General features: G+C 44.5%; 2 protein-coding genes and 1 long non-coding RNA gene across 3 annotated transcripts; 2 read left to right on the forward strand and 1 right to left on the reverse strand.

Moving 5' to 3' along the window:
• Positions 1 to 758: 758 nt before the first annotated feature.
• Positions 759 to 9056, forward strand: Nodal (nodal growth differentiation factor). The gene is made up of 3 exons (XM_005325945.4): positions 759 to 954; positions 5450 to 6153; positions 8138 to 9056. The coding sequence occupies exons 1-3, from the start codon at positions 759 to 761 to the stop codon at positions 8288 to 8290; spliced, it is 1053 nt and encodes a 350-aa protein (XP_005326002.1). The 3' UTR covers positions 8291 to 9056.
• A 3268-nt stretch (positions 9057 to 12324) lies between these two features.
• Positions 12325 to 37297, reverse strand: Eif4ebp2 (eukaryotic translation initiation factor 4E binding protein 2). Its single transcript, XM_005325946.3, has 3 exons — positions 36872 to 37297; positions 20239 to 20424; positions 12325 to 18709 (listed from the first exon to the last, which is right to left on the reverse strand). Exons 1-3 carry the CDS (start codon positions 37014 to 37016, stop codon positions 18678 to 18680), a joined length of 363 nt encoding a protein of 120 aa, XP_005326003.1. The 5' UTR covers positions 37017 to 37297; the 3' UTR covers positions 12325 to 18677.
• On the forward strand, positions 35958 to 37935 carry LOC144375564 (uncharacterized). The gene is made up of 2 exons (XR_013435618.1): positions 35958 to 36397; positions 36542 to 37935. It is a non-coding gene; the product is annotated as an uncharacterized LOC144375564 (long non-coding RNA).
• The last annotated feature ends 26941 nt before the right edge of the window (positions 37936 to 64876 follow it).

Consider the following 64876-nt stretch of genomic DNA (forward strand, 5'->3'; position numbering starts at 1 on the left):
ACACCTTTTTTCCTGAAGTGATGCCTGTTCAGTAGGGGGGGGAGGAAGGGAAGAGGCTGCTGTTACCCCCAATCAGCTACACCCCAGGTTCCAGCTTCAGATAGAAAAGGCTTCATCCTGGTCCTTCCTGCCCTCCCTTCCCCAGGAGAGCACTTCCGTATTGGAAGCTGGCATTTGTCCCCAGGCCCTTCCTCTGGAGCTCACCTCTGTTGCTGTAAGTATCCAGTACCCAATCGTTTTCCCGCAGCCTGGCTCCCCAGACAGGCCCTGCCACAGGAAGCCAGGGGAGCTCCCCGAGTTCACGTGCACAGTACCCAGAAGGCCGCACCCAGCTGGGCTGGGTCACAGCATCCCGGTGTGTGGAGCCACCGCCTGAGCGCTGAGATCTGCAGGCACTCCACATTCCCTACCTGCTCAGGAGAGGACGGGGCAGGGAGCCCAGGTGAGGCGGAGGAAGAGAGCCTCAATTCTGAACTGGGGGCCTGCTGTCTCAGCCACAGGGACTCTTACTGAGAAGCAGGGTGCCCGGGCGCCCAGACCTGGTGTTAGGATCTAAGGCCTCCACGGCTTTTGCAGGCCGCCGTCCCAGGTTCAGATCTCTCCAGCCCCCAGTCGAGGTCCCTCCTCCACCCTCCCCCTCCAGGGGGGTTATAGGTTCTTAAAGCTTCCCTGGTGGGAGGAATGGCGGGGGCGGGGCGGCTGTGCAGGCCCAGGATATAAGGGGCGGAGGCGCTGCTTCCAGGTCCAGCCAGCCCATCATGTACGCCCACCGCCTCCAATTCTTCCTCCTGCACGCCTGGTGGGTGCTGCTCCAGGCAGGCGCCGCCACGGTGGCCCAGGTACCCCTGCGGACACTGGGGCAACCCTCGTCGCCGTCCCCTCTCGCTTACATGCTGAGCCTCTACCGCGACCCGCTGCCCCGGGCGGACATCATCCGCAGTCTGCAGGCACAAGGTAGGCTGCGCCGCCGCACCCTGCCGCGCCCCAGGGCGCCTGGGGTAGCCACCCGCCTGCGGGCTCCGGAAGTGCGCTGGGACTGCGGAGGGGTGCCTGGGACCGGGTGGTCCGGGGCTCACCGAGCCCACGGCTCGAAAGGCGCGTCCAGGGTCTGGTTGTGCGTGTTTTTCTGTATCGGCACGGCTGGTGGCACGGACGAGTGGGAGGGGATTCCAGCGTTCCCGGTATGACCCCGACAGGGACCACTGCCATCCAGGTCCAGATGTGGGGTGCGCAGAGAGCAGTGCTGGAGGGTGGGAGCCAGATCGCGCAGCTTCTCACCGCCGCGGTGTTCGAAGTTAGGTACCTGGGAGCCTCAGTTTACGCATCTGTAAAAAGGTAGAATAGTGCCCTCTTTGTAAGACGGTGGAAAGGGATCGGTGACAATCACATCAAACAACACAGAACTGGGCGCAGTAATAACAAAGGGCCATTATTGCTGAAATTATTTTTGTCCTGTCGAATCGCCTTTTTCTTTTTGCGAATGAGGGTGAATGGGTCCCGGAGGAGTCTGGCGGCGGGAGTGTTCCAGGCTGAGGTGTGGCATCAGGGATTAGGGCTCGCAGGTCCAAGATTAGGGATGAGTGTCACGAAGCCGAGAATTAAGGCAGCCTTAAACCTGGGTCGGAGAGACGTCAAGTTTCCCGGGTGACCCAGGACTCCCAGCCTAAATTTGCATGCGGGTGTGCCCAGTGACCCAGGCACATCTTTGCAAGGACCAGGCAGTGCGTCTGGGCACCGAGCGCAGCGGGCAGTCGGGTGCCGAGGAGGGGGAGCCCTGACCTAGGACCTCCTCCCCGGCGCAATCCACATCCCGACACCTGGGCAGCCTCCCGGGCCCGCGCCTCCCTGGCCCGCGCCTCCCTCCGCCTGCGGGGGCCAGACGGCGCTTCCCGGGGCCGGGGCGCAATCCACATCCGCTAATCTGATCTGACCTGCCGCCCGCCGGTCCTTCTGGGCCTGGGGGCGGGGCTCCTAGCTCCCTGGCCTGGGCGGCCGCGTCTGGGTTGACACGGCTGGCCGACTGGTGACCCTCTCCGGAAGGGTCATGTGGGGACTGACCAGGCTGGGGACACCTTGGAGGGCGAGGCCATGGGAAATCTGTTCTGGCAGTTCCGCCAGAAGACCAGAAGGTGGCCGGGGATGAGGGATGGGAAAGGGGGAGGACACACTTTTCTAGTTCACTTCCTTCTGGAAAGTTCTTGAAAATGTGGTTGGTGATTCCACAGACTGGGAATCTGGAAACCTGGGTTCTGCCCCCTCGAACCCTGCTTCCCAATTCCATGTGTGTCCCAGCAAGTCACCCTACTTCTCTGGTTTTCCTTGTGTAGACCAGGGGACTGCTCTCTGGGGAGGGGGTGTGTCTAAATATCCACAATAAAATTCAGTACAGTTGGCCTGTGATTGCTTCGTTGTGTAAAAGCTGCTGGAAGAGCCTTCCAGGAGGGGGGCGGGTGGGGAAGGGCTGTCCTAAGCCAGCTGCCCTCTGTCCCGGTTGTGTTTGTCGAGCTGAAGCTCAATACTTCAAAATGGGAGTTGGAGTCTCACCAAATTAGGTTTACATCTGTTTTACCTCCCCCCCAACCTAAACTTTCTTCACCTTCAAAGGGTGCTAACAGCGGGGAGGGTTTGAGGAGAGGGTTATTGTAAAGCTATTGGAAGTTGAGCCCGATGACCACACCTGTAATCCCAGCAATTGGGGAGGCTGAGACAGGAGGATCAAAAGTTCAAGGCTAGCCTCAGCAATTTAGGAAAATCCTGTATCAAACTAAAATATAAAACGGGCTGGGAATGTAGATCAGTGGTAAAGCACCCTGGGTTCATTCCCCAGTATACATTTTAAACGTCCCCCCCCAAAAAAAAAATAAAAATAAAAAACCTTGGGAAGTAGCCCTCTAGGGGCAGAGCAAGGCACCAAGTCCAGACTTCTTCCAACAGGAAGGAGCAATCTCTTTCTTGCTCATCCGTGACACTGCCCATCCCACTTACAGGAAGACTATGTGACCTGTCCAGGGACCTCTCTGCCTAACTTCTGGACACTGACAATAATGAGGAAGTTTGAAGACAGCCAGTGCTTATTGAAGTTAGGTAACTGCTGGGCAAAGCACTTTGTGTACAGTTAATCATAACACCCAGTAGGGTGGACACTGTTACTGTTACTGTTTCCTTTTGCAAAGAGGGAAACTTGGGCCCAGAGAAGGAAAGCAACCTGAGCAGTGTTGAACAGCAAAACAGTGAATGGTAGAATCTGAACCATCTTGAAGAAACTCTGGGGCTCCTGCTGCTCTTAGCCATTAAGCAAGAGTACTTTCCTCTAAAAGACCATTTGTATACACTTGAGATTATATATTTTAAAATTGCAGGCCTGCTGGTACAGGTGGCCAGGAGTTGCTACTGTGTCCCACTGTCCCCAGAGGGTCAGCTGATGCAGCAGTGGGAATGCATGGATGGGCGTCTTTCCCACACCTCTGGGGAGAGCTGCTAGTCAGGGGCCGGTTATTGCCCCCTGCAGGTGCTAATTAGGAGAAAAGTGGAAATTAAGTGAAAAGGGGCAACTGAGAAGTTGCCCAGAGGCTGAAGCTAGGAATTACCCCTTTATGATATAGGTCACATTCCAGAGAAACTTGTTACAAGATGGCAGATTCTGTGGACAGTAACAAATAAACTGCTATGTGCGCCACTGTATCTAACCGCCATGGCTTCCCGGATATGTGCATGAAACAGCTACAGGTCCCCTGATTTTATTTCTAAGGGATAACCCCTGATCTTCTTTACAATAAACCATCACACCTCTTTGTTTCCCAGGGTGATAAGACAGAGGTGAGCAGTGCGTCATTATTCCCAATGCAAAGAAGAGGGAAAAAAGTTAAAGATTATTATTATTTACTTTTGTTTTCTTTTTTTTTTGGTACTTGGGATTGAACCCAGGGGTGCTTTACCAGTGAGCTACATGCCCAGCTGTTTTTTCAAGTGTTGAGATGGGATCTAGCTAAAGTTGCTTAGAGCCTCACCAAGTTGCTGAGGCTGATCTTGAACTTGCAACCCCCTGCCTCAGCCTCCCTCCTGTGTTGCTGGGATTACAGGTGTGCAACCACCATGCCCAGCAAGATTATTAAGAGAGCTGAAATCCAGAAATGTGTGCTAGTTCCAGACATCAGACAAAATTAGTACAAGACTAAAATGAATGGAATATGCGCCCCCCCCCCACCATCTCACCTGGTCTGGGCTTGGCTGTCTTGGCGGGTCGAAGAAGGCTGTGCGTGGTGTGTGTTTGCTGTGTGTGGCCCCAAGTGTGTGAAGGACCTGAAGCCCGGAGGGTGAGCATCTGCATCTAGATAGGAAAGACCAGCTGAGGTCCCTGAAAAGCCATGCCTCAAATACCTTTAGGAACCTACCTGGAGGGCTGCTGAAAACCAAGTTTCTGCCTTGCTCCTTAGGCACAGGCTGGGGAGAGGGTGGTCAGCCATTGGCATCTATTTCTCTGAGGTTTTCATGACACTTGCATCTGGCTAAATGTGCCTGTGAAACAGACCACCTTGTCCAGTGAGAAAACAGCTCAAGAAGATAACTTGCTCCAAGGTCACAGGGCAAGTGGAAGCCCAAGTTTAGGTTAGAAGACCCAAGCTTTCTTTGGCCTTAGACTGCAAGGGGAGAGAGGAGGGGAAGACGGAACTCATACAGTTTGTGTGTGTGTGTGTATGTGTGTGTGTGTGTGTGTGTGTGTGTGTGTGTGTGTGTGTGTTTGCAGTACTGGGGATGGAACCCAGGGCCTCATGCATGATAGGCAAGTGCTCTACCACCGAGCTACATCCCTAGTCCTTTATTTTATTTTATTTTTTTAGCTGTAAATGGACACAATACTTGTATTTATTTATTTATTATTTTTAGGTGGTGCCAAGGATAGAACCCAGGGCTTCACATACTAGGCAAGCACTCTACCACTGAGCCACAAACCCAGCCCATCCCTAGTCTTTTTTATTTTTTGAGACCGGGTCTCACTGAGTTGCCGAGGCTGACCTCAAACTTGTGGTCCTTCTGCCTCCACCTCCTGAGTCCCTGAGATCACAGGTGTGTGCCACCACACCTGGCTAAATTGTATTTTTGAGATAGGGTCTTGCTAAGTTGCCTAGGCTTGTGATCCTCTTGCCTGACGGATCCAGTTCTTGCCAGTTTGTCTCCAAAAGGGCACTCACTGGTGGAGCAGTGATTTGAGGTTTGGACTTGGCAATCAGGAAATTAAGATGTACTTTTGACTCTTGACTGTGTCACCTTCCCAGATGGACAACCTCTCTGGGCCTTAATTTTCCTTATCTTTAAAATGGACTCAGGAACATTACCTCCACAGGGCGGGGGTGGGGTGAGAGTAAGAGATGGTTGACATAAGTTAGGGTTCTAACATGGGACTGAGGTGGGGGACCCCCTCTCACTCTGCTTCTTTTCTGGTTTTTCCCAGATGTGGAGGTGGATGGGCAGAACTGGACCTTTGCTTTTGATTTTTCCTTCCTGAGCCAAGAAGAAGAGCTGGCGTGGGCTGAGCTCCGGCTGCAGCTGCCCAGCCCCGTGGACCTCCCTGCCGAGGGCCAGCTCACCATTGAGATCTTCCACCAGCCAAAACTGGACACAGAGAAGGACCCGGGCAACTGCCTGAGGCGTCTTCGGATGGAACTGTTCACCATCACTTTGTCCCAGGTCACTTTTTCTTCAGGCAGCATGGTCCTGGAGGTGACCAAGCCCCTCTCCAAATGGCTGAAGGACCCCAGGGCGCTGGAGGAGCAGATGTCCAGTCTGTCCAGAGAGTGCTGGCAGCCCTCCCCCATGCCCCCTGTCACTGGCACCAGCGTGCTCCTCATGCTGTACTCCAACCTGCCCCGGGAGCAGAGGCGGCTGGGTGGCGCCACCTTGCTGTGGGAAGCTGAGAGCTCCTGGCGGGCCCAGGAGGGACAGCTGTCCCGGGAGAGGGTCCTGAGACACCGGCGGCATCACTTGCCAGACAGAAGCCAGCTGTGTCGGAAGGTCAAGTTCCAGGTGGACTTCAACCTGATCGGGTGGGGCTCCTGGATCATCTACCCCAAGCAGTACAACGCCTACCGCTGCGAGGGCCAGTGCCCTAACCCCGTGGGGGAGGAGTTCCACCCCACCAACCACGCATACATCCAGGTGTGATGCCCAGGCAGTGAGCCCTGGGGACGCGCTGTCAGAGGGGGACAGGACTCCAGCTCTGCTGTCGAATTACCACGTTCAGTCTATTATAGCCATTCAAGCACCTACCACGTGCCAGATCCTGTGGGAGGGCCTAGGAGGAGTCGGGGACTCCCCTGTAGAGCCCGTGTGCAGTCATGCCATAAGTGGGGGTGGGGTTACCCTTGACACACTGCTTCCCTAGGACTTCTTGTCTTTCATAAAATTAGGGGGGGGGGTAAAATAGAGGGTCTCGGGTCCCCTCTAGCCCTGACATTCTAGGAAGGAGTCTTTTTGATTCCTGCCCATTAGCTGTGTGGAAGCTGCTTATTCTCTTGGATCTCAGCTTTCCTACCTGTGAAATGGGGAAGGCAGTGCCATATCCCATAGGGTTGCTGTAGGGTTCATGAGATTATTGGTACCCAGCCTATACAGTAGGCGGCAGGTACTAGATGTGTTTGATTCATTAGTGAAATGGGGGCTCTGTTTATGGGGCCATGGTTACAAACAACACTGTTACAGCCCTTGTACTTCTGCTGCCTCAGACTGTAGCTGAGTACTCATTTCGCAGGAGCAGACAAGGCCAGAAGCTGCCACCAGGGGCCACTAGTCAAGTAAGGGCTAGGAGGTGGCAGAGGGAGTGGGACAAGACCGGTGTAGGAGGCAGGATGAGATGGAGAGAATAGAGCGCCTGATGTGGCGGCCTGGTGTTAGAGGTGGCCCTGCCCTGCTCTCAAAGGTCATAAGGGACCGGAGTGTTTTCATCTACTCCGTGAAGCCTGGAGTGAATCTTTGGGACCTGCAGTCCATCCTCGGTGCCAAGTCCCAGGCAGATTCAGGGCCTCTGAGGAGCATGACCACGTCAGCTGAGCTCCTCAAGGGAGTGGCTGGTGGGCCACAGCCTCAGAGGACTGCTAGGCAGAGGCCCTCCTGAGCCTCAGAGGTGCCGCTGACCCCACTAGCCCCCTGCCTTGCCACCAAGTGGAAACCCAGGCAGTCCCCAGTGCGAGCTCTCACACTCTGATCTGAAGAGATGTCCACAGGAACAGGTTCCTAAATGTCCAGGGGGTGTCACCTTTCTTCTTGTTGACTCTGCCTGCCCTGCGCTGGCCAACAAAACAAATCCTATAAGAGCTTCCACATGATTCCTTTCTGCTTCATAATTCTGGAACTAAACCAGCAGTTTCTTGGAATATTTTTAAAGTTGGTATTCACTTTAGGCTAGAACAGTAGGACTTGTAAGTTAGCTCCTGCTCTACCCAGAAACATGAGCCTTAGAATCTCTTGGTTAGGTTGCCCAAAGCTATTTTAGCTGTCAGAGTTGATATATTGCCATGCTGGATGCTGATTCTTTCGTGAAAATCATTTTTCTTCTATTTTTGCACCTACAAACTGATTTTTTATTTTTATTTTTTATTTATTTTTTATTTTTATTTTTTTAAAGAGAGAGTGACAGAGAGAGGGGGACAGAGAGAGAGAGAGAGAGAGAATTTTAACATTTATTTATTTTTTCTTAGTTCTCGGCGGACACAACATCTTTGTTGGTATGTGGTGCTGCTGAGGATCGAACCCGGGCCGCACGCATGCTAGGCGAGCGCGCTACTGCTTGAGCCACATCCCCAGCCCCCACAAACTGATTTTTTAATTTTTACTTTTTAGTACTGGGGATTGAGTCCAGAGGTGCTTAACCAGTGAGCCACACTGAGCCACATCCCCAGCCCTTTTTTATTAATTATTTTTATTTTGAGATAGGTTCTCACAAAGTTGCTTATAACCTCACTAAGTTGCTGAGGATGTGATCCTCTTGCCTCAGCCTCCTGAGTTGCTAGACTAACGGGCATGTGCTACTCCACCCTGCCAATAAATGATTTTCCACTCTCACTTTCTTACTCCTTACCTAGAAATAATACTCTTCTGACCTACTGGTAGGGATGTGAACTGACTCTCCTCCCCTTCCTTCCAGAGTCTGCTGAAACGCTACCAGCCCCATCGGGTCCCTTCCACCTGCTGTGCCCCAGTGAAGACCAAGCCGCTGAGCATGCTGTATGTGGATAATGGCAGAGTGCTCCTAGAGCACCATAAAGACATGATCGTGGAAGAGTGTGGGTGCCTCTGACCACATCCTGGAGGGATGTCAGATTTGCCTACACTCCAGAAGGTTGGGAAGCTCCTGGAAGACATTACACTTATCCAGGGAGAAGAAACAGAGGGAAGAAGCAGCTCTGCCCAGCAGAATCAAAGAGGAAGGGCTGCCCGCTCTGTAAATGAAGGGCCCTGTGAGGTTGGCCAAGCCCAGAGGCCCTGGTCAGGAGGAGGGAAGAGAAAGCCTTGCAGAGGGCAGAGTGCTTGCTGGATTTTCTTTTTATCAAAAAGACAGTAGCAAGTAAAAGTGCAAGCGCAAGAATTCTTTACCCAATTTGTTTTTAAATTCATGAACCCCTTGAAATTGTGTGCAAAGTTGGAGCAAATGTGCATTTATTTTTGAGGTGGGGCAAGGCGATCTATAGCTTTGGCGTATTTTCCAAAGCAGTCTGTGAACCACTGCTTCTCCTTCAAAGATTAAGTATCAATTTATTAGATTAAAACTATTGGCTCTCGTTGCATCAGGCTGGGGTGAGGGAGCCCTGCACATCTTCCTGGTTGGCCAGTGGCAATCTGTTGGCTGTGTTCAGAGGCTCCCTGGCATGGTCTCTGCTAATGAGTTGCATAAACAATAAAGCCATTGTCTAGCTCTCCTAGGCCAGCTGGTGCCTTTAGCAAGAGAGCCAGGAACTCCTAGAGGACTGGCCATGTTGGACTACAGAAGCTGGAACCCTCAGATATCCCTAAGTCAGTCTGCTTGGCAGACACAACTCGAGTCTATTAAAGTCGGTGACACTTCACCTCCTCCTCTCAATGTGTGCGGTTAATGAGGGCCTTGAGGTTCCTATTGAGCAGGGGTTAAGGACTTATTCTGGGTGGCAGGAGACATGGACTGTAGTCACTGAGCTATGTGACCTCAATTGAGTATTCACTGCTCAGCTTCCTCTTGTAAAATGCAAGAGGGTGAGTGCTAACATTCATATGGGGTGTATTAGAATAATTCTGGGTATGACTGAGGATGTGGCTCAGTGGTAGAGTACCTGTATAACTAGCAAACTGCAGGGCCCTGGGTCTGATCACCACCACCACCAAAAAAAGGTCTTGTTTGGTGGGCTCAGAGACCTTGAGTTTTAAGCCATAGGCTGTTCTCTGGGGCCTTATCCCTGTCATCTCCTTCCAAAGCTTGTAAGGCCTGTCAAGACCAGTCTCTGGCATATTCTTTTGCCAGCTCTTTTTTTTTTTTTTTTGTATCAGGGCTTGATCTCCGGGGCACTCCACCACTGAGCCACATCCCCAGTCCTATTTTGAATTTTGTTTAGAGACAGGGTCTCCTCAAGTTGCTTGATGTCTTGCTGTTGCTGAGGCTGGCTTTGAACTTGCGATCCTCCCGTCTCTACCTCCAGAGCCACTGGGATTACAGGTGTGCGCCACCACACCCAGCCTTTGTCAGCTCTGAGACTGGCTTACTTCTAGGTTGCACACGCACTACAGAAAGAGGACCCCAAGTTTTTCTACAGGAAGTTGTGGCGGAATATCTGAGCACAAATCTTCTGGATGGAAAAGGCAGCACTTCTTACCTGCTTAACCTTGTTGAGCACTGCCAAAACAGGGGCTATGTGGCGGGGGAGTACATTTTATGAAGCGTGTGAGCCCAGGGAAACTGATCCCCTACCCTGTTTCCCAGGAAGCCTCTCAGCTGGTCCTCCAGCCACAGAATGATCCCAACTGTATGGGAACTTCACTGAGCTGACTTGACTCATCTGTAGCCTGAATCAAGGTGACAATCCTGGCCCAGGCTGGGGCTGGACTTGCCAGAACCAGATCTGGACCTGAGAAACCTCAGTGCCTCAGCAGCAGTACTGATGTAGCTGCTCATTTCCTGAATGGAAACGCACCTGCTCTGGGGTTAGCCCAATTCAGAATCGCAATGGGATCCGGCATCTGATTTTACTTTGGAGGACAGTAAGGCTGGGGCAACCCTGTGAGGTCAGCTTGTCCCATTCTCTTTCCTGAATTAGACCCCAGGAGGCCTCATGGGCTGGCCACACAGGGTATTATCCTTAATAATCTACAAATTATTTATTAAATTAATTAATCTACAAATTTTTGCTCACCTAGCTTTGTATCACCTTGGCCTTTAGAATCAAACTCTTGAACCCAACCCTACCATAACCTGAGGGCCTTTGTTGTTTTTAAATAAGTTCTTAGTTACCCAGCTGGCCTAAACTTGCCACTCTTCTGTCTCAGCCTCCCAGGTAGCTAGGGTTAAAGGCATGTGTCACTGTACCTTGCTTGGCCTGAAGTTCTCAGAAATGGAAATACCATCCTAGCGTGCACAAGGCCCTGGCTTTAACCCCAGCATCTCTCTCTCTCTCTCTCTCACTCACACACACACACCATCCCAGGGCTTTCAAGAATCTTTACCCAATGGCTCTTACATAGCCTGGGCCAAGAAAGTGGAAGATGGACCGACTTCTGGCTTTCTAGCTCATGGGAGCATTTAGTCAGCTTCTCTGTTGACTCAGAACAGACTTCCCTGATAGCAAGGCCTTGCTTCCCCTTGCAAGATGACAATGCAGGCACAAAGTGGTGACTCCATGCCTGACCCCTGCTAGTGCTTCCTGTGCCAGTGACACAGCAGGGTCACTGCTGCCCAGCTAGAGGTCTGTGGGCAAAGCCTACTGCCCTAACCTGGGGAGCAGCTCTCAGCTTGGGGCTGTGGGCTGGCTGGTCACTCTGTCTTTGAGCAAGTACTGCCTGAGCACCGCTGTCCTGCCTGCACTGGGGCTTACAGTAATTTTAACTTGCTCTCAAGGCAAAGTTCCACTTAGTGTTCCTTCAGCAGTACCAAGTCAAGTTCTAAGGGGAAAAAATGGATGCATTACTATTCATAGCTGGCAGGGGGTAAAAACAGAAAGACAAATTTTAAGAGGACAGCAGAAACATGGAATCACAGGCAAGGAAGTGGCTGTTGCCTCTAGATGGCACCATAACCAAGAGCTATCTCCACCCTGAAAAACCTCCCTTTTTATCAATAAGACCCTATCCCTCTGTCCTAATTGCCTTTAGGGCAGAGCACAGGATGTCTGGAAGGCTTTCCAGGTTATTTAGTCCCCAACTTCCCTTACAGAGGTTTTTTTGATCTTCTCCTTTCTTTAGACAGGAGCCAGGCTGGGATTACAGGTGTGCACCACTGCACCCAGCCTGGGTGCCTGTTCAGTGGTCAAACTTGCTCCACTCCCACACCTGTACATGGAGGGAATGGAGACCCAGCTGAACAGCTAGCTTCTGGGTGTGTAGGCCAACAGAGCTGGGCTTGAGTTCTTTAACAAGAACTGTTTATCCTGAACTTTCTGTATCTGCAACCAGGTTAAGTGTGCTCCATGATCCTACCCAAGCCTCATGACAATCTAGAACCCCCACTCCCCTTTCACATTTGAAAGACTTTCTTCACTCCAGAGAAAACCAAGGCACAGGAGACTTGAATCTTGCTGTATGGAGGCGACTCAGCTCCCAGCAGCAACGTTGGAAATGAAATTACCCAACTCCAAGGCCTCTGCCCTTAACTTCTGCACTGGAAATAAAACTGGACCTTTTACAGTCTGTGAACAGAGCCCACATAATAATTTTCCTACAGGAAAAGGTCATGTGGGCTCTGTTCACAGACTGTAAAATATGAGAGGACGATTCTTCTTTTAGTATTAATTTGGGGACTTGCTGGTTTAACAGCAGGAGTCTGATGCTCATGCAGCACACCTTGGTTTAAGACACCAGACATGCACTTGTCTAATGAAGGCTCCCAAGGGCCAGAAACAGCCCTTCTGAGAGAGGGAAAGGCATGTGGGCCTCCTCAGGGATGATGTACACAAAATTGCCAACTACCTCCACTCTCTGCCCTATCAGCGAAGACTCCACAGATGTGAAATAACCCTCAACAGTTCACCTGAAACATTGAAAAAACTAAAACACCAAATTGAGGCTGGGTGTGTGCAGGGAGTAGCTCAGGGGTAAAGTGTATGCTTAGCAAGTTCAACAGCCTGGGTTCAATCTTCAGCACAAGACTCCACATTGATACTCAAGATCTTTATTGATTTAACTGTAACAGCAACCATTGGTGAGAATTGATTTCCCCCCCGCTAATTTCCAAACACCTGCTGGTTTGGAAGAACATTAAAAACAAAAACTGGTCATGGAATCACACAGGACTGCCTCAGAACTGCATGGTGCCCTCCGTTAACCATCCCGACAGTGAATGGATGGGAGGGGTGAGGGGACAACAAACACATCAAGGGAGAGGACAGGAAGACCAAGAAAAGTGCTGGCAGTCTCTGCTTTTCCATTTGATGTGGTTGGAACTGGTGGTACTAGACAGGGAAGCTTTTTATACAAAATATTTTAAAAAGATGCTTAAAATGGTCACTAGAATACATGAGCATCCTCGGGGCTCTTCTAAACACTTTCTTTAAGGTTTACCCTGGGGTTGTGGAGGTCTCCTCACCCTGGTGGAAAAAGACGGGCTCGTCTGCAGGTAAAGGCAAGGCACTGGTGCAAGGGACTTGGTGATTTGGATCAGACACCAGGAAGGAGTAGGATGGTTGGCCCAACTGGCCCCTTAGCTCAAACTAGTGTTCCTCCCCCACTCCCCTGATTCCCAGTAAGAACTGCTCTTGGCCTGGGCCTTTTGTTTTTCTTAAGACTCAGCTGAAGAGGAACACAGCAACAAGAATGAACATGCTGTGCTGGATTCGTGGAATTCCCTTTAAGTTTAATGTCCTGGAATTTGGTTTTAAGCACCGGAAAGAGCTCCCTTTGGAAATTTCAGCATGGTCAAGTGATTATCAAGCACTGTAGAATCTCTCTGCCAGCCTCCCACCTTGGAAAGGTGGCAGAGGAAGAGTTTAAATTCCCTGGCAAAGGTTTCAGCTCAGCATGGTCTGCCAGGGCCACGGGCAAAGGTGAACAAGCAGAGAGAAACCAAAGACCATTTGAACTCAAACAACTTTCTGCTCAATCTAAGCTTTGTCAAAAGGTATCAACTTCCAGGACTAGCCTAAAGAAATTAGTGTAAATTCCAGAAGGTGGGAAAGGTGTTATGAATGATTAACTGGAAAAACGAGTACATAGCAATCACCCTTAAAGTCTTCAGTTAGAAATTTCTGTGAGTTAGCCTCAAGGAAACTCCACTACTAAAACAGGAAACAGTAACCAGAACACAGGATGTCCCTAAAGTATAAGTACTCTGAATTGTGACCCACCTGCCTCAAGACCTGATATCAAGAGCTAGGAAGGTAGCTCAGTGGCAGAGCACTTGCCTAGTATGTTGGACAGCCCTGGATTCAATTCCCAGTACAGTGACAAAACAAAACCAAACCCCAATTTCATCTCTAATTAAAATCTGAGAGGAAAGGAACAATGAGGTAACTACTCCCCCTTCAAAGTTCCGACAGGAATTGCTCCCAGAGAAACAATGTTCTTTATAACAAATGCTAAATGATTGGGAAGTGATTGGGCTTCGCAGATTATTAAATTGCTTCTACATACCTATAGTCCAAAAAACATGCCAAGGAGGGACAGTCTTGAACCAGAGAGTGAGGCCTTCTTTTGAGGAGAATGCAAAGGGCCATGTCCCAGCTTCCAGAAGCTGGCATCCACAATGAATAGCAGAGAAAGAGATCCCATCTCTGGGACATTGCTACCAATGTGAGCCCTTTACATCGGTTACCTTGGATCAAAGCAGGGACTCTCTTTTCTCTGGCTTCAGGAAGGACTAGGGGGAAAACCCCACAATCCTAGCTGAATTCTGATGGAATGTGGGATAAAGCCTGAGAGTTCCAAAAGAGCCAATAAATAAATAAAAGACCACTTACTTTTATTCCATTCCAAATCAGCAGGAAAACCAAAATCAATGGAAGGTGCTTCAGAGATGAGCCCTGTACTTTGCTTATGGCTGCCTCAGCAACAAGGCTTCTTATTCAAGTAAAGGCTAAAGCAAGCACAGCTACAGAAAAGGAAATGCTCAGGAGCTCAGTGTAAATCCAAACAAGAATTTGCATCTTTTAAGATGTCTGAAATTGCTAAAGACTTGGCTGGGAACAAGTGCCAGAAACCCAAAGTAGACATTCACCAGGAATGTGTTGACTGACAAATGGCCTCTAGGTTTCTCTTGAGGGTGAAAAACTGCTTCATTTTAAGAACACAATGACATCAAGAAGCCCAGGACAAAATGAGCACACACAGCTACCTACACTTAGGCTTAACAGGGCAATCAAGCACAGAAAGATGGCTGTCATTCTCAGGTGTTCCCTGGTAAAGTGAAGGTGCTTCTTGGGTGAGAGAACTAACTCAAGCCTGCAAGCTGGTGTAGCTGAAGATAACAAGTATCATACACTGACTCATGTAGGGACCTGGCTTCCTGACACTATCATCTGTTTCATCTTGAATCTTTCCTGTCTTCGGTTCTATACCCTAACATCTAATTCAGATTTACTCCCTTTGCTTGACAATCCCCATTTAAATTAAGACAGCTTTAGTGACAGGCCCCAATTCCTTCCATCGATTACTGGCTAAAAGAAAGTAAAGCGGTTAATGAGTCTTAGAGACCAAATCTAAGCTTTGCACATAAGCATCCTTGAGCAGCTAGTAGTCAGACAGGTGTACATATATTACAGTTCTCCTGGGAACTGCCATTTCTTGCTACCTCTCTCAAAGCCATCAGGTAGCTTTGGGGAATAGAAGGTTTGTCTTACCCTAGCTTGGTGATACATACTTTAGAGAATTGTTTTTGGTAGCAATATAGTTCACTTAAATTAAACCTACCTCCCTGTTGACCTGTTTTTGTTTTTTTGTGGTGCTGGGGATCGAACTCAGGGCCTTGTGCATGCAAGGCAAGCACACTACCAACTGAGCCATATCCTCAGCACTGGTTTCATCTTCTGTTGGGAGTGTGGTTTAAGGGTACCACAATTTTCTCTTTCCCTGCCTCCCTCTAATGTCAGGGAGAAGCCAGGCATCATGGTATGAAGATACTTGTGCTGCTCTGCAGAGATCCACGCGGGGAGAAAACTGAGGCAGCCTGCCCAACAGTTACAAAGATGGAATTTGAAAGTGGATTCTCAGGTTGAGGATGCAGCTCAGTAGGTAGTGTTTGCCTAGCTCCAGAGTGACAGCAAGCCCTGTGCAGATCTTGCCTGCAACTCTATAAGACCTGTGCTAGAGCCACTATGCTAAGCTACACCCAAACCCCTACTCTATAGAACTGATAACATTTGCTATATTATTAAATTTGGAAGCAATTTCTTATAAAGCCAGAAAACTAATACAGATAGGAAAAAACTTGGCCTGGAAGCCCAACACCTAGAAGCCAGCTAGTTTCTACTCCTATGCTCTCATGAATGATACACCAAATAATACAGAATATGAGAGTTGGGGAACCCTTTGCTTCTGCAAAGACGACAAAACCATAACAGTATCTGTCTGTCTAGGTCATTTGTCATGAAGATTGTCCCAGAAGTATAGAAACATGGTTTCCTCATAAAATAAAAAGTATAAATAGTTACTAAGATTTTAAGAACTCTCATTCAGATAGTAACTTATGGTGTTTTCTCCCCAAGAGAAAGTCAGGAATAATATTCACTTAGGGCTTCATCTGGGAGGTTCCTTCTAAACACTCAGAGCACTACGTATTAGATTCTGGCTTGCTCTGAAAGTGATTCTATGAGGCATGACATAAAGATGCCATCTACTGGAAGTTTATCTGTTGTTTTGTGCAATTATTTTTGCCATGCTGGTTTATGGAGATCAGAGTATGTTTAGTAATGGTAGCCTCCAGGAAAGAAATACTCCAAGCAGTGAGGAGGTTCTGGTAGGAAAAGGTCAAGGGACTAGGCAGCTCCTGCATGACACAGGAGACGCTCAACAAATTCTAGAAACATATCCTCTGATTAAGGGTCATGTGCTGAGATTCCCCAAGATGGAGAGAAAGGGGCAAATGGTATTTTGATACTATTCAAATAGTCATGTTTTAAATCCATTTCCTATTGTGGGCAAGTGAGGAGCCCAAGTTTTCAGAGGCAACAATAAAATCAAGAAAAACATACTCTTCTGCTCACTGACACCTGCTTGCTGCCAGCTGAAGTCAGATTCCACAGGATGCCACCACCAGCATATGAAGAATAAAAAGCTTCACTCCCAAAGAACCAAGCTCTAGGTACAAATAGGTCCTGAGCAAGCTTCTTATGTAAATGACAGTGCAATTTAAGTTTTTCTAAGACTATGTAAAGCGAAATTTTGAGTTTAATTAAAATCAGAACAGGGATACATTAAACAAACAAACAAACAAAAAATACTTTTCTGATTATCAATTTGACTCAAAGCATCCCCAAAACACTGGAGATCCAGCTTATTCCTGAGACATCAATCATTAAAAAAGATTTTTACTCTTTGAACTATTCACATTTTTGTAGCAGAAAACAGAACAAAGTTCCGCAGATATACTTCTTCTCTTCTTTCTAAAAGGTCTTCACAAGTAGGGTCTTTTCATAGTTCAAAAGAAAAACAGCTTTCTTTCCTAGTCAATGGAACCGTTACTTCCACCCTGGGATCTGGTCTCTTAAGAGAGCTCAGGGCGCCCAATCCAACCACAAATTCCCAGGATACCAGTGGCTACTTTACTTGCCTTCCTCTGAGGGGATGGAGGGATCAGTCTTTTGAGGGAGGCACCCTAGGATTACTGTGCCAGTCAATAGTACCAGGAGAGTAGGGGGTGGGGGGAAGGACAGGTGAAAACAAGTCAGGGGAGGGGTAAGGAAAAGAACAAGGCTTTCCTGAACAAGCCACAGCAAGGCAGAATGGTCCAGTTTTATAAACCACTCACAACAAATTCCAAACACACACACCCAAAACTTAAGGGGGAAGGAAAGAGTTCAGAAGGAACTGGGGAAACAAAGGATGGTGACATGGAACAGCAGACTATGGACATTTCTTACCTTCCTAACATTGGAAGATGTTTAGTTAAAAAGTTGCTGTTCAAAATTGTACTGAAAACATATCTAAAAATAGGTCTGTAGTCCTCTTAAAAATAAAAGGTCACTCCTCATTTAAGAGGAGTGATAGATATTATCAGATACCAACACTTGAGGTATCTTTGATGTATATTTGAAAGATGGCCTGGTAGAGGAAAGGGAAGGAGGGAAGGAGGGAAGGAGGGAAGGAGGGAAGGAGGGAGGGAGGGAGGGAGGGAGGGAAGGAAGGGAAGTGAAAATTCAGAGTATGATGGGAATGGTTTAAAAAAAAAAGGAACACATTTTTAAGCCCATGCTTATTTATCCCAGAAGCCAAACAAAGCAGATCCAAACAGGAAAAATATGTAGTTCTTTTCTAAGAACATTCTGAAAGTCAACTTTAAACTCAAAATAGAAGAAACTGAAATCTGAGACAACAAATATCACAACATTGATTGGATTTTAAAACAGCTGACTACTAAAACTGGGTACTGAAATGGTTCAACAGTCTTCAGAGGTCATTCTTAGGCATTATCTGGCAGAATACTAGGATTAGTCCTTACCCACCATGTGGAGACCAAAGTGTCTCAATTCCTTCTTATGAACCTGCTCTGGGAGCAGAAAAAAATCATGTGGAGATCTCACAATTCAGAGAACTCTGCCAGCAACAAGATTCAAGCAGAGAGGAATGGCAGAAGAATGGTAAAGTACACCTGGTTACCAAGGCTCCCTTCAGTGGTAAAGATTAAAAGTATCTGCACAAATTTATTTGCACTATATAAAGGAATGGGAAGATGAATTATAATACCAAAGACAGAAGATACTCCTCCTAGAGGAAGGAGGGGAAGTAGACTTCAGAACAGCGTCACGGGGTACTGCTATCAGAGTTGCACAAATTGTCCCTAAAGACAAACAACTCAAACTCAAAAAGAGAAAGCAGCCCTCTTTTTGTAATGTCCCCATTCTGGATCTAAAGACCCCAAACCGAGCACTAAACAAGTAGGATTCAAGGAAGAGAGACAAAGAAAAGAACACAAATAATGATCAACCAGCCAAATCTCTGTATCCCAGAAATCCCAGCTGGTAGAGTGAGACTTGATTTGGAATAAATCTGAAGTGGAGAGTGGTTTCAATAGAGAAATGACCAGTGAAGCCACAGTTAGTTTTCCTCTATGGACTGCTTAGTTCTAAGAAAACACCCCAAGGGCCTTCAAGCTAATCTAACTGGGCAGGGATAGGAAAGGGAGGAGAAATGGTCAGATGAATCTCATCTTCCCATCATTTGGCACAGAGGAGGAGGGAGAGGTGGAGATGCATTGGGGATGCTGGTGCTGCCTCTGTGTCTCTTCACTGTTGATCCTACAGCCAGATCAGGTACACATAGGCATTGGTGTTGCTGCTTTTCTTCTCCTCACAGGGAAGTCAGATGTCCATCTCAAACTGAGCGTCATCCCCTGGGTAGGATGAAGAAACACAAAGTTTAGCACAAAAAGAAAAGCAAAACACTTTTAAATATCATTTCCTATACACAAGGGTCAAGAAAATAATTCAAACAATCCCACTCTCTGCTACTTTAAAGCACTCATTCTGTTTTACTTTGCTTTGCCTAATATTTTAAATTTTCAGTTCATTTGTTTTTGTGGTGCTGGAGGTCGAATTCAAGGCTTTGCACATGCTATGCAAGTGCTCTACCACTGAGCTATACCCTCAGCCTTCGGCTGGCCTTTTTTATATGGAATTAAAAAAAAAAAAAAATCACATCACTTGTGGGAAAGAGAAAATGGGCAAAAGAACACGAGTGAACTTTCCCAGAATACCCTTGTCCATAGCTCACAACATAGCAGCTTCTAGGAGCTCTCTGCCAGAGATCAAGTGAGCACACTCTTCTGGAAGCTTTGAACTTGAGACCTTCTATGTATTGAGACTTTGTTCATTAAAAACCAAAGTGAACTGGGCACAGTGGCACATGCCTATAATCCCAGGGGCTCAGGAGCTGAGACAAGAGGATTGTGAGCTCAAAGCCAGCCTCAGCAAAGGCAAGGTGCTAAGCAATTCAATGAGACCCTGTCTCTAAATATTAAATACAAAATAGGGTTTGCGATGTGGTTCAGTGGCCAAGTGACCCTGGGCTCAATCCCCAGTACCCCCTTCCCCACGCTCCAAAAAACAAAAACAAAAACACCCAAGTGAAGGCCAGGCACAGTGGCACACACCTGTAATCCCAGAGACTCAGGAGACAGAGGCAGTAGGCAAGTTGAAGGTTAATTACGGCAATTTAGCAAGACCCTGTCTCAAAATAAAATTAATAAGGGGTGGGGATGTAGCTCAGTGGTACTATAGTATGCCTAGCATGTGTGAGGCCCTGGTTTGATCCCCAGTACTGGGAGGATCAAAGTGCAACCCCTGAGGTTTACTCAAGAGCTGGCCATTTCTTACATCATTATTCTGCTTCTACAGAGGTAAAAAGAGGACCCATTATTAATAAAGGTGTCTGTCTGTGTGGGAAACAAACCATACTGCTACACCCAGATAATTAGAAGATATCTTTCTTCTAAAGAAAAAAGTCTATTCTCTAAAGACGATGGAAATGGGAGCTCTGACATCCTCTCTGTATGTGAGTGTGTGAGTGTGTGAGTGTGTGTGTGTGTGTGTGTGTGTGTGTGTGTATGGGAGGGCGGGTGTTAATCCATGGCCCAATAAAGCCTTGACCAGGCAGTCCTTCAGGTATGGTTCCAAGAGTCAACTTTGAGTTAACCATGCCCTGACTTTGGATTGTTTTCCACCCACCAATGAGATTTGATTATAATTTGGAACTCAGGGCTTTCAAAGCAGTTCAATAAACTTTGGGAGGTGAGAGGACTTCAGAGACATATATCTACTAAATATCATTATACCTGTTGTATCAACATTTTTCAACCTACAGAAAACTGACATAAAAATTCCTAGAGCCACCCCCTTGGTCCCCAACACAGGCATCCCTTACCAACTGTATGCTTCCTGTCATGATTGTTCAAGTTGTTCAAATTGTTTACTTCTACTTTGGAGTCTTCAATTAAGGTGCCAGGGCTAGTGACTCCTGGGATATTGGGCAGATGGCAGGGTGGGGTCTGAGCCATGGGAGAATTGCGTCGATCCAAAAGAAACTTCCTATCATAAATGATTCGAGTTCCTGGAAAACAGGGTTGAAAAGAATTTGAAATAAATTAAGGGGCTACCAACATATAACACTAAGGGATTTGGTTTGAATTCCACCTAATTCTAATCTTTAAGGATTTTATAATTCAAGTCAAAATTCTAACTTCCCAACCTGTGAACAGGCTTCACTGGCATTTGGAATGCCTTTTCTTCCTCTTCTGGCAGGAAACTCCTGCACATCCTTCAACAGAGGTAAACAGGACCCATTATTAATAAAGATGTCTGTGTGAGAAACAAACCATACTGCTACACCCACACAATAAGAAGATATTTTTCTTCTTTTCTGCTCAACACCACTTCCTCTGTTAAGCCATACTCTCTCCCCTTCTTTTAGCCATTCTTTCTCTTAGCTTGCACAAAACACTTCACTTAGGACAGACTCCTGTACATCTATTGACCTCTCTCTGTAGTTTACATTCCTGATGTCAAAGCAATGTCTTACTTATAAATATCTCATCTGCATCCTAACATTAAAATGTCCAAAACAAATTTTTAAATGAATAAATAAATATGTGGAAAAACAGACAGTCACCTTTAGGTCAAAGGCTTTTTCCGAAGACTGACATCCTCCCCACAGTAGAACTCTATTCCACAAAACAATTGGCTTGCTGGAAGAAGTACCTGAATGTTTTACAAACAACAACAGTTCTGAAAAGCACACTTTACCCGATTGTTATGAAAACCTGCTGCTTACAAGTGAATATCAGGTACCTAAAAAGGAACTCAACATCACTAACCATCAGGAAACACGAATCAAAAATCCCAGTGAGCCATCACCAAAGTAGAAACAACTTCCATATAATTCTCCAATATCACTTTGGGATATCTATTCTAAGGAAATGAAATCAGTAGCTCAGAGATGCCTATACATCCATGTTCATTACAGCCTAGCCAAGACATGGACACAACTTAAATATCTGTCAATTAAGTGACTGGATAAAGAAAATGTGGTGTAGCTGGGTGTGTAACTCAGTGGTAGATCATTTGCCTGGCAATGAGGAGGACCTGGGTTCAATACCTAGAACTGCAAATAATAGTAATAATAATGAAATGTACACGTACACATGCTTATACAGAGGAATATTATTCAGCCATAAAAAGAAGGAAATCTTGCCACTTGTGACTACATGGATAAACCTTGATGGCAGATGAATCTTCTAAGTGAAATAAGACAGAAACAAATATTCTATAATCTCACTTGTATGTAGTACCTAAAAAAAGTACGATTCATAAAGAGTAGACTCGGGGCTGGGGTTGTGGCTCAGTTGGTAGAACACTGGCCTAGCATGGGTGTGGCACTGGGTTTGATCCTCAGTACCACATAAAGATAAATAAGTAAAGGGACTGTGTCCATCTACAACCAAAAAATATTAAAAAAAAAAAAAGAGTAGACTGGTAGATGCCAGGGGAAATGGGGAAAAGATGGTCAAAGGGTACAAACTTTCAGTTACAAGTTTAAGTTCTGGGGATCTAAATGTACAGCATGGTGACTATACTTAACAATACTGTATTAAAAACTTGAAATGTGCTGAGAGTAGATCTTAAATGTTCTTACCATATACTAAAAAAGGTAATTATATGAGATAATAGATGTGTTAAACGTGATTGTGGTTATTATTTCACAATATATACACACAAAATCATGAACCTGTACACCTGAAATTTATACAATTTCATAAATCATACCTCAGAGTACTATCCATTCTTTTCGTCATGGTCTTCTCAAGTTACTAATGACCATAAATAAGATACAAAACTAAGCAACAATTACAGATGTCTGATGTTGGCCCAAAGTAGATGTGTGAAGCTCTGTTGCTGATTCTACGACCTCAGCTGGCTCAGGAAGAAAGAATGTGGTGATCCTTAGTGACGTCTGCTAAAGGGGTTGACAGTGGAAAAAGGAAGTGGTAGCCCAGCATCTCTCAACTCTAAGTAACAAAGGCAAGTAATAGTCTGTGGCTACCCTGCTTACATTAGGCTTAAGTGTGGAGAGTGATGCTTTCAGGATTTAGGCATCCAAATTAAAGGCAATATTATATGTTGAAGTAAAATTACCTTACAAAGCTATTCAGTCTAAAGAAGCAGAACCTAAATTACTCCTGGCACAATGACTTCCTCAACAGGACTCCTAGAGCTCAGGAAATAATACCAAGAAGTAACAAATGCAATGATATCAAATTAAAAAGCTTCTGCACAGCAAAGGAAATGAGTGTGAAAAGAAAACCTGCAGAATGGGAGAAAATCCTTGCTAGTGACTTTTCTGATAGAGGATTAATATCCAGAATATATAAAGAACTCAAAAAACTTACCAACCCCCCCCCACATAACCCTATCAAAAAATGAGCAATTTCTTCTCAAAAGAAATTAACATTTCTTCAATTAGGGAAATGCAAACCAAAACTACACCAAGATTTCATCTTGCTCCAGTTAGAATGGTAGCCATTAAGAATATAAGTAATAATAAATGCTAAAGAGGATAAAGGGAAAAGGGACATTTTTACACTGTTGGTGGGACTGTATAAATAATACAATCACTATGGAAACCAGTATGGAGATTCCTTAAAAGATTGGGAATGAAGCCACCATATGACCCAGCTATATCATTCCTTGGTATCTGCCCTAAAGAACTGGTGTGAGCATTTAACAGTGATACATGTTTACAGTAGCACGATTCACAATGGCCACATTATGGAAAAGCCTAGGTGTCTATCAATGGATGAATAGATAAAAAAAAAATGACCCACAGACACACAAAATGAAGTTTTATTCAGTTACCAAGAAGAATGAAATTATGTCATTTGCAGGAAAATGGATGGAAATTGAGAGCATTAGGTTAGCAAAATAAGACAAGCTCAGAAAATCAAGGATCATATGTTTTCTCTTAGATGTAGAAGCTAGGGAGAAAAGAGGAAAAAAAAACATACACATGTGTGTGGGACCTCATGTAAATAGAAAGGGATGAGGGGGAGGGAAGGTACTAGGAAATAAAGCTGAACAAATTATATTGTTATATTATGTGTATGTATCAAATGTAATAAAAGGTTCCACTATTAGGTAGAATTATAATGTACCAATTAAAAAAAAAGAAAGAAAAAAACACTATCGGCTAACAGAGACTTTAGATTCTCAAGCAGAAAAATAAGAATACTCCTGTCATAATAAAAAGAAAAAACTATTAGATGTTTTCCCCCCATGTTTCAGTCAGCTCAGGCTGCCATACCAAAACATCAGACTGAATGATTCAAACAACCAAAATTTATTATCTCACAGTTTTGGAGTCTAGATGTCCAAAATTAAGGTGCTAGCATAGGTAGTTTCTGGTGAAGAGTGTTCTCCCATGACAGATGAGCAATCTCTCAGGTTTTTCTACTTGTAAGGACACTAAACCCATCATGATCATACCTAAACCTAATTACCTTTCCCAAGGTCCCGAATACCATCATAGATCCCCTAATATCATCACGTTGGGAGTTAGGGCTTCAACATGCAAATTTGGGAGATAGGATTCAGTCCATTGCACACCATTTACACCCATTCTAAATGGATTCTAATCTATTAGGGTTTGGAAATCAGCAATCGGCTTATTAGGATGATATGCAAAATAATGGCAAACATGATGAGAGAGGGCCTGACAGATTTCCAAGAACAGGGAAGGGGCTTTAGTGGATGGACCTTGCACACCTGTGTGTGATCTACACTCTCTCTCTCTCTTTTTTTTTAGTGCTGGGAATCAAACCCAGGGCCTTTTGCAGCAGGGCAAGCACTCTACCAACTGAGCTACGTCCCCAGCCCTCAACTAACTCTTGTTCATGACTAGATTTCAGAAAGGTGAGCTTTCACATTCAACCTGCAATTTGAAACAAGATCACTCTAACTTCTGCAGTACTTTTATACTGCTACCCAGTTTGGAAAATACAGTGATGAGGTGGTTAAAAAAAAAAAAAAAAAGCACAGGACAGAAGCAATATTTCTAAATTATATGTAGTAAAGAACTGAACCAACTATGGCATAGGTAGTAGGAATTATGCCTTAATGTGTGAGTTATGAGAGAAAGTTTGAAAAACCATGATCTGGCTAGGGTTGTGGCTCAGCAGTAGAGTGCTTGCCTAGCATGTACAAGGCCCTGGGTTCGATCTTCAGCACCACACAAAAATAAACAAAATAAAGGTATTATGTCCAACCATAACTAAAAAATAAAATATTTTAAAAAAAAAAGAAAAACCAGGCAGACCTGATAAAATACAAGGTTTAAAAAATAGTTTTACTGGACTGGGGATATAGCTCAATTGCATGCACAAAGCTCTGGGATCAATCCCCAGCAGCACCACCAAAAAAAAAAAAAAAAAAAAAAATTAAAGAGAGAGAGAACTTTCTAATATTTATTTTTTATTTTTCAGTTTTCGGTGGACACATCTTTATTTTATTTTTATGTGGTGCTGAGGATTGAACCCAGCGCCCCGCGCATGCCAGGCGAGCGCGTTACCGCTTGAGCCACATCCCCAGCCCCCAAAAAAGTTTTATAGAGATACAATTCATATATAATTCATCCATAAACAGTGGTGCACAGGCCTGTAATCCCAGGAATTTAGGAGGCTGAGGAAGGAGGATCACAAGTGTGAGGCCATATTCATCAACTTAATGAGACCCTCTCTCTCAAAAAAAAGGGCTGGGGTATAGTTCAGTGGAGAGTTCCCCTGGGTTCAATCCCCAGTATAAATAAGCATATAAACAGGAAAAAAAAAGTCTATAAAAATTCAGTAGAAACCATACTTCTAGTTTTTATCTTTTCCTGGTCTAGCAATATCTAGCATGACACCTATGATGGGCAGTGGCAGCTAGCTACAGTTCTCAGTCAGGTACACAATCAAGAGGGTAAATAACTGGATTTTCTATACTATATTGCCAAGCTATGAGGTTTGTAGGTTAGTGTATTATATACATTTTCAACCTGTGATTATTTTCAACTTATAATATGTTAATCAAGATGTAACCACATTGTTAATTGAGGAAAATCTGTACTTTTTCCCTCCGACATATATTTGTACATATACATGAGGTAGAGTGGGATGCTTTGCTTTGATTTGTGTACATACTGGGTAGTGACCAACTCCAGGTAATTAGTAGTTCTATCACTTTAATCATTTGTTATTTCTGGACAATGATACATAATACATTATTGTAATTATACAATAATACATTATTGTAATTTCTTTTTTTCTTTTCTGCATTACTGGGGATTGAACTCAGAGGTATTCTAACAGGAGCTACATAAGTTGCTCAGGCTAGCCTCAAACTTGTGATTCTCCTTCCTTAGCCTCCCAAGCAGCTGGGATTACATGTGCAAGCTGGCTGCATTTCCTTTTCTATGAAAACAATCATACTCCTTGTTCTTAAATTGGAAAGGCATAAAAAACACAATTTACTGATTTTCAATTTTTACAATCAAACTGTTCCAGGACAATGGAGGACTAAAGTTGACAGATTGAGACAGAGTTTAACTATATTTTTATCTCAGTACTGGATCAAACCTATTATTATTTGGAATTTTAGAGGTAACTACAAAAAACAAAATTCAACTACAAAAACTGGTAGTTGGGGCTGGGGATGTAGTTCAGTGATAGAGCACTGGCTTAGCATATATGAGGTCCTGGGTTCCATCTCCAGCATAGATAAGAAAAGAGGAAATGAGAGGTAGAAAGCAATAAAATACCCTTAATTCCTTGTCTTTTCTAATAAGGAGTCAGTACTATTGTCTAGTATTAGAAATTATGATATATTATTTATAGCAACTGTGGTTAACTAAACAAACATTATAAACAGAAAATGTTGAAAATGGTAGTTCACTGGCAATTTTTTTTTTTTTTTTGGTGGTGCTGGGGAATGAACCCAGGGCTTTGCCCATACATTAGGCAACTGCTCTATTGCTGAGCTACGTCCCCAGCCACCTGGTGGCATTTTATGTGCTTCTATGCTGTTTTGTTTATAAAATGTGCATATATTACTTAGTCTTCATGTTTAAATTCAGAACAAATATGAGCATTTATGATAAATATAATTTTTTTCATCCCCTAGTGAACAGATATTAGGATAACTCTATATAATACCTTGATCCCACCACATTCTCTAGAGCTGATTTTACTAGGAAAAGTCAGGAGCAAAATAGAGTCCCTTTAATGGAGAATAGAGAGGAGAAAAAACGCGCTCCCTTTTGATCTAAAAATGAATGATTCTCAAATGGTAGAAAACAACAAGGCCCATGAGAGCTGAAATGATACTTGCCAAGATGGCTGATACAGAAACAGGTCATTCAAGCCTAAGGGCCTCTTTCAAAACCAAGCATCATAGATTAAATAATAATTAATCCATATATCAAGCTTTATATATCTAAGAAATGTTGGTTGGGAAAAAAGCACAGAAAATCCACAGTATCCTGATTAACTTACAGGGTAGTTGTTACTAGACTTTCACTGGGTCCTCTACCATCCAATTCTATTTAACCAAGGCTGCTTCCAAAATGAAGCATCCTTTTATACAAATGGACAGCTTGTGGGGGGTGGCAGCGGGTGTTAAGTAACTTGCCTAAATTGCACAGCTTGAATAAGCCAGTAACAAAATCCTCTAAGGCCGAGATGGTCCTGTTTTCATATAATAATAGAGGATGGTGGAGTTGAATGGGCTTTCCTCACAGGACTTTTTTCAGCAGAAGGCAAAATCTCATAAAACCTCTAGCAGATTTCCCCCTACATCCCATTTGGCCAGAACTGAGTCAGATGCCCACCAGATCTAACACCGGGGAAGCCATGACTAGCTTAGAGAAGTCATGGTTATATACCTGCTCTTGGCAAACTGCCACTTAGGAAATCAGAGAATTTATGATAACATGGAAGAGGAAATAGATGTTGGACAGAAAACTAACAACGCCAATCACATATGTTAATATTTATCCACATTTAATAAATATTAACCAGAATGGGTTTAAGAAGTTGGGAGGGGCTGGGGATGTGGCTCAAGTGGTAGTGCGCTCACCTGGCATGCGTGTGGCCCGGGTTCAATCCTCAGCACCACATACCAACAAAGATGTTGAGTCCGCCAAGAACTAAAATATAAATATTAAAAATTCTCTCTCTCTCTCTCTCTCTCTCTCTCCTCTCTCACTCTCTCTTTAAAAAAAAAAAAGAAATTGGGAAGATGGAAGGTAAAAGTACACAGAAGAGTGTGCATATGTGTATATATGTATGTATGTACATATATGTATATTTTTTTCCACCTCCAAGAAAAGGGTAAATATGTCAACTAAAATCCTCATCTTCCATAGTAAGACACTACTTAGGATGAAAACAATTCTGGAAAGGGATAATGGTAGGTAATGATTATAAAAGCACTGTGATTATACTTATTGCCAATGAACTACACACTTAAAAAGGTAAATTTTATGATACATACATTTACCACCATAAAAATATACTTTAAAAGATCAGTGACAATGCTAAAAGAATTATAAGGAATTGAAACAAAAATGCTTGCCACTTATTTTATAAACCAAGAGAACAATACTGCTAGGGCAGCAGAGACCACGAAAAACTGAATTTAAAAACAACAACAACGCACTTGGCAAGTACCACCCACCCCCATAATAAACAGGGAAAATAAGAAGTAAAACTACAGAAAGGACTATAAAGAGTTTTATTCCTTCTGTTTAGAAAGGTGATGATAATAAGGTCTGTGTTTGACTGGTTTAGAGAATATCCGTGATCAAACTTCAATTTTATTTTTTTATTTTTATGTGGTGCTGAGGATCGAACCCAGGGCCTCTTACCTGCTAGGCAAGTGCTCTACCGCTGAGCCACAATCCCAGCCCCAAACTTCAATTTTAAACATTGTTCTTTTTTTAAAAAAACATTTTTTTTTAGTTGCAGATAGACATAACACCTTTATTTTTATGTAGTGCTGACGATCCAACCCAGCATGTGCAAGGCAAACTCTCTATCACTGAGCTACAACCCCAGGCCTTAAACATTGTTGTTCATGAAGGTTCTGGATGAATAGACTCCTGAAAAGCTCTATCAAAGGAAACTAAAAGCTGTGTGTCTCAATATCCTCCAGGGAGACTGGTAGTGGCAGAACCACATTAGGCGTGCAAAACCATTAAATCCCTAAAGTACTAGTAAGATTAATAGAGACAATTTTTACATCAACAAAAGACCCAACTAGAAGCCTCAGGGCCTTTTAACAATATGGCTAAACACTATGGCAAATGGAAGGCACCCAAGGTTTGTGAAATATCTATCCAATTATCCCTTGATTAATTTCAAGATTCAATAATTGGGAACAAAATTTCCAAGATATTAATGTTTAAGAATGGACTCTGGGGCTGGGATTGTGGCTCAGCGGTAGAGCGCTTGCCTAGCATGTTCGAGGTCCTGGGTTCGATCCTCAGCACCACATAAAAATAAATAAATAAAGGTATTGTGTCCAACTACAACTAAAAAAATAATAATAATAAAAAAAAAAGAATGGACTCTGCCCAATCACTTAGGCCACCTCCACAATAGAACACACTCTAGGCTAAAAGAGAAGCTGATCAAATGATTTTCTGTTCAGAAGGTCCAGCGTTAGAAAAGAACTTACAGAGGATCTGGGGGAAGTCTCTCATTCTGCAGATGAAAAAACACATCCAGAGAAGTTAAAAGTATTTGCAAAAGGTCACACAGTGACAAAGGTATCATGACACAATATAAACAACACAGGTACTCTAGACAAATCTGGTTTACTTGAATTTAGGTTTCAAAATGAGTTGAATCAGATGCTGAGGGCTAGGTACCAGGTCCAAAATGGTAATATGACACCATCCACCCTTAAATAAACGCCTACCGACTTTAAGTCTATCTCAACCATCAGGAAATCTGAGCCAAAATGAAGTATATCAAATACTCCCACTGCTCTTTGGGCTTGTACACCTGGAAATAAATTTTCTCTCCAGAAATGCCTGGCTCTGCTTACAAGAAAATATAGGCTAAATATGTAGACTGCATCTCGGATCAATTCTTTGGATTCAATTTCACAGATGTTTTCAAGTCACTGTAATGCTAGTAATTAACAATCACTGCTAATGGTATGGTATGGAGAAAACACTTTAGGATTCAAACCTGGCTTTCATTCCTACTATTGCTTTCTTTCCTTTCCAACACTACTACTACTTCTTTTTTTTTAAAAGTATCTTCCACTTTTACCCATAGAAGGAGCTTATACTAATCCTAGAAATGTCACAGTTCTAGGTTAATGTTTTTACCTAGTGCCAAAAGAATTTACTAAACAAGAGAGCAATTTCCTTCCAATGTAGGAACAGACCAACAACTAACAATCAATCTCTGGTGTTAAAAGCAGCTCCTCTGAGGCCCTAATGATTAACCAGGACATTTAAAGAAGAATCCCAAGTCTCACACTTTCAGATAAGTAGTTGAGAATCTATAGCCAATCGTCTATCTTCACCAGTAAATAATAGTCAGTACTTCTGCTATAAACAGAGGGCATTTTTTTCCATTTTTTAAATTTATGTATTTATTCTAATTTGTTATATATGACAGCAGAATGCATTTCAATTCATAGTGCACATATAGAGCACAATTTTTCATGTCTCTGGTTGTATACAAAGTAGAGTCACACCATTTGTGTACTTGGGGTTATGATGTCCATCTCACTCCACCATCTTTCCTACCCCTCATGCCTCCTCCCTTCTCTTCGCCCTATCTAAAGTTCCTAACAGAAGGGCATTTTGAAAAACAATAAAAATAAAGTGTGGTATTACCTTAATACCAACACCAAACATATCAAAAGAAAAGTACAGGCTAATAGGCTTTGTGAATTCAGACTCCAAAGTCCACAACTAAACCAGGAGTGGTGGCAACTGCCTGTAATCCCAGCTACTCCAGATATTGAGGCAGTGGATTCCAAGTTCAAAGCCAGTCACAGCAACTTGAGAGAGATTCTGTCTCAAAAAATTTTAAAAAGCATAAAAAAATAAATAATGGCTGGCGATGAAGCTCAGTGGTAGAAAATCTCTGGGTACAATCCCCAGAATTAAGCAAACTGAATTTAGCAACATATAAAAAGTATTATATACCAAAACCAATTAAGATTTTATCTAAGGAATACAACTAATTCAAAATGTGAGAATTAATTAATGTAATACATAGCAATGGAATAAGACACAAAACACACATGATCATTTCAATAGAAGAAAAAATTGGGAGGCTGGGGTATAGCTCAATGGTAAAGAGCTTACTTAGCAGGCACAAGGCCCAGGATTCTTTTCCCAGCACTGCAACACTTTTTTATGATTAAAAACATCCAATAAACAGGACTAGAAAGAATCTCCTCAACCCAATAAAGTAGATTTATGAAAAACCACAGTAAAATTGGGTATGGTAGTATATACCTGCAATCTCAGCTACTTGGGAAGCTGAGACAGGAGGATTGAAAGTTTGAGATCAACCTGCACAATATAGCAAGACCTGTCTCAAATAATTCTCATGAAGGATTGAGGATGTAGCTAAGGGGTAGGGCACTTGCCTAGTATATACAAGGTCCTGGGTTCAATTCCTAGTAATGCAAAAACAAAAAGCCCCCAGTTAACAGCTTACTTAATGATGAAAGGCTGGCTGCTTTCCCCTAAGATCAAAAATAAGGCAAAGAACCCATTCTCTATGTTTTACTCCATGTCACATCTATTCATATGTGTCTACTATGGTACTAGATGTGACACATTCTGAAGACACTAGCAAGGACAATTAAAAGGCATCCAGATTGATAAGAAAAAACTATCTTTATTCACAGATGACATGATCTTGAATTTAGAAAATTTCAAGGAATAACAAAAACTTAACTGTTTTTTCCGATTTATCCTTGCTTAGTGAGGTTTTTCTCTTTAAAACTACATAATGAAACAAATTATTTGTCAAGATATTTATCCTAGAGATCTAAACAATTACTTATTTAGATGTAAATACTCAAAATTTCTGAGCTTTTAGCTTCAAGCTGTGGTCTGAGAACCAGGTAAAGGGGATCTTTAAATACTGGGCACACCAGGGGTAGATAGTTGCTGAATATTAAGAAACATACAGGTTTTTTGTTTTGTTTTGCGTGGTGGGGTGGTGATGATGGTACCAGGGATTAAACTCAAGAGGCACTTACCCATTGAGCCACATCCCCAGCCCTATTTTGTATTTTGTTTAGAGTCTCAATGAGTTGCTTAGCACCTCACTTTTTGCTGGGGCTGGCTTGAACTTGTCATCTTCCTGCCTCAGCCTCCTTGCCTGGCAGAACATACAGATTTTAAGGGGCCTGCAAAAAGCAAAGTAAAACATTGAATATATCTGGAAATAGTAGTCTAGGCCTTACCTACTTACTGCCAGTCTCAACTATAAATAGAGCTACTGTAAATAGAACAGCAAAAATCTTCTAAACATTAATTTGCTCACCTTACAACTTGGGAGCCAAGAACAAGTCCTGCTATTCACCAAAAAACTGCCCTGTGAAGGATCCTTTCCTCTCTTAATGGATAGACATCCACAACTCATCCAGATGGTGCACATCTGTAATCCCAGCAACTCTGGAGGCTGAGGCAGGAGGATTGCAAGTTCAAGGCCAGCCTCAGCCAGTTAGTGAGAACTTGTCTCAAAACTTAAAAATAAGGCTGGAGGCACTGGGTTTGATCCTCAGCACCACATAAAAAAATAAATAAAGTTAAAAAATCATATGCCAATAAAGCTTAAAAAAAAAACAACCTTAAAAATATAAATAAGTAATGGGCTGAGGTTATAGCTTAGTGGTAGAGCCCTTGCCTTGCACATGTGAGGTACTGGGTTTGATCCTCAGCACCATATAAAAAATAAACAAATAAAATAAAAAAGATATTGTGTCCATCTTAAATATAAACAAACAATATATATATATAAATAAAGAGGACTGGAGATGCAACTCAATGGTAAAGCACCCCTAGGTTTGGTCCCCAGTACCCACCCCTGCAACTACTTTTAAGACAAATTCTCAAAAAGTTCTCTCCTTGGGGCAGGGTTGTGACTCAGTGCCACAGTGCTTGCCTAGCATGTGTGAGGCACTGGGTTCAATCCCTGGCACCACACACACAAAAAATAAAATAAAGGTATTGTGTCCATCTACAACTAAAAACAACAACAAAAATCTCTCTCCTTAATAACCTTGGTGTTGCCAGTGTAGATATATCACTTTCCTTCCTATTTTGCGCAGGAGTCTTTGGGGGAGCAGCAGGGAAGTACATGAAGGTCTGCCATGTATGCTGCATTATCTATCTACCCATAGGAGCTGTTTCCCCTCATCATACTCAGATTATCTGACTTCGGTCAGGCACACGTGCTTCTTCCACATGGCACACTGCCCTGAGGAAAAGGACTGCAATTTAGTTCTCCCGCCCCAGAAAACACCACCACATCCAACATAAAAGCTGAAGGACATCTCCAATATATACTTTGGCAGCTGACATATGAGACCAAAGCTGAATCTCCTACAGAATGACAACACATTAATCTGTGATAATTCTGAAGTAAGTAAATGGTATCTTCTTTAACAACAAGGCAAAGTGAGATGAATACTCTTCATTATGTTTTCCATGTACTTCTCACAGGTAATAATGCAGTCCTCTTGTTAAGAACTGAAGTTATTGAGTTAAATAAACACTCTGTTGGCTCGGAAGGTATTGGCCTAGAATATACTCAGCCTGAAGTCACCCAATAAAAAATGCTGTGACAACATCAGAAATTGGTCCTCCTTCCCCATTTCTATAGAGTATGACTCATTCATCCCAAGAAAGAAACCAGATTAAGAAGGAGGTCTCTCCCAAAATACAAATTTTTTATATAGCTCGCTCCAAGTGAATTATTTTCCCCTTCTTCCTGCTTCTCCTTTACCAATTCTTTCAATAGCCTTCAGGTAATTTTTCCCCAGTGAACCAAGAGCAGAAGAAAGGAACCAGAAGGCAAGAAAGGAAGAGTTATAGCACAAACAAGATTTCAGACCATCAGTTAGTGACCTCTTGTTCATTACAGCATTATTTTCTATAGCTGATGAGGATGTTATATATGAAAAAGAAAGGCTAAAAGAGGTTGAGTGTCTGTTCATTCCCCAGAGCACAACTCTCCCAAGTCACAGTTCCATGCCTAGGAAAAGAATAATAAAGTAGCAAAATCACATTAGCTAGTATTCCAGAGACAGAATAGTCTCTTAAATTGTTTGTGAGGGGCTGGGGTTGTGGGACAGTGGCAGAGCACTTGCCTAGCATGTGTGAGGCACTGGGTTCGACCCTCAGCGCCACATATAGTGGAAGAAAAAATTGGAATAGTACTAAATTTGAGACTACCCACCTAGGTTAATTGGCTGTATGATACAGCCAATTTGGGTTTCTTTGGGTTTCAGTTTCTTTCAAATATAAAACAAAGCCATTAAGTTCCTTCTGGCTAACCAATATTATAAATGTGAAGCTAGGGCTTGGGGTTAGCTCAGTGGGAGAGCAACTGCCTAGCAGGCTCAACACCCTGTGTTTAATCTTCAACAACACACATACACCAAGTGAAGCCAACTCTTACCTTCCATCAAAGATAGAAGCATCCTCCCAATGCAAGAACTGAATATTATCTACAATCTATTCACTTATTTGTGGTGTTGGCACTTGGATCTAGGGCCTGCTGCATGCGCTCTACCACTTGAATCCAAGACAAAAAAAAATTTCCCCTTTTTAATAATGAATATTTTTTCAGGCACTCTTTTAGCAATACAAGAAATCCAAGATGTTATGACAAATGTATTTTCACCCACCTCTCATTTCCCAAACCACAGGAAAGCAATTTTGAGAAACTTCCAGAGTAGGATATCCAATGAATAAAGGACTCTCAAAGGGACTGAGAAATACAAAGTTGGCATTGTTGTAAACACATCTGCCCAGTATGATCATCTAAGGCATACAGCTCACCAACTGTTATCCATTCCAGGTTTCCAGAAGTTTGAGACAAGAAAAGTACTCCCCCCATTATTTTCTTTCTACTGGAGTCTGAATCTACTGTTACTTGACCAGTGAGCAACATCCCCAGTCCTTTTTTGAAAATGGGTCTCACTAAGTTGCTTAGGTCCTCACTAAGTTGCTGAGGTTGGCCTTGAACTTGCAACCTTCCTGCCTCAGCCTCCTGAATGGCTGGGATTATAGGCATGTGCCACCATACCTAGCCTAGATTTCTAATATAAGCCTACTGACTCTCATTTGTCTAAATGTAAACCAGCACTTGACTAAAAATCTTATCTGCACCTCCTATCTCTCCAAGTCAGGATTTTAAGTCCATTCAGAGCAATTGCATTTCCTACTTTTGAGTATTGTTCTGTTTTGTGCAAAGCACTGCACTAAGCACACAAAACTCACTGAAGGAAGACATGCATCCACGTTAGTTTGAGAGTCTAGAGGTGACCAAATAATAACTTCACTCTGGTTCTGGGAAATAAAATTACATGGTAAGAGGGAGAAGAAGAGTGTAGCAAGAGAGAGGAAACAAATCATCAGAGGTCAGAAAATCTCCAAAGGAGAAAAACATCAAGTACTACACAACCACAACTAATAGCACTAAGTTAACTGTTAAAATAGTGATTAAACCCAACTGCAGTGATATTGTATTCTGTTAAGTATTAAACGAGCACTTGTGTAGAAGTGATCTACTTGTGTAGATCACTTCGTGCATGCAGATCTACCAGTAAATACAAACTCAACTTTACAGATGAGCCAATGACAAGTATTTAAATGTAAAACAAAAGAATGCATATAAGCTGTGTGGAGGCAGGTTAAGTGATATTTGATCAAGCAGTAGTGATAGTGTGTTGGGAGGGTAAATGGATCAGTATTTCTGGCAGAAATCTTCCCAAGCATTTTAGGAACTAATCCAGACTATGAGACAGGCTTCTATCTTTAAAGCCCTTGTTTTGAAAGTACAACAGTTTAACTTTTGAAATATGGCAGGGGTTCCCTCTGTGGCTCTTCCCTCAGGGAAAATTAATATATAGCTAAAAGTTTAGTCTCTTCTCCAAATAAAAATCATAGCTGGTTGTGTTGTTATAGCAACACGTGTTCTGAACTGCTGGAAGCACAGCATTCAATCTCTCAGCATTACTGAGCCAAGGGAGGGAGGATGAGGAAGACTTTGTGTGCATGTGTGTTTATTTGTCAATCAACACTACTTTCCTTGAGTCAACTTCCGCTTCCTATCCATAGATCTATCCACAGTAACTCTCTCTCCTAGATTTAAATTCCTTGGTGTTGGCAAGGCAGTTCCCTTACTCTACAAGCTTTGCCATTGTGCAACGGATTCAGGGATTGGTTGTAGTACAACTTGCCATCCCTGCCCACAAAAAGAAGGCCAGAGATCCTGTAGACCGGAGGGGCTGCCAGCGAAGTCCCCACCCTCTGTCTACAAGGGGATGACTGCCTGGTCACTAAAAGAAGGCAAAGATCTAAACTTAAAAGGAAGCCTGGTTCCAGTCTTTTGCCTTTGGAGAACAGCCCTGGCAAGAGACAGACAACCTTTGAGCTCCCTTCTCCCGTGACCAATTCAACAAGCCCCACCTCTACCCCACTGTTGCTTGTAAACAGTTCCTCGTCCTCCTTTGAAAAGCAATGCCAGGAACCTCCCTGTGCATCGCCTCTTTCTACAAGCCCATTCCCCAGGATCAGGCAACCTCACTCGACCAGGGTGTCCTGCTTGACAAAAAGCCCCCCTTCAATCCATCTCCAAAGGCGGAGACTCAGAAACTCTACCCTTAAGGCTGCCAGCGTTCCACCATTCTCACCTCCTTCCCCTTGGCTAGGACTTGAGCATTATTGTATCACACTTTCCTCGCGGCCTGGGGACTCCCCCACCCGTGGGGCCTCGTCCAACAAGGTAAACAATGCTGTCAAAGCAGGGTAACACTGGGCGAGGCTTCGGGACTCTGCATTCCAGCCTCCTCCTGACCTTTTTAAAAACAGCAAAACATGTCACCGAAGGCTCCCATAACTGAATCCCGCTCTCTGACTTCCTTTCCAGGAAGGCCAGGGGGACACCCGCGAAGTCAAGCATTAACGAGCACAAACTGCAGGAGGGGAAAGTAACGCAGAGTGCCACGCGCGGCCGAATCCGCCTGGGAAGGAGGCGAAGGGGAGAGAAACTGGGTCGAATTCGTCAAACTGCCACGAAGCGGGAACCGGGGCTTTCTCGGAGACGCTCGAGCCACGTTCCCGGGTGGGCGGGTGAGCAGGCGCGAGCAGACTCGAGTCGCGCGCCAGCCAGAAGGCAAAGTGCAGGGTCCCGAAGCCGCGAGCGGGGTCCCGGGGGCGGCGCGGGCACGCAGGGGAGCGGCAGGGGACGCGGTCTCACCTCCCGGCGTGGTGGAGAAGAGCGTCCCCCCGGGCGTGGTGCAATAGTCATGAGGTAGCTGCGCGGCGTCGCTAATGGGCACGGTGCGGGTAGGGATGGCGCGGCTCTGACTGGGCTGGTGGCCGCTGCCGGCGGACGAGGACATGGCTCTGGGCGCGGGCTCTAGGCTTTGTCCGCGGGCGGGTAGGCGGGCGGCGGCGGCGGCGGCGGCGGGCCCGGAAGGCTCCGGCTGCTCAGGCGGGCGGCAAGGCGCGCTGCGCTAGCTCCTCGGTCGCTTTCTCTCGCTCTCTCGTCCCGCTCCGCTCCCGCCGCCGCCCTCTCAGCCGCCGCCGCCGCCGCCGCCCGGTCCTCTGGCCTCCGCCTGCAACCTCAGCAGCAGCAGCAGCGGCAGCAGCGGCGACGACGACGACCGGAAGCGGGCGAAGGCGGGAGCCAGAGGGAGTTCGGGGAAAGCTTGTCGGCCGGAGGTGACGTAGATGCAGGGTGGGACCTGCGGGGCGGGGTTAGAGGGCGGGGCTTAACTTGGGCCTGAGGGAAGTGGGTTGAGGGAGTCTGTGTGAAGCGTTACTGAGCCTGGCGAAGGAGGACGAGGAGGACTTTCGTGTGCGTGTGTGTGTGTGTGTGTGTGTGTGTGTGTGTGTGTGTGTCTGTCAGTCAACGTGTGTCAATCAATGTGTGTGTTTATTTGTCAATCAACGTGTGGGGGGGGGTTGTCAATCAACACTACTTTCATTAAGCCAACTTCCGCTTCCTACCCATTTATAGCCCCCAAAAGTGAAATTGTGTGCTGGAGTTGTAGCTCAGTTGGCAGAGCATTTGCGTAGCATGTGAGAGGCACTAGGTTCAATCCTCAGCATCACAAAAAATAAATAAAATAAAGGTATCTGTTAACAACTGAAAAAAAAATATGTGTGTGTGTGTGTGCATAAAATAAGTAAAGTGAAACTGTGCCTGTAATCCCAGTGGCTCAGGAGACTGAGACAGGAGGATCACGAGTTCAAAGCCAGCCTCAGTGAAAAGTGAGTTGCTCAACAACTCAGACTGTCTCTAAATAAAATACAAAATAGGGCTGGGGATGTGGCTCAAAGGTCAAATGCCCTTGAGTTCAATCAGTAACACCACAAAAAAAGTGAATTCTTACTTTAAATTGTTTATTATTAAATACAAGCAATGCATACCAGATGCATTTTTAAAAAATCAAGCACAGCAGAAAGATTTATGGTGCCATTTTCTCCCAGATTCTCAATTCCTCTTTTCAGGCACAACCATTGGTATCAATTTATTGTGTATGCTTCCAGAGACAGTCCCTGCACACACCCATAAAACAACATAGGACCATTAGGAAAAGGAAAAGACCAATAGCCACCACATCACAAGGATGAATATTGCTTTAATGAGTAAAGCCAAAAAAGATGAAGGGTTTAACATAAGTAAAACACTGATGATTTCACTCTTTAGAAAGCCCAGCAGGTGTTTGACAGGGATGCAGACAAAAGAATGTGCACAGAGATGTTTGGGCCAGATCATAATGTGGTACTGATTTTGTGGTGAGACCCTCAGAATTTAGAGCAAAAAGTCTTCTACCTGCCCTGCAGTCTGGAGCCCCCAGAATTGGGGTGGAGGGAGGAGGCCAAACTTAACTTTGAAAGCTCTACCACTTTGGATGTGGCAAGAGAAAGACGCATTTTCAAGTGGAAGGAAAAGGCAAAAGATAGCAGTTTACATTTGTGGAGAGCTTACAAAGTTGTGTGGTTTACAAATGTATCCTGTCTTTGATCTGTCTTTAATTACAGAGTTCTTGTGTTCTAGGGACATCGGTGGCTGTGGGCTGGCTTTCTGGCTACAGCAAAGGGTGAAGATAGTAGAAGAAGTTAGAGGGCAAGACTCAGATGGGATGAAGTGAAACCAATGAAGGCTGAATTAGAATACAGTCCTCAGGTTTGGGGGAGAGTGAAGTATCACCCGCCTTTTATCTATCTTACAGTCCCTCCAGCAGTATGTGAAGTTCCAGTTTCTTCATGTCCTTGACCGACACTTGTTAATGCCTGTGTGTTTCATTTTAGCCATCCTAGGTGGTGTGGAGTGGATCCTCATTGTGCTTTTGATTCGCATTCTCTAATGATTAATAATGCTGAGCATCTTCATGATGCCGTGAAGCCATTCCAAGGTCTATCTTCTTTGGAGAAATGTCTCTTCAAATCATTTGCCCATTTTAAAATTGGTTATTGGACTTATTATTAAATTTTAAGAGCAATTTATGTATTCAGAACACCAGAACTTCATCAAATATATGAGTTGCAAATTCTCCTCCCATTCCGTGGGGATCAGAGTGGGCACAGGATAAGAAGGCTTGTCTCACTGGGCACGGTGTCGCATGCCTGTATTCCCAATGGCTTGGGAGGCTGAGGCAGAAGGAAGGATTAAAGCCAGCCTCAGTAACTTAGTGAGGCCCTAAGCAACTCAGTGAGACCCTGTCTCTAAATAAAATACAAAAAAGGGCTGAGGATGTGATTAAATGCCCCTTGGTTCAATCCCTGGTACCCCACCCCCTCAAAAAAAGAAGGCTTGCCTCAGGGTAGGGTCCTCTGTAGGGTAGTTGGGTCTTGGCCAGCCATTTAACTAGGGGAGCCCCCAATGCCAGTATCTGTAGATGTTTTGTCTTTTGATTGACATTGTTCCCCAGAGCATCCTTGATTTCCTGCCAGGGCATGTAAGTCTGAGTACCAGGTATCTAAGGGCCAAGCTGGAGCTGAGAGGGAGCAGGGACCCTCTCTCCATTCCGAATATGGGCTTCCCAATGCAGACTTCTGGTGACTCTGTTTTCAGTACAACTTCCTCAGGTCACAGCTGGGATGTGTCTTCAGAGTCCTGCTGGACTGTGCCTGTGGTTCAGCCTCTAGAGAAGACAAGCCCCTCATCCCCCAGGGGCACAGAGGAGGTCCTCATCCATATAGAATGGTGGAGGGGTGCGGGTGGAGGGGGCGGTCCAAATGCTCCTTTCAGTGATATCAAATCGGTTCTTTTTTTTTTTTTTTTTCCCAGATCCATCTCTAAACCCCGCTCCTCCCTTAACAGAAGTACCAGGATTCTCCAAAGGCTGAGCCTTCCTGGAGTCCTAGATACCAAGTGGCCTTTTTCTTACTACATTTTCCAGTCAGCCTCGTCTCTTGTCATTTGTCTCTACTTTCTAGCTTCCAAAATTGTGTTGCCCTCCTCAGGCATTGACATACCCTTTCCTGGCTTCTTAGTCCTTAAGGGTTTTTACCTTTTAAAAGGTCATCACTGGGCAATGAGATTGATCAAATTATGTTATGCTCACCTACAAATATGGTATAATGAGTTCAAATGTTATGTATGATTTTTTTTGGGGGGGGGTACCAGAGATTGAACTCAGGGGCACTCGACCACTGAGCCCCATCCCCAGCCCTACTTTGTATTTTATTTAGAATCAGGGTCTCACTGAGTTGCTTAGTGCCTTGCAGTTGCTGAGGCTGGCTTTGAACTCATGATTCTCCTGTCTCAGCCTCCCAAGCTGCTAGGATTATAGGTGTGTGCCACCGTGCCTGGCTATTACATATAATTTTAATGCACCAATAAAAATAAACTAAAGCTGGGCGCAATGGTGCATCCCAGTGTCTCTGGAGGCAGAGGCAGGAGAATCGTGAGTTCAAAGCCAGCCTCAGCAACTAAGGGAGGCCCTAGGCAACTCAGCAAGACCCTGTTTCTAAATAAAAAGGTTGGGGATGTGGCTCAATGGTTGAGCACTCCTGGGTTCAATCCCTGGTACTACTACTACTACTAATCATCATCATCATAATAATAAGTAGTAGTAGTAGTAAATAAATTTTAAAAAGAAAAAGCCTCAAGATTAAAAGAGGTTGCTGGGGGGGCTGGGGTTGTAGCTCAGCCGTAGAGCACTTGCCTAGAATGTGCGAGACCCTGGGTTCAATCCTCAGCACCACATTAAAAAAATAAACAAACAAAATAAAGGTATTGTGTCCAATTACAACTGAAAAATAAATGTTTAAAAAAAATAAAAGAGGAAACCGGGCATGGTAGCACATACCTGTAATCCCAGTGGCTTGGGAGGCTGAGGCAGGGGAATTGCTAGTTCGAAGCCAGCCTCAGCAACTTAGTGAGGTGTTAAACAACTCAGTGAGACCCTGTCTCTAAAATAAAATATAAAAAAGGGCTGGGAGTGTGGCTCAGTGGTTAAGTGCCCCTGAATTCAGTCCCCAGTACCTAAAAAAAATTATCTACTCTCATTTCAGAGAGGTTTAATGGGAGAGAAGACATAAACACTTTGTTTAATCTTTGTTTCACTTAAACAACATATTCCATGTTTTTAAATAGTGGAGCAGGCAGGAGTGAGTTGCAATAGCAAAAAAGACATTCAGAGAAGACAAAAGTAGGTGCTTAAAAGAACTTAGAGAAAAGGGGCTCCAGGCTGGGCCTCCAGGAGTGACCTTTACAACATTGTAGAGAGACTTCTTGGGAAGTTTGGAGTCTGAGCCATACGCAATCAGGAGACTGGGGACAGTCAGCAGCTCTGCCCCAACACAGCCTAAACTCAGAGATGGGGATCGAAGCCTCACAAAGCCTGCTGCATCCTCATCAGCAGGCGGATGCCTGGAGCAACACTACCTCTCAGCCACTCTACTCAGTTCTGAATGCAAGTCCTGTGGGAGGACATCTCACGGGTGTAACTCAAAGCACTGGCTACAAGGGATCATGGGAAAATATCGCTGAGCTTCCCAGCCTGCACCTTGTGAGGAAGAAAGAGGGAACCAGAAGGCAGTGAGAGCGGTATCGAGTCCACTGACCTGTGTATCCACCAGGAAAGGTAGGGGTAGCTCAGTGGCTGAATGAGCGCCTGACCAGCAAGCATAAGCCTCTGGGTTCAAGCCCCAGCACTGGAGGAAAAAAAAAATCTAGGAATTTTTTTTTTCTTTAAGCTGGACAATGGAATTCACTCCACCATCTTTCTCACCTCTTCTACTTTCCTTCCTCCTAGCCTCCGTGATTAATTTTTTACTTTTTATTTTTTTGGTACTGGGGATTGAACCCAGGAGCCCTTAACCATTAAGCCACATCTCCAGCCCCCTTTTTTTTTTTTAATTTGTATTTTTCATTTAGAGACAGGGTCTCGCTGAGTTGCTTAGGGCCTCACTAAATTGCTGAGGCTGGCCTCCCAACTTGCGACCCTCCTGCCTCAGCCTCCTGACCCGCTGGTATTACAGATGTGTAACCACCATGCCTGGCTCTGGGATTAATTCCTAAAAGCATCCCCTCCTTGCCTCACCTCAGAAGTCAGCGAACATTTTGTATAAATGGTCACAGGGTAATTGTTTTAGGCTTTCCAAGTCACATGGTCACTGTCACAGCTATTCATTTTGTCGTTGCAGGGCAAAAGAGGCCATAGACAATATACAAACAAATGAGGTGAGTCCAGTCATACTTTATTTACAAAACAAGTGGCCGTGGCCGGATTTGGCCTGCAGCTGTCCTCTGTCTTTGCTTTTACTGCCCATGAACTCAGCAAGTACTTAATGAGCATCTACAGTGTGCCAGACCCTGCTGATCACCCGTACACCCCAACTCTCCTGCCTAACTCACACTGGTACTGGCAGCCCAGCCAGGGAACTGCCTGGGTTCCCACTGGCAGGATTATATAGCCCACCCATCCACTCACCCACATAAGAAATAAGGGATCAATGTAAAAAAAAAAAAGTGAATTTTATGTACTTTGATCAAACTGGAGAGGAGCAGCTACTAGATTGTGTCTCCTGTGTCCCTTCAGGAGTAGTTACAATTCACAGAAACAAAGGCCAGGTGACTACGTGTGTAGATTTCGCTAGGCTGTACTAGCCAGAGAATATGTTTTAACTTTCTTGGTGACTGTCCTTAGCTAGAGGAACTTTGGGAGATATGTTTCAACACCACCCCTATTTAATAGTCAGTTTGGGGGCTGGGGGGTGTGGCTCAGGGGTGGAGGGCTTGCCTAGCATTTGCAAGGCCCCCCCCTCCCCCGTTTAATCCCCAGCACTGCAAAAACAAAACAAAACAAAACAAAAACCTCTCTTGAAGCTGAGAAAGAGAAACTAGACTCAGTCCCAAGCAGAGTGTTGGGGGCATGGGGAAGGGCCGTAGCTTTTCAGGTTTCCCATTCAGACGTGAATTTGTGTGGATCATCTGGCTCGTGGTGTACTTCACACGCACTACGCCTTTCAAGTGTATGCGTGGATGCATTTTGATAAAGTTTACACCCTTGGGAATACTGCCACAACCAAGATACGGAACATTTTCATCATACCCCCAAATTATTTGTACTCCCCTACAGTCAGCAACCCCCAACCCCAACCCCAAGCTCCAGCCTCAGGTAATCAATGATCTGCTTTCTCTCATTTGTTTTGTTTTGTTTTGTTTTGTTAGGAGGGATTGAACCCAGGGGCACTTAACCACTGAACCCCATCCCCAGCCCTTTTACTTTTATATTGTATTTAGAGACAGGACTCACTGGGAAACAGGGTCTCACAAAGTTGCTGAGGCTGGCTTTGAACTCGCCATTCTCCTGACTCAGTCTCCTGAGCCACTGGGATTATAGGCATGCACCATTGCACCCAGCTTTTCTCTCATTTTTGATTAGTTTTACTTGTCCTAAAACTTTATAGAAATGGAACCATATTGCATATGTTATTCTATGTCTGGCTTCTTCACTCACATATGCGCAGCTTCTATCAATAGTGTGGTTTTTTATGGCTGGGTAGTATTCCATTTTTGGATATTCCAAAGATTGCTTATCAGATGAGAATTTAGAGGAAAGACATACTTTTGTCATCTCCCCTATAGCCTACCACGGGAGACTAACAGAGCCTCTAGTGATCTCAGGTTAGATATTCTCTCTAAATGAGGTTATCTAAATAGTTGGGGACTGGGAATGCTGAGTAATTATGACCCCACAACCAGAGGACCCTCAGGAGCCATACCTGATGTATTGCCAGTGTGGGAAATACAAAATATACTGCATACGGGCAACCCTGTCTTGGAATTTTTAAAATTTATCAATATACCTAGAGTTTCAAAAATTTGAAGTGACCTGCTGTCCTAACCAGGGGTACCCCGCCTGTAGTCATCCATCCTGGTATTTTGCCACCTTAGTTTCCCCAAACTCATTCTTGTAACTCACCTACATTCGCCTGCTGCCTGTTCCCTCTGGTGCTGTCTTTCCCAGGGTCTGAGGCAATGCAACCACCCTCATGAGATCTGTATCACCATGAGGCTAATGGTTCCTTACATCCGGATAACATTTTTCCACTTTACAAAGCACTTTCACAACCATTATCTCAGCTGAGCCACAGCCTGTGATGGGAGCAGGGTGCTCGTTATCCTTATCTACAATTTGCAGATGAGAAACTGAGGCTCAAAGGAGGTCACCCACTGCTCCTGGATCATGCAGCCAGGAGCTGGGGGAGCTGGGCCAAGAGCTCTGGTTGGTCCTGTGGACTCTCTCCTGCAAGCACCGATCTCTGGCATTCCTAAAGAGTACCAGCTATCCCTCAGGTGCCCACCCTTTATCATCACATCTGCTGAAGTCCAATGAGTTCAGCAGTATCATTTCCTGAGCTCTTGAAATATGAGAAACAGACTGTTGAGAAAGTGATAATAATACATAATAATAGATAACATTTATAAGCATCAAGGCTGGGTCAGGTGCTATGCTAGATGCCTGTTAGAGATCTTTAATACCTCCACAGCCCACGCATGGTAAGAGTTATCATGCCTATTACACAGATGAGGAAACCGCCTCAGAGAAGCTAGCTTGTCCAAAGTGTCCTCCAGAAGTTTCTCCAGTCTTTCATGGTTGCTGGGAACAGTTCACCATGCACAGGTTTTGACATGCTTTGGTTCAAATGCTGGCTGTACCATCAGCTTGCTCTATGATCAGGAACTTTGGGCCTGTTGCCTGAAAAGTAGGAGGAGCAATCCTTATTTAAGAGTGCTCTTCTGAGGATTAAATGTCAGGCCCAGCCAAGATTTGGCTGATGGGGACGGTGATCAGACATCAAACGGAATCCAAGAAGGTGCCAGAGTCTATCAGGGCTGGAGGGGACAGGGGGGATGGACGTCTGTCCAGCTATTTCATGAGAGGGCCATGCTTTGGTCTTAGTATTTACTCCTTTGGAGGCCTTGTTGGAAGGGTCTCTTGTCTGTCATTTTAGACTTCAGACAATTAAGGCCGGTTGGGCGCCATGGGCACGCCTGTAATCCCAGCAGCTGGGGAGCCTGAGACAGGAGGATCAGGAGTTCAAAGCCAGCCTCAGCAATAGCGAGGCACTAAGCAACTCAGCAAGACCCTGTCTCTAAATAAAATACAAAATAGGGGTGGCTCAGTGGTTGAGTGCCCCTGAGTTCAACCCCTGGTACCAAAAGAAAAAAATAAAATTAAGGATAGCTTGCTTCAAGTTACTTAGGCATAACAAGGTGCTCTGTTGAAACCAGTTTATTATCTGCCTGCTTACTACACTTCAGCACCTGTCCTTCCTGTCTTTCCTCCTCTCCATCTTGGTATTTAGCGGAAGATTCTCCGTGGGTACAACTCCCCCTCTGTTGCCCCTGGCTGCAGGGTGGAAGGAACGTCACCGTGGGCAGTACTCTTAAGGTCACACCACGTCTGGTGGAATGTGCTGAACTTGAGAGTTTGAGCTCCAACTCCAGAGAGCACTTTTGAAATGGAAATGCAGTCATCCAAACAGTGAGTGGTGAGCCACGCCCTGAACGGCCCAGCCCCAAGGCAGGGGACACTGTGTACAGAGCCCGTGAGCCAAAGGCTGTGCTGGCCAAGTTGAGGCAAGAGGTGCTCTGCCCCGGGAGCCCTGGCCTCTCTTGGGCAGAGTCCAGGGCTTCCAGTGGGAATCCTTTTGTGGTGACTGGGTAGGCACAGTTGGGATCAGAGAGGAAGATTGAATCTGTTATTGGACAAGCTGCCTGGCTTCCATCTGTCCATCAACTAATTTATTCCAAACCATGTGCTCAGCTCTGAGTGTGGCCCTAGCTCCCAGTGCCGGCAGGGACCACAGCAGACCGGGAGGAACTCCCACCTAGCCATCAGGTCCGCCTGCCTGGGTCATCTCCTTGTACCAGGGCCTCCGCAGGATTTGGGTGGGGCTGTTCATCCCTCCATGCTGCTGAGCCCGACTCAGAATCCCTGGGGTAGTGATGACTGGCTGTGAGGTTGGGCCATGTCACCAGCCCCTCTTCCAGGGCATTCTGGTCCTCTATGAATCTTGAATAAGGGCCAGCACGGTCTGGTGACATGCAGACATAGAGGTGAACATGTGGAGTGCTGGACACTGAATGGTGTTCCCTAAAAATTCTTCAAAAAATTTTTTTAAAAAATATTTTTATTTGTAGATTAATTCAATGCCTATATTTATTTATTTATTATTCATTCATTCATTCATTCATTCATTCTAATTGGTTAAACATGACAGCAGAATGCATTTCAATTCATAGTACACATTTAGAGCACAATTTTTCATGTCTCTGGTTTCGACACAAATTACAGTCCCACCATTCGTGTCCTCATACATGTACTTAGGGTGATGATGTCCATCTCACTCCACCATCTTACCTACCCCCATGCCCCCTCCTGTGCCCTCCCTCCCCTTTGCCCTATCTAGAGTTCTTCCATTCCTCCTCTGCTCCCCCCATCCCCATTATGGATCAGCATCCACTTATCAGAGAAAACATTCTGCCTTTGTTTTTTTGGGATTGACTTACTTCACTTAGTATGATCTTCTCCAACTGCATCCATTTACCTGTGAATGCCATGATTTTATTCTCTTTTAATGGCGAGTAATAGTCCATTGTGTATATATACCATAGTTTCTTTATCCATTCATCTACTGAAGGGCATCTAGGTTGGCTCCACAGTTTAGCTATTGTGAATTGTGCTGCTATAAACATTGATGTACCTGTGTGCCTGTCGTATGCTGATTTTATAGACCAAGGAGTGGGACAGCTGGGTCAAATGGTGGTTCCATTCCAAGTTTTCTAAGGAATCTCCATACTGCTTTCCAGATTGGTTGCACCCATTTGCAGTCCCACCAGCAGTGTAAGACTATCCCTTTTTCCCCACATCCTCACCAACACTTATTTTGTTATTAATTTATTTTTATGTGGTGTAAGGATTGAACCCAGTGTCTCAAAATTCTTATGGTGGGCTTGTAGCTCGGTGGTAGAGCGCTTGCCTACCACATATGTGTGCGCTTGCACCACATAAAAATAAATGAATAAACAAAGATATATAAAAAAAAATTCTTATGGTGAAGTCCTCATCCACCCCCAAGGTAGTTGTGTTTGCAGACGGGGCCTACAGGGAGATGACTGCAGTTAAAACAGCATTCATAGGGTGGAGCCTCTTCTGATAGGGCCACTGCCTTAATAAGAACAGGGGGGTGTTAGAGTTCTCCCCTCCATGTGAGGACACAGCCAGAAGGCAGCCATCTGAAACTGGGAAGATGGCCCTCACCAGGAACCCAGTCAGACAGCACCTTGACGTTGGCCTTCTAGCCTCCAGAACAGTGAGAAAATAAACTTCTGTTGTCGATGCCACTCAGTATGTGGGTTTTTTCTTCTTTCTTTCTTTTCTTCTCCTCCTCCTCCTCCTCCTCCTCCTCCTTCTTCTTCCTTTTTTATTTTTTATTTTTTTTTATAGCTTTCCCCTATATTACCCAGCCTGACCTTGAATTTGCAATCCTCCTGCCTCAACCTCCCAAGTAGCTGGGATCACAGGCCTGCACCACTGTGCCTGGTGCAGTCTGATTTTGCTAAGGCAGTCTGAGGAGATCTAAGGCAGGGAATTATTCAAAAAGCTCTATTTTGTTCTATAAAAAAGAAACCTGAGGGGCTCCAGTGTTCCTGGGACCCTGTTCTACGTTTCTCCAATGGACTTTGTTCCCCCTGGTTTGCTGCCGTCAGTTTGAGCTGGCCCACGTCCATGAGTTTGAAGCTTCCCTTTCAGGCCCTCAGGCCCTTCTAGCTACCACTGTTGTCCTGGGCCTCTACTCAGCCATTCATTGCACACAAACTACTTTGATGTCACATTCAATAGACACTTTTTTTTTTTTAATATTTATTATTTTTTAGTTCTCGGCGGACACAACATCTTTGTTGGCATGTGGTGCTGAGGATCGAACCCGGGCCGCACGCATGCCAGGCGAGCGCGCTACCGCTTGAGCCATATCCCCAGCCCAATAGACACTTTTTAGTCCCTGTCTGACTTTTTTCTTTTTTTTTTTTTTCCCCGATGTTAGGGATGGAACCCAGGGCCCTGTGCATGCTAAGTAAGTGCTCTCCAACTGAGCTACACATCCAACACTTTGTAAGATAAAAAAGAAAAATTGAAGCAGAGTCTTGCTAAGTTGCCCTGGCTGAGCTGGATGGAACTGGCAATCCTCCTGCCTCAGGCTCCTGAGTAGTTGGGATTGCAGGTGTGCGCCATCATGCCTGGCAATTATTTTTTTAAAAACCCTTTCTCCTCCCTTGCATTTCTGGACCCTGGTCCCTTTTGTTTCTCTTCATTCCTTCCTGGCATCTCTTTTTCAGTCTTTAGCCACCATCTGCCACCCAGCTGCCCCTCACAGAGTGTTGCTGTTAGCCAGGTCTTGCCTCTTTGTCCTCTTCCTTGCTGGCTGCCTCCGAAATCTGTGGGTACAGCCCAGATTCCTTGCTGAACCCCTGACAGGGTGTCTCTCAAGCACATCACGTGGTGTATCCATTAAATGAAGCCTGCTGTCTCCTGCTCTGCTCTCATTTCTGCTTGTTACTCTCTTATGGACAGCCCGAAGAACTATGAGTATTTATTATTTCTATATGGCTTTCTTTTTTTATAAACATACAAAAGAGAAAAGATCAACAGATGCCCAGCGCCCTTTCTAAAGCTGCGGCAGAGAAGTGGACCCTTGTCTAGGAGAGCAGGGTATAGCAGATTTCTAGTGATGTCTCTGTTATGGACGGTTTTTGGGAAGGGCTGGGGCAGGCTTGTGTGAGACACTGAAGTGTGGAACACTGCTTTGTTATGAGATGGGGCTGGACCAGAGATGGCACTTTGGTGACCACATCCAGCTCACAGATGCATTTTGTTTGGCCTATCTGAATTTTTCAAAATTGATTGATGGGTTGCCAACATTAAAAAAAAAAAAAAAAAAAAACTGGGTATTCCAGCTGGGCGCAGTGGTGCATAGCTGTAATCCCAGAAACTCCTGAGGCTGAGGCAGGAGAATTGTAAGTTCAAGACCAGCCTCAGCCCTCAGACTTAGCCTCAGCAACTTAGTAAGTAACTAAGCCCTAAGTAAGATCCTGTCTCAAAGACTGAGGATGTAACTCAGTGGTAAAGCACCCCTGTGTTCAATCCCCAGTACCAGAAAAAGCGGGGGGGGGGCAGCCCTGGATATTCTAATATAAAAGATATATTTCAAGCTTTTAAAAAGTCAGGTTTAGCCATTCTAGGCCACAGCACAGCAGCAATATTTGGAGCTGGTTTACAGCCACCTCATCAGAGGGACCATACTCCAGTCTTCACCTGCCTGCTTTACTCTATGTAACTACCTAGGTCCTGGAAACATATGAATTTGTTATACCTGACCTAGATATTCTCCAGTTTTCATTTACCCTGTGATTTTTTTTAATTATTATATTTAGGTAGCAGAGAAATTTTCCTTGGGACTTTCTTGAGCTTCCCCCATATGACTCATCCTTCGGTGAGAAATGCTCTGACTACCTGCTGTCTGCCTCTCTCTCCACTCCCTTGTCCTGTTCCTATACTTCCCTGGTTCAGGTCTTGAGCTCTCTCTGAGGCTCATTCCATCTCCATTCTGTGTCATTTTTTTTTTTTTTTTTTTTTAGTACCAGGAGATTGAACCCAGGGTGCTTGACCACTGAGCCCCCTCCCTAACCCTTTTTATTTTTTTTATTTGAGACAGGGTCTCACTGAGTTGTTCAGGGCTTTGATAAATTGCTGAGGCTGGCTTTGAACTCCTGAGCCTCCTGCCTCAGCCTCCCGAGTTGCTGGGATTACAGGTGTGTGCCACCATGCCCAGCATCCTCTGTCTCTTCAAAGCCCAGCCTTTGCAGGCATTTAGGTAAAAAGCATGTGTGCCTTTGCCTTTGTCAGTTTGCCTGATATTTATTTGCACATTTATTTACTATTTGGTGGTACTGGGGTTTGAACACAGAAGCATTTTACCACTGATCTACATCCCCAGCACTTTCTATTTTTTACAAATATTTATTTTGGTGGCCCTTCTAGCTACCATGCTACCAGCTATGGCCCCCTTCTCCCTTGTGGGAGAAGCCTATGTTACCCCCTTTTAAATAAACCCTGCTTCATATATATATATATATATATATATATATATATATATATATATATATATATATAAAATTGTAGTTGGACACAATACCTTTATTTTATTTATTTGTTTTTATGTGGTGCTGAGGACTGAACCCAGGGCCTTGCATGTGCTAGGCAAGTGCTCTTTCACTGAGCCACAACCCCAGCCCTCTGTTTTTTATTTTGAGATAGGATCTCACTAAATTGCTGAGGTTGGCCTCACACTTGTTATCTTCTTGCTTCTATCTTCCTAGTTTCTGGGATTACAATTCTGTTTTTCTGACCTTTATTATTATTACTATTAGTATTAGTAGTACTGGGGATTGAACTCAGGGGTGGCTTACTGCTGAGCCACATCCCCAGCCTTTTTATTTCTTATTTCTTATTTTGAGACAGGGTCTCACTGAATTGCCAAGGCTGACATCAAACTCTCCATCCTCCTGCCTCAGCCACCTGAGCTGCTGGAGTTGCAGGCATGAGCTACTGCTCGGGCCTCTGCTTGACTTTTAGAATAAGATATCAGAAGATAGAGGAGTAGACGGAGATGCTGAGGCAGGAGGATCTCAAATTCAATGCTACCCTAGGCAACTTAGTAAAACTTGTCTCAAAATTTAAAAAATAAATAAATAAATGGCCACACACACACACACACACACAGTAGAAAATTCTTTTTTAAAAAAATATTTATTTCTTAGATGTACACAATACCTTTATTGTATTTATTTATTTTCATGTGGTGCAGAGGATGGAACCCAGGGCCTCTCACATGCTAGGCAAGCGCTCTGCCGCTGAGCCACAACCCCAGCCCCGCCCCCCCACCTAGAAAATTCTTAAGGTTATATAAGGTTCCGAACATCCTCTAACACACATAGAGGAACTAAAGACAGTCTAAGGAGCTGCTGGGACAGTTAGGAAGGCCCTCAGTTACGGGTGAGAGCAAACTCCCCTTCAATGTCTGGGGAAAAAAAGCCACAGAACAAAATGTCTGGCTACAGCAGCTGGTGGGGACTCCTCTCTCGTGACCAGGGGATGGTGGCAGACGTTGTACTATCAAAAGGCAGGAGGAGAGTCATCTGTTTTATCAGCAATGTAAACACTTGCCCAGAAATCCCCAACTGATTTCTGGTTTTATTTCAGTGGCGTTACAGGTGGAGTTATATCCTGCTCCTCCCCCTCCCCCCGTCCTCCACCCTACAAAAGATATGTTAGAGTCCCAACTCAGAAGTGACTTTATTTGGAGACAGGTCTTAACAGTGGCAATCGAGTTAAAAAGAGGGCATTAGGGTGGGTTCTAACCCAACATAAGTGGTCTTTATAAAACGTGGAAATCCAGACCCAAGCAGCATGCGAAGCTGGAAGGTGGCGTCCACAGGCACTAGGAGAAGATGGCCATGCACAAACCAAGGACAGACACCCAGAACAGGTACTTCCCTCACATACTCAGAAGGATCTCATCCAGCTAATACTTTGATTTCAGATTTCTGGCATCCCAAACTGTGAAACAGTACATTTCTATTGCTTAACCTATGCTGTTAGTCCTTTGTTTTGACAGCTGTAGCAAACTAGCACAATTTAACAGATCATGACGCAGAAGAGAGGCAGGGAAAGTGAGTGCTTGGCTGGCATACTGCTGCCCTAACGAAGATGAGGAGCAGTAGGGCAAGGTGGTGTGTGCCTGTAATCCCAGCATCTCAGGAGGCTGAGTCAGGAGGATCACCTGTTCAAAGCCAGACTCAGCAACTTAGTGAGGCCCTAAGCGAGTTAGTGAGAGCTGTCTCGAAATAAAAATAAAAAAGGGCTAGGGATGTGGCTCAGTGGTTAAGCACCCCTGGGTCCAATCTCTGCTACCAAAAAAAAAAAAAAAATGAGGATGTAGTGGTAAGGAAAAAGAGAAGGGTGGATATTGGACTAGCAACCAAGAGTACCTGCTGATATCCTGGTGAGTCGGGGACAGAAAGGCTGGTCTACAAAAAAGACTGAAGAAGATGAATTTATGACTGAAATTTATGAAATTCAGTCAAAAAAGACTGAATTTATGGTTTCCTGGCCTGTTGGTGACTAAACAGTTGATCAATAAACACTTCCTAAGCATGTAGGGGATCTGCATCCCTGTGCTTTGTAGCAGATATGTCAGTGTCAGTCTCAGCCTTTCTCTCAAGTAAGTAGCTCATAATTAGAGAGGGGACACATGGTCTGTATTTACACCTATATATCCACAGGTCTCAGTAGCCCGAATATGAAAAATAATATTTATTTCTTTGGCTTGGTCCTCACCTGCTGAATTGCAGGAACCTCTATCTCAAATCCCTCCTTTTGTAGAGACTGCTAATTTCCTCTTAGTATCCATTTCACCTTCATTTCAGTAATAAAATCTATAGGTTTTAGCTGGGCACTTGACCACCCAGCCATACACTAATTTCTCAGCCTCACTTGTGGCTAGGTGTAGTCATATGGCTAAATTCAGACTTGGAGATATAAATAAAGTGATGTGTGCAGCATCTGGGTCATGTCCTTCAAGGCAAAGTGGCTTCCTCTGGTCCTGACAACTCAGAACTGGTGTAATAACTCACCTGCCTCCTTGGACCCAGAGAGGCAGGGCCATGTTAAAAATGACAGAATAGGGGGCTGAAGTCGTGGCTCAGTGGTAGAGCACTCGGCCTGGCATGTGTGGGGCCCTGGGTTCAATCCTCAGCACCACATATAATAAAGGTATTGTATGCAACTACAACTACAAAAAAAATAAACAAACATTTAAAAAAAATGACAGAATAACTGTCTCCATTTCAGAGCAGTGCTGTCAACCTCCCCTGGATCACTTGTTTCCTGAGGAAAAAAATAAACTATTCCATTTAAACTGCCCAGTGTTGGGAGGTCTTTGTTATAGCAGCTTAACTGTACTAATCGGTATACAAAGTGATATACAAAGCAGGTATCGAATGTGTACTTGCAGACATAGTTGTCCTCTCCACCCAGACACACCTTTTTATTTTTATTTTTTTAGTTGTAGATGGATACAATATCTTTGTTTTATTTATTTATTTTTGTATGTGGTGCTGAGGATCGGACCCCGTGCCTCATGTGAGGCCAGTACTCAGCCATTGAGCTACAACCGCAGCCCCAACCAGGCACATTTCACAAGAGCTTCATTTCCAAGTCACGTGGCAGACCCACCTCTGGATCTTAGTTTCTTGCTAGGACCCAGAAGCTGGGGGTGGGGTTAGAGTGAGGCAAACAAAGCAACGGCTGCCAGACTTAAGGAGGAACTTACTTTCAGGTTTCTTCAAGGAATAGGGTTGGCACTGAAAAGGGAGTGCCTCCTTAAATTTTGTAACAAGGGTGACACTGGTACCTCCCTAAAGGCTTGTTCTTTGACCTAACTGCTCCTGAACTCTGATTCCACTGCTAGGAATTCTTCCTATTGGAAATAAACCAACAGGTTTTTAAGCCATATGTATATAATGATAGTTTTCATGAAAAAGTATAGAAATATATAACCAAAACGACAGTCATCTAAATGATAATGGGCTGGTAGTTACCTTTGGAAGGTAGGATCACAAGTGAGTTTCCCCATTGTCTTTTTTAATGTTTTGCCACTTTCTGCACACTGCAAATAGCATTTTTGTAGTTGGTGGCGGTGAGGATATTATTTAACAAATTTTTAAATTGTCCTTTTTTTTTTTTTTTTTCCCAAATGTGACTCATCAGGCTGGGGCTAATGTGACAGGTCCATTATAGGCAGGCTGGGACAAGCACGCTGGGTCTGGGCCTTCCTGAGGGCTTTGTGGGAGGAGATGTGGAAATCTGGGGGCACTGCGTGGTACTGAGTTGCTCCCTGGGGCAGCTCAGCCTACCTGGCACCACTGTGGCTAGAGTATAGTCGACGGACTTGAACCTCAACTCTGCCATGTACAAGCCTCAGGATTTCAGGCAAGGCCTTTAGCCTCTGTGCTCAAGTTTTCACATCCCTAAAATGCAGACAGCACAAAGGATGCCTTCCTTGGGTGGTGTTGTGGCTGGAGTAAGAAAATGTGTATAAAGTGTGGACACAGCCTGGCTCACTCAGGGTGACATTGTTATGGACACCCCCGCCTGGATGTGTCAGTCTGACCTCAAACACATCATGAGACGTCTCCACACCAGATCACTCCATTCTCCAAACCTGTTCCTCTCCGTGGCACCATCCCATAATGGCTTGAACCAGAAGCCAGGTGATTTCCCCAAATCCAGACCATTGCCCAGCTCTGGTGATTCTTCCTCCTGCTCTCCTGCATCTTCTGTGTGCTGTTGCTATCACCTCTTCCTTGGAAGACAGGGTCTCCTCATGGCTCTTCCTGGACCCCACTAACTCTTCTCCTCATTGCAGATAGAGGAAACTTCCATTACAAACCCGATCTCGTCATGGCTCTGTTCAAAAGCCTCTCTGATTTCCAGTTGCATTAAGACATACCAGATGACCAGGACCAGCACAGCCGACCCCTGCTCACCCCTCTGCCTCTAGCGTTCCCTCTCCTTCTCTGCCCACCAGCCTAAGGTTCTGTGGGTTCCTCACAAAGACCAAGGCTTTGCAGCTCTGGGGCTCTGATCTGCTCCTTCCTCTGCTTGGGACCCTCTTCTCCTCTTATTCTGGTTCACTCAGGCTTGCTCTCTCTTTTTAAATTTTTTGTAGTTGTAGATGGACAGCATGCCTTTATTTTACGTGGTGCTAAGGATTGAACCCAGTGCCTCACATGTGCTAGGCAAGCACTCTGCCACTGAGCCCCAGCCCCAGCCCTCAGGCTCTCTCTTTAGGTCTCTGCTGGATGCACTTTCCATAAAGAGGCCTCCCCAACCACACAATCTAAATCAGCCCTCCCTTTTATTTTCTCTTCTTGTACTTTCCTGCAAGGCACTTTTCACAAGCTGTAATAATGAACATGTATTTGTATGTTCCTTTAACATCTGTCTCTACTCTCATATTAAAGCTTCAGGCCAGGCCTGGTGGTGTAGTCCTGTAATTCTAGCCATTCAGGAGGTTGAAGCAGGAGGATTGAAACTTCAGGGCCAACCTCTGCAATTCAGTGAGACCCTGCCTCAAGGTAAAAAACTAAAGGGCTGGGGATGTAACTCAGTAGTAAAGTGCCCCTGGTTCAACAATCCTTGGCACTAAACAAACAAAAGTTTCAGGAAAGCAGCAATTTTTTTCCTAAACTCTGTAACACCTAACATAGTGGCTGGAAAAAAATGCACATTCAGGGGCCTGGGGTTGTGGCTCAAGAGGTAGAGCACTCACCTAGCATGCGTGAGGCACTGGGTTTGATCCTCAGCACCATGTAAAAATAAATAAAATAAAGCTATTGTGTTCAACTACATCTAAAAAATATTTATTAAAAAAAAAAATCAGGGGCTGGGGATGTAGCTCAACCGGTAGTTCGCTTGCCTGGCATGCGTGTGGCCCAGGTTCGATCCTCAGCACCACATTAAAAAAAAAAAAAAAAGATGTTGTGTCAGCCAAAAACTATAAAATAAATATTTAAAAAATCTCTCTCTCTCTCTCAAAAAAAAAAAAAAAAAAAAATCAACACCAGGCGCAGTGGTGCATGCCTGTAATCCTACCCTCCAGGAGCTGAGACAGGAGGATTGCAAGTTCAAAGCCAGCCTCAGCAAAAGTGAGGTGCTAAGTAACTCAGTGAGACCCTGTCTCTAAATAAAATACAAAATAGCACTGGGGATGTGGCTCAGTGGTTGGGTGTCCCTGAGTTCAATTCCTGGTAAACCCCCCCCCCCAAAAAAAATTCTACTGGTCCATGAAGACCCAAATCTGGGAAGTAGTACCCAACAGGGCACTGAACATGAACACAGAGCTGGGAGAAGATGTGCAGAATGAACAAGATCCTGGAGCCTGTGTGAGTGACTCAAGTTCACCACTGGGTGGGGCTCAGATATAGCAAAACTCAGGAAGGTGGCAGGGCTAAAGCCTGAGAGATGCTTGTTCACAGTCACTTCGGTGTGACTCTTGCTTTCCACAGTAGCGTGCAAGCACCTTGAGGGCACTGCCTGCTTCTGCAAACCTGCAGTACCTGGCTTCTGCTGGGTCCCTCTCACAGGGTGAATCTTGTAGAAGAGTGACCGGGTGAACTGCTTTTCAGTCACAGAACGGCAGAAACTTGGAATGACCTGAGTTCCTGGCTGTTGGTAACTGAGCTGCAGACAGAAATGAGGGCCCAGATGGAGGACACAGGGACAGGAGGATGCATGGAGGGTCTGACTCGCACATGTCTTCATATTTTGCTTCCATCTGAATGTACTTTTCCCTTAAGAGTTGAGAGATGAGCCTAGAGCAGTGGTACACACCTGTAATCCCAGCGGCTCAGGAGGTTGAGGCAGAAGAATCCCGAGTTCAAAGCCAGCCTCAGAAACTTAGCGAGGCCCTAAACAACTCAGTGAGACCCTGTCTCTAAATAAAGTATAAAATAGGGCTGGGGATGTGGCTCAGTGGTAGAGTGCCCAATCTCCAGTACACCCCCCCCCCAAAAAAAAAGTGTTGGGGATGTGGCTCAGTGTTTAAGCACCTCTGGGTTCAATTCCCAGTACCAAAAAAATTAAAAAGAATGGGCAAGTAGCTTAGTGGTAAAGCACCTCTGGGTTCAATCTCCAGTACAAAAAAAAAAAAAAAAAAGTTGATAGATGAGGGCCTACATGTGGAGAAGGAATAGAGGGGAAATGTAAAGCTTTGTATTTGTCTACTAGGGCTTTTATAAATTGGGTGGCTGAGCAACAGGAATACATTGTCTCACATTTCTGGAGGCTGGAAATCCAAAATCAAGGGGTCGGCAGGGTTGATTTCTTCTGAGGGCTGTGAGGGAAGAATATTTCTGGACCTCTCTTCTTGGCTTAGATGTGGCCATCTTCTCTCTGTGTTTGTTCACGTTGTCGTCCCCCTGTGTGTGTCTGCATACAGATTTTCCCTTTATATAAGGGCCCCAGTCATATTGGATTAGAGCCCACACCAATGACCTCAATTTTAACTTGATTATATCTTTTTAAAAAATATTTTTTTCTTTAGTTATACATGGACAGAGTATCTTTATTTTGTTTATTTATTTTTATGTGGTGCTGAGGATCGAACCCTGTGCCTCACATGTGCAAGGCAAGCGTTCTGCCACTGAGCCCCAACCCCAGCCCTTGATTACATCTTTAAAGAGTGTATCTTCAAATGAAGTTACATCCCAAGATACTGGGCTTTAAGACTCCAACATAGCTCTGTGTGTGTGTGTGTGTGTGTGTATGAGAGAGAGAGAGAGAGAGAGAGAGAGAGATACTAATCAACCCATAATAGGCCTTGAGATTGCTTCTAGAAACTGTCTAATGGGAAGTGGTCCCCATCAGGGTCTTCAGTCACAGAAGTTGAGCTTAGTCTGCAGAGTGGTGCCCCTTTCATAAGTACCCTAGAATTGAAATTTTTTTAATATTTATTTTTTTAGGTGTAGATGGACACAACACAATGCCTTTATTTTGCTGAGGATCGAACCCGGGTCCTGCCCATGGTCCTGTTCAGCTCTCTACCCCTGAACCACAATCCCAGCCCCTAGGATTGAAAATTTATGCTGTTAAGTGCAGGGCAGACCCTTCAGGGAGCAGTTATATAACAACTTTGTAATTGCACAAGAGGTTTCCTTGTGCAATTGGAAAATTCACAAGGCTTTCCAGTACCAATCAGGGCTATGTCCAAGGCCTAGTAAGCATTTGAGTCCCTTTCTGTTTACAGGTGAAAGCATATGGTTTCTGACTCAGGTGGCCAATCTTGGACAAGGTCTCTAAGGATTCCGGACTTCCAAAGATGTTCTGGATCTCTTCAGAGGAACCTGCTTGAAGCCTGTTTAGTTTTTTTTTTTTTTCCACTGAGAAGTCTGGGTGGGGCTTCCCTTGCACAATCTACCTTTGTGACCCCCTTGTTTTTGCTATTCTGAAACTGAAGATGGAAATGAATGGCTTGCAATTTCTAGTCCCTCCCTGGAAGTGAGAGATAAAAATCTCATTAATTGACTGCATTAAACAGAGTCAGTATCTGATGAGATTAAAAATCTTAGCACTATTGATAAATACTTACCGAGTACACACTGTGATCTAGGCATTGCAGAGGTATTTATTGAGCCCTGGTGTAGATTGAAAAATCAGATCAATTCTCCCCTCATCTGCCTACTCACAATCTTTGCAATGTGACTCTCCTCTCTTCCTATCAGGAGATGAGAGTCTCTTTCCTCAATTTGAACTTGACTTACATCCGTGTAGTTGACATAACTGCGAAAGTGAAGAAGTGTCTGTCTTGAGCCTACAGCTTGAGAGGATGTGCCCAAGACCACTCTCGTTCTTGGGACCTTGCAGTTCTATTTGAGCAATCCTGGGCTGGCCTGCTGGTAGATGAAAGACAGGTGGCCCACTTGCCTCAGCTGACAGCTAACCACCCCCAGAAACAGAGGCTGCTGACTGCCTGGCAACTGGTCACAGATGCATATGGGAGTCCAGCTGTGACTAGAACCACCCAGCTAATCCCAGCCTAAAATGCTGACCCAAATGCATTCTGCTGTCATCTATTTTTTAAAAAAAATCAATAAAAAAAAATAAAATAAAATGCTGACCTATGAGACCAGGAACTAAAGCAGTATTTGTTGTTTTAAGCTACTTCTAAGTTTTGTAATGTTTTATTATGCAGCAAAAGCTGACTGATACAAGCACTTATGAGACACCAAGCTCTGGTGTTTAAAATCAGAGTCTTGCTAGAAAAAGGGCCTGTACAGAGTAGTTCACTCGTGGATGTAATGCAGTAAGGTGTAATGCTCTGGAGAAGTGGACATGGTAGGCATTAGAAGAGGTGGCCTTTGAGCAGGGAAGGAGTCCTATCCCTTTGGAGTTGAAAGGACTAAGATGGACTTTCTGGGAGAGGGGACTGAGCCAGGTAAGGAACGAGTGTGAGAAACCTAAGTTGAGATCAGGAGTACAGTGTTTGTAGAGCCCTAACTATGGCCACACAAGCCCTGCACTGGCTCTCTCTATCTGGCCTAGCACACACAGAGGAAGACATCCAGGTGTGTAAGTTGGCCAGAAATGTAAGGCTATTTTTTTGTTTGTTTGTTTTTGCAGTGCTGGGAAGTGAACCCAGGGCCTCAGGCACATTAAGCAAGTGTGTTGAGAGCCACAATGGAGTCGGAATGGCCCCTGGCATTTTGCCAATAGTATTGGTTGAGAGGCGAGCCATTAAGATGATGCTGGATTGATTCAATTGTATATTAGACCTTTACTGTCCCACTCGGGCGACTGCCACTTTGGAGTTCTCTGGAGGATTGCCTGGGGAGTTCGTGTTGGTTGGGGAAGTTCCGGGAGAGGGAGTTCCGATTGGTGTGTGGTGTTCCTGGAGGAGCCCTGTGGGTGGCATTCGGGAGAGTTCCCGGGGAGTGTACGCGGAGTGCTGTGGGAATTCAGAAATAAAGTTTGTTCCTGGGCTGGGGATGTGGCTCAAGCGGTAGCGTGCTCGCCTGGCATGCGTGCGGCCCGGGTTCGATCCTCAGCACCACATACAAACAAAGATGTTGTGTTTGCTAAAACCTGAAAAATAAATATCAAAAGTTCTCTCTCTTTCTCTCCCCCCTCTCTCTTTATTTTTTTTTTTAAAGAGAGAGTGAGAGAGAGAGGGGGACAGAGAGAGAGAGAGAGAGAGAGAGAGAGAGAGAGAGAGAGAGAGAGAGAATTTTAACACTTATTTATTTTTTCTTAGTTCTCGGCGGACACAACATCTTTGTTGGTATGTGGTGCTGAGGATCGAACCCGGGCCGCACGCATGCCAGGTGAGCGCGCTACCGCTTGAGCCACATCCCCAGCCCCCCCCTCTCTCTTTAAAAAAAAAAAAAAAAAAAAAGTTTGTTCCTGCTTGAGTGGCTCGTGATTTGTGCCCAGCCAGACTGCAGCACAAGTGCTCTACCACTGGGCTATACCCCGCGCTCTATGGCTGATTTTAAGTGAAACAAAAATATCAGTGTCTGCTTTGTCCAGAGTAACAAGTCTCTTGGCTTGGGCAAAATTGACTCTACCAATTTGTTATTTATATTTGGTGCTTGGTATATATCTGGTGGGGGTGGGAGGAGTGGAGAGAAGATTGAGACAGGGAGGCCTTCATAAGTCTTGCTGGGGAGGTTCAAGGGGTCAAAAAACTGTAGCTTCTCAGGCTTCCGCTCAATTAGAAACTCCTTGAGAGTAGGGTCTGTGTCTGAGTTATCTCAGTGTATCTGGAGGCACAGGGATCTTGCATATCCTGGGCATTAGTTTTGAAAGATTTATTATAGAGGTAATTTCTATTCTCTTCCTTTTCCTATAAACCCATTATATACCTTGAGTATCCCTTATCTGAAATGCTGGGGACCAGAAGTCTTAGATTTTGGATTTCTTTTTAATATCTGCACATACTTTGAGCTATCTTGAGGATGGGACCCAAGTCTACACACAAAATTCACTTATATTTCCTATGTACCTTACACAACCTATTTAGTGCATCTGCATTTTCCTATCTGTTCCCCACTTTTTATTGGTGCTTTATATATGTATGTAATGATGGGATCTGTTGTTACATGTTCATTCATGCACACAATATAACAATATAATTTGGTCAATATCACTTCCTGGTACTTCCCTTCTTCCTCCTCGAATCTTACCCCTTGGACCCTTTCCTCTACTGATCTCCTTTTGATTTTTTAAAAATATTTATTCTTAAGCTTTAGATGGACACAATATCTTTATTTTACATTTATGTGGTGCTGAGGATCAAACCTGGTGCCTTGTGCATGCTAGGCAAGCGCTCCACCACTGAGCCACAACCCCAGCCCCTCTCCTTTTGATTTTAATGAGATTCCCTCCCCACACATACCTTTCATTTCTTTTTCCTCTCTAGCTTTTACTTATGAGAGAAAACATATGACCCTTGACCTTCTGGATTTGACTTATTTCACTTAACATGATGTTCCTTTGTTCCGTTCATTTTCCTGTAAATGACATAATTTCATTTTTATTTATGGCTGAATAAAACTCCATTGTGTGTGTGTGTGTGTGTGTGTGTGTGTGTGTGTGTGTGAGAGAGAGAGAGAGAGAGAGAGAGAGAGAGAGAGATATCTCACATTTTCTTAACCCACTCATCCATTGATTCCATAGTTTGGCTATTGCGAATTGTGCTGCATGGGTATGCCTGTATCACTGTAGTATAACTTTAATTCTTTAGGCTAAATACTGAGGCGTGGTAGAGCTAAGTCATATGGTAGTTCCATATCTAGTCTTTGAGGCACCTCCAAAAAGACTTCTGTAGTGGTTGTGCTAATTTACAATTCCACCAACAGTGTAAAAGTGGTAAAAGTGTTCCTTTTCCTCCATATCCTTTCCAGCAGTTATTATTATTTGTATTCTTGATGCCTGCCATTCTGACTGGGGTAAGGTGAAATCTCAATGTATTTTTTTTTTTAGAATTTTTTTTTTAATATTTATTTTTTAGTTCTCGGCGGACACAACATCTTTGTTGGTATGTGGTGCTGAGGATAGAACCGGGGCCGCACGCATGCCAGACGAGCTCGCTACCGCTTGAGCCACATCCCCAGCCCTCAATGTATTTTTGATTTGCACTTCCCTAATTGCAAATGATGTTTAACATTTTTTTTTAAACTTTTACTTTTTTATATTTATCTTTATTTTTTATTTTTATGTGGTACTGAGAATCGAACCCAGTGCCTCATACATGCTAGGTGAGCGCGCTACCACTTGAGCCACATCCCCAGCCCTGTTTAACATTTTTTGTTGGTCATTTGTATTTCTTCTTTTGAGAAGTTTCTAATTCATTTATCCACTTATTAATTGTATTACTTGATTATTTTGAAAGTTTTTTGAGTTCTTTATATATTCTAGATATTACTCCTCTATCAGAAAAGTAGGTAACAGAGATTATTTTTTCCCATTCTGTATTTCTTCCCAATCCTGTTTCCTTTGCTTTGCAGAAGCTTTTTCACTTGATGCCATCCCATTTATTAACTCTTGGTATCATTTCCTGAGCTTTAGAGGTCCTATTTAGAAAGTCATTGCCTGTACCTATATATCGGAGTGTTGACCCTACCTTTTCTTCTAGGAGTTGCATAGTTCTGTTCTAATTCCTAGGCCTTTGATCCATTTTGAGCTGATTTTTTTGTGCATCTATATTTTCACTGTGACCCAACACATGAGGTCAGATGTGGAATTTCCTACTTGTGGCATCTTGTTGGTATTCAAAAAGTTTCAGATTTTGTAGAATTTCAGATTTTGGATTACGGATGCTTCAACTGTGTTTCTAGAGTTACTATAACAAATTGTCACAAACTGGGTAGTTGAAAAGAAGAGAAATTCATTCTCCCACATTTCTGGAAGCTAGAAGTCTGAAATCAAATTGTTGATAGGTCTGGTTCCTTTTTGGAGGATCTGAGGGACAATCTGTTCCTTGTCTGTTCTTGTTTCTAGTCCTTGTAAAGGATTCTTTGCATTCCTTGGCCTGACACAAAATTCCAGTCTCATCGTGTGAGAGTACCGTGTCTCTTCTCTTCTTTTTTTAGCTGGTCATAGAAATGTCTCTCAAAGTAACTGTGGTGCCTTTGAAGGGGTAGTCCCTGAATCTCCTCAAATAATATGCTGCCCCTGAGAGCAGCTGAGCTCTCCCTTTGCCTGTTAATACATGGATGTTCACCATTGTGGCTGGATAGGGGCGGTCTGCACCCTGCACCAAGCCTTAGCTGTTATGGCCAACTCCATAGTTGTTATCCAAATATTGGGCTATCATTGTCTTGGGTGAATCTATACCACAGACAGACAGACAGACACTCCTGGACACTGACTTCATAGGCCACTTGCTCACCCTTTGAACCCAACATCAAAAATTGTTCTACTACTAAATACTCCAGGTGGGTCCAGAGGGAGGACAACATCAACTTCCCTTGTACACTATATTGAGAATCCTGGGGTGAGAAGTGAAGAGAGGAAGAGGGTCCAGGGTGATTCGGACTTTAGGTTGAAGGCCCATTTGGTGTGTGTATAGGCACTCTAACCACTTGTAGGGACCAGCTTTTTTTTTTTTTTATTGATTGTTCAAAACATTACAGAGCTCAAGACATATCATCTTTCATAAATTCGACTCAATTGGGTTTTGAACTCCCCAAATACATAATACAGACTCACTTCTGTTACATACTCACATTTTTACATAATGGCATATTAGTGACTGTTGTATTCTGCTACCTTTCCTATCCCCTACTATCCCCCCTCCCCTCCCCTCCCCTCCCATCTTCCCTCTCTACCTCCTCTGCTGTTGTTCAATTCTCTCCCCTTTTTTTCCCCCCACCCCCTTGCCCCTCATAACCTCTTATAATTTTGTGTATCACTGAAGGTCTCCTACCATTTCCATATGTTTTCCCTTCTCTCTTCCTTTCTCTCCCCCCATTCGTCTTAGTTTACTGTTAAGTCTTTTCCTCATGCTCTTCCTTCCTGTTCTATTCTTAGTGGCTCTCTTTATATCAAAGAAGACATTTGACATTTGTTTTTTAGGGCTTGGCTAGCTTCACTTAGCATAATCTGCTCTAATGCCATCCATTTCCCTGCAAATTCTATGATTTTGTCGTTTCTTAGTGCTGCATAATACTCCATTGTGTATAGCTGCCACAATTTTTTTATCCACTCATCTATTGAAGGGCATCTAGGTTGGTTCCACAGTCTAGCTATTGTGAATTGTGCTGCTATAATCATTGATGTGGCCGTATCCGTATAGTGTGCTCTTTTAAGGTCCTCAGGGAATAGTCCAAGAAGGGCAATAGCTGGGTCAAATGGTGGATCCATTCCCAGCTTTCCCAGGAATCTCCATACTGCTTTCCAAATTGGCCTCACCATTTTGCAGTCCCACCAGCAGTGAACAAGTGTGCCCTTTTCCCCACATCCTCACCAACACTTATTGTTGTTTGACTTCATAATGGCTGCCAATCTTACAGGAGTGAAATGGTATCTTAGGGTGGTTTTGATTTGCATTTCTCTGATTGCTAGAGATGGTGAGCATTTTCTCATGTGCTTGTGGATTGATTGTATGAGGGACCAGCTTTAAATTTACATTCCAATTGGCCCAAGCCTGCATAGTTGTGACCAAGGCAGAAAACCTGTTGGATAGTCTGTTGACCACCATGATGCTCCACCCTCACATCTGACTGTCTGTAGGAGGGGCATGGCAGTAGCCCCACCACCAGTTCACTCACTGGGCTGGGGTTGTCCCCCAAGATGATGGCCAGTGCCTTCCCTGCAGTTGGGGGGGCCTCCCTCTATCCAGGTGGGCCAGGGCTGCAGCCTTGGGGGGCAGCTGCAGCTCCACTGAGAAGTGTGTCCTTTCTCTTCTACGAACCAAGGGTGGTTTGGGATTAGTGGTGTGCTCCACTCCAGTATGAGCTCTTGTTAACTAATTACATCTGCAATCACCCTATTTCCCAAGAAGGTCATATTCGGAGATCAGGCTCTTAACAAGTCTTTTCTGGGGGACACAATTCAACCCATAGCATTCATTAATCTCCAAGGGAATATATGTTCCTTCAGACTGCTGAAGCTTC

The sequence above is a fragment of the Ictidomys tridecemlineatus genome, chromosome 1, assembly GCF_052094955.1.
Source record: "Ictidomys tridecemlineatus isolate mIctTri1 chromosome 1, mIctTri1.hap1, whole genome shotgun sequence".
Lineage (NCBI taxonomy): Eukaryota > Metazoa > Chordata > Mammalia > Rodentia > Sciuridae > Ictidomys > Ictidomys tridecemlineatus.

Bases quoted from the DNA above. Each gene is read 5' to 3' on its own strand.
- Eif4ebp2 (XM_005325946.3), bottom strand. From the start codon at position 37,016: ATGTCCTCGTCCGCCGGCAGCGGCCACCAGCCCAGTCAGAGCCGCGCC. The intron at 20,425-36,871 runs GTGAGACCGCGT...CCTGTTTTCCAG, and splicing joins CTTCTCCACCACGCCGGGAG to GAACTCGAATCATTTATGAT. The intron at 18,710-20,238 runs GTAAGGGATGCC...CATCCTACCCAG, and splicing joins TGACAGGAAGCATACAGTTG to GGGATGACGCTCAGTTTGAG.
- Nodal (XM_005325945.4), top strand. From the start codon at position 759: ATGTACGCCCACCGCCTCCAATTCTTCCTCCTGCACGCCTGGTGGGTG. The intron at 955-5,449 runs GTAGGCTGCGCC...GGTTTTTCCCAG, and splicing joins CCGCAGTCTGCAGGCACAAG to ATGTGGAGGTGGATGGGCAG. The intron at 6,154-8,137 runs GTGTGATGCCCA...CCTTCCTTCCAG, and splicing joins CCAACCACGCATACATCCAG to AGTCTGCTGAAACGCTACCA.